Source organism: Lytechinus variegatus, chromosome 18, assembly GCF_018143015.1.
Source record: "Lytechinus variegatus isolate NC3 chromosome 18, Lvar_3.0, whole genome shotgun sequence".
Classification (NCBI taxonomy): domain Eukaryota; kingdom Metazoa; phylum Echinodermata; class Echinoidea; order Temnopleuroida; family Toxopneustidae; genus Lytechinus; species Lytechinus variegatus.
This window is the reverse complement of record NC_054757.1, coordinates 21,103,845-21,170,733: the sequence shown is the minus strand read 5'-3', so window position 1 is coordinate 21,170,733 and position 66,889 is coordinate 21,103,845. Positions and strand designations below refer to the sequence as shown.

The following is a 66,889-nucleotide window of genomic DNA, read 5'->3' as shown; positions in this document are numbered from 1 at the left end:
ACAATGTATATTTTGATGAACGGACCGAATAATTGCAAAGTCATACCATGGAGGTACAGAACTGTGCTCTTTTTTAATTCTACAACTGTCATAATTATCCTTCCCAGGCAGTTAATAATGTTTTGGGAGTCATATCAGTTGATAAATTGAATGTGTATTGTTAAGGCATTGTGCTACAATTGGCTATTCATAGGTAGACCACAACTTAATTTTTAATTTAAACCCGAGTTCAGAATTTTTTAAAAAATCCATATTTTATTGTTCGAAATAGACACTTTAGAAATGAAACTACTCCGAAAATTTGTTTTGCCTAATTGATCGTGGGCCAGGCAGCCGCTGTGCAGCGCCAGATTGACGCCCGGGTGGGGGGGGGGGGCACTTCCATTGACGGGTGGATACCATGCGCGACCATGGGGTCTCGAAAAGCACCCTAAACACGTATTTTCAATATTCTGAAAATGCACCCCTTAACAAGTATTTGCATGCGAAACCCTACCCTAAACAAGTATTGGAAACAAAACGATACTCTTGGCAAATATTGACACCCTAAACAAGTACAGCGTTATATCACTGATGTCGGTCCCCACCGAGGCCTCCCACATCTCGCGCAAATCGTACTCGAAAATGTATACAGTGTTGACTCTTGGGGAAAAAATACATTGTTTATTAAACATTTTAGTCTTAATTTTTACACCCTCGCAAATTAGACCCTAAACGCGTGTTCCTAGCGAAAATAGATACCCCGTTTCATTATTTCAGTGTTTTGACACTCTTATAACGTTACATACGTAACATGCCCTATCTTGGAAAAGAAATCCTTTTTACGTGTTGTTGTTGTTGTTTTTTTGGTCGCGCATGGTATCCACTCGTCAATGTAAGTGGCCTCGGGGATCGACGAGGCTCTATCCCTAATTTATTATTGAACGCCAAACAGGGTAGCAGCAATTCCCATCACGTCTTTTGGTCTGATGCGGCCGGGGTTTGAATCCCCGACCTCCCGGGTGGCGTTTCATGAAAGGATTTGTCGGACATTTTATCCGGCAAGTACCAGTTTATCCGACAGTTCCATAGGAACAGTGCCTTTCAGCCAATCAGAATCAAGGAAAGATGTCAGATCTGACAACTTGTCGGATGAAAATATTGATGAAACGCTCCCTGGTTGTGAGACGGACGCTCTACCAACTGAGCCAACACACCATCAAACATCTAATCACCGGCAAACCCCGGCAAACATAATAAACGCAAGCATTTTATGCATATCAGATTTTCAGATTTGTTGGTCAAAAATGTAATACGCAAATTTATTAAAGCATGCGTGCTAACAGTTAGAGCAAATTCCTGATCACCATTTATAGCGAATTTAAGTGCAGGCACTTGAACAGTGGTGACAATATACCCTGATAAACCGTTTACATTCGTAATTCCGAAGCTTCGTTATTCCGAAGGTTCGGATATTCCGAAGGTTCGTTAATCCGAGAGCGAAATAAGGTCCGTTGTTCCGAAGGTTTCACATTCCGAAAACGAAATGAGGTTCGTTGTTCCGAAGGTTCGTTAATCTGAAAACGAAATAAGGTTCGTTGTTCCGAAGGTTCGTTTATCCGAAAACGAAATGAGGTTCGTTGTTCATTTTGTTTTCGGACTAACGAACCTTCAGAATTACGAACCTCATTTTGTGTTCGGATTAACGAACCTTCGGAATTACGAACTTCATTTCGTCTTCGGACTAACGAACCTTCGGAATTACGCCACAAATTTTCGGATTAACGATCCCTTTTTCGTTTTCGGATTAACGAACGTCGAGGTACAGGCAATTTACGTGTTTCGGAATAACGTACCTTCGGAATTACGAAGTGTAACCCTGATAAACATACCATTGTATAAGATTATCACTGCACTCTATCCAACTATAATATTACATAATGTCATATTATGTAAGATTACGACTGTAACAAGTGATCTGGTAATTGATCTGACTTCTGAATCATAATATTAGTTTTTTTTAATGTTGTTAAAAATTAATTATCAATCTACTAGACAAACACTAGTTGAAGATTTCAAACAAATAACTCGTATAGCCCCAAACATAAATCTTACGAGTTATAGTCGATCATCATCATCTTTATAGCCCTTAGATATACAGAGATAATGGAACTGGAAATATACTGTGAATTGATTCGATTCTGGACTCTGAAAAAAACATCACAAGGCCTGTATTCCTTCCATTCACTTCCTTACAATGCCTTTTCTTTTGCCAATAATTGTTGTCCTTCTCTCTGTAAATTCACATAAAAGACATAAAGGAAATGTTTATGGAATTCTGTCTCGTTTTAGATTATATATTTTTTTTAACGACCGAATGAATACGTGATCTGTAATAATAACTTCATGGAAACTGAACAATGGCCGTAATGCCTCAGACATACTATTGAAACCGACTCCAGAGTCCAGACCGATCAAAGTTAAAGGGATGGTCCGGGCTGAAAATATTTATATCTAAATAAATAGAGTAAAATTCACAGATCAAAATGCTGAAAATTTCATCAAAATCGGATAACAAATAAGGAATTTATTGAATTTTAAGATTTATCATTATTTTGTGAAAACAGTAATATGCACATCGTCATGAATATTCATTAGGTGGGCTGATGATGTCACATCTCCACTTTCTTTTTTCTTATGTTATTACATGAAATAATAAATGTTTCATTTTTTCGTGTAAATGATGTGTCCCCATTATGATGAAATAAGTTGTGGCATGAATAACTAATGCACTTAATCAGTTGTCAATCCACTTGCTATAGTTCTTGGTAGATTTTTTTTTAATAAACCTAACTTCATTTAATAAAATACAAAAGAACAAGTGGGGATATGACATCATCAGCCCACCTAATGAATATTCATGACGACATGCCTAGAACTGTTTCACTGGCATGATGGAAATCTTTAAAATTCAATAACTTTGTTATTTGTTATCTGATTTTGATCAAATTTTCAGCATCTCGCTCTGTGAATTTTGCTATATTTATTGAGATATAAATATATCCAGCCTTGACAATCCCTTTAATACGTTCTTTCCAATGATATACCATCGCTCGGTTTAGAGTCGGTTTCGTTGGTGTAACTGTGACTCTGACAGACGACTGACATTTACCGTCGGGGGTCGATTGGTTCAAAAGGCAACAGGTGGTTTCAGCGATGGAATGCGATTTAATGTTTTGAAAATCTATATTCATATATATAGAACTGTCATCTTTGATTATTAATCTATGAATCATTAGTACACGATGTAATGGCATATAGACCCCTAATGGCCTATGAAGTCAAAAAATTCGAGGGGAGGATAGATGAATACTAATTGCGATGATAAAAAAAAATCATCATAGGATTTGTCTGTAAAAACATCTAATATCTGATGAGTCAACCTACCCCGGAACCTATACCGCCCTTTCACACGTTAAAAAATCGTAATTTGACAGATATGATTCCTGCATGGGCGGAAATCCCAGGGGGGACGTGTCCTCCCTACTCAAAATAGTAGGGGGACACAATATCAAATGTCCCCCCTATAACTCCAAATGGGAATAAAATGTGCGTTTTGGGACGAGATGACCTTTTTTTTTTGCTTGTCAAATTTTCCAGTTCCTTGTCCCTCCTACCTTTTGGGAGAGATTTCCGCCCCTGGATTCCAGTGAAAACTAATGACGAATATTTAGCACGTGTGAAACCAAACTAGAATAGTATCACGAGCGCTAATCACAGTCAGGATTACAATAACAATCATTACTAAAATGATTCAAGATTCACGTGACCCAAAGGCCCCAAATCAGATACTATAAAGTTTCGTTGTATCGGGAATTGTGTTTCCTCTTATATTAGTGTATTCGATAAGCTATATGCTTTTCAAGGAGTTATATTATTTGAGTGTGGATTGTGGGCTGATCGAGGGACTCTACTTCCTTTTCAGAACCTTACCAAATAAAATCTATACATGGAGAAAATTTTTGAACAGGGGATGCTGGTTTTAAAAGGAATTGACAAGCAGAAAAAAAAGGTTTCGGTCCAAAACGATTAAGGTGTATGAGTTTGGTAAAATTTCTACTTCATAAGCGTGAATTATGAAGATTAAACAATTCCCCGCCTCCCACCCCGGCGATCGCTGGAGCTGAATCCGCCCCTGCTCATGGCATTTAAGGTAACTTCTCTCCATGATCTACCATAATTCCGGAGGAAATGCTTAGAAAATGGGTCCAAAGAATGTCTATCTAATCCTCCTTTTCCATTTCCTTGTGCATAACATGGCCAGATGATTCTTTGTCAATATTATCCCCCCCCCCGCCTTCTCTCACGCGCCATCCATCTCTCTCCGTCTCTCACTACCCATTACATTTCACCATAGTAACACTCCCTTCTCCCCCCTTCTTTCTTGCCTTCTCGCTCCGTCATCCAACTCAATTTCGTCTACAATAGGCCTCTTTCAGCTCATTCTATTTTCCTTCCTTCTAAATCCAATTATCCTCACGTTTCTAATATATAAATATATATAAAACAATTTCATATTCAACCACAATAAATTTTGCATTGGATTTCTTCATGGAAACACGATATCAAGCAATTTGTAGTCCGACATGCAGGTATGAAATGTATTGCGTGATTTCAATCGTAACCACAAATACCCGTGCATTGCGAAGTGGTATCAAAAGACACAACTACAATGGCGTACCTACCAGGGGGGGGGGGGCAGTCTGCCCCCCTGACGAGCCACAACCCATGCAAAGAAGGTATCACTGCCCCCCGAACGAGCTTCAAAGACATTTTTGCCCCCCCCCCTGACGAGCTTGAAGACCTTTTTTTTCTGGTACGAAATCCTTTGTGATTGAATGAAGACCTTTTTTTTTGCTTGTCAAATCTTTGGGAGGACGTTTTTGCCCCCCTCCCCCGTGGAAAATCCTAGGAACGAAGTCTACCAAACAAAGAGTTGATATGAATAAAAAGATGAAAAATCAAACAAGCATATCAAAGTCGGATGTGAAAAAGAAAGTTTTTACAAATTTCGCTTAATTTCGCAAGTGTTATATGCACATCATGGGCGGTGTGCAAATGAGGGATAGATGATAATTACCCAATCACTATCACTTTCATATTTCATTAAATGAAATATTTTAATTTCCTCCTCATTGTCATGAGAAACAAAATTTTACTCGCCCTGAATATGTGAAATTACAGTTGTTTAATATTTTAATTTCCTCCTCATTGTCACGAGAAACAAAATTTTTACTCCTCTCTGAACATGTGAAATTACCATCGTTTTAATATTTAGTGGTCCAATCAAGATCCTTTTCATCATATCTGTAAAAATTGAAACATTGTTAATTTAAAAAATAAAAAGAAAATAGTGAATGACATGATTGACTTTCTCATTTGCATAGCACTTAGTTGTGCGAACTACTCTTTTCTGAAAAATAAGTGAAACTTTAAAAATGTTTTTATTTACATTCGATTTTGATGAATTTTCAGCGTTATGCTGGATTGATATTTTTTATTCAAATCACCTTATTTTCTGGGGTAAACTTGACCTTTAAAATGACATTTTCACTCGGGAGGCTGCCATCACCCAGTAAAGGATAGAATAAAAGGGCTCAATCTAAATTATCCGTTATAAAAACTACATTCAATTTCATTCCCCCCACATGCCTTTTAATATAGGTTTTCCCGTCCAATTTCATCAGGGTTGCATTTAAATTAGTGAAAGGACTTTCAAATTCGAAATATTTTGTCAACCCTCTGCACACATGGTTCATTTTCATTTATTCATCATTTAATTCCGTTCTATATCATTCCTTTGAATTTGGTAGAAATTCAATTTAGGGAGAAATTCGTTCAAATTAATGGCCCAAAGTCGTCATTTAATTTCGCAACGACGAACTGATCGTTTAATTTCACCCAAAATACCATTTTCAATTTCATTAATCGGCACACATATTTGCACTTTAAACGTCCAAATTCAGATAACATGTTTCTGTGTTCATTTTTCTTTTATAACGTTATACAATTTTTTTTCTCCAAACTTTACCCTACCTTTTTTTCTGATCTTTCAGTTAGAATAATTTTATTCCATTATGTTTGATAAAGACGTAATTCATGTAACACTTATATGATATAGGATATGGTTGTGAACGGTTATTCTTTTAGTGATTAATGAGTGGGTGCAGGGGCGGATCAAGGATTTCCAAAAAAGGGGGCATTTTCCCTAGGAATTTGACGAGCAAAACCGAAGATTTTTAACCAAAGAATAAGGGACGGTCCACGATTTTTTTTAAATTGTGGCTCTCAAAGAGGGGGGGGGGGGGGCACGGACACGAGCCGGGTGTGCCCCCCCTGGATCCGCCAGTGAGTGGGTGGATGACCTATGCCAATGGTAGGTATTTCTTTCATCATCTTGTTCTTATTTTATTTCACATAATTGTAAATTATATCGTTGTGGGGAAGGGATGGTATTGACCACGTTCTATAGTTGAATGAAAGTGGAAAAACGAGTTGTTGTTCCGATGATGGTTTTTCAGATGGATGATACATTTCAGTATAATGGTAAACATCCAATTAAGAAGTAAAACCCATTTCCATAATCATTCAAATGAAGTAAAAAAAAAATAAAAACGAAAAACACTGTGCATATCCTATAAGTGATCGCATATTAATGATTTTGAATTCCTAAACCTTCGCAAGGAGGGTACCGTTGCGAATTAGAAAACATCTCTTCGGCTATTTGAATTTGCTCGATCTTTATACTTGTTTAAATGAAATAACCATGAAATCGCGTGCCAATATGATTAAATCAAATAAAGTATTTGGGTATTTAAATGTTTATCTCATAGGTCATTCGAATTAGTTGCAAATTGAACTATTACATCATTAAATCGGTTGAAATTTTGACGAAATTGGACGGGAAAACCTATATTAGACAATAACAATTCAAATTTTGAAAGGTATTTCTATATTAAAGTGGTCGATGATTAGACAATATCAAAGAGTTAAGCTTGCTTATGGGGCATTGTGAGAAACTGTGCGATCTGTCTTACAATTCATTGCAAAACATATGCTAACATCAATTGCTAATATGCTCATTGAGACAAGGAGTGTAATCTGGGCGCAGTCTTACAGAGTTCAAGATTGATCCAATCAACCACAACTATGGAAAGCCAGCGACGTCAGCATCTATCATGCATGTTTGTTCAAAATATTTTCCAACTATGATGTATATTCATACATTCATTGTTTTCTTGAAAACACAGTATGCTTCTCTTTACTTACAAAATACAATAAGCAAATTTCCTGTAGAAACATGACGTTGATGGATTTCTATATAACCGAGGTTGATTCGAACAATCATTCTCTTTGTAAGACTGGCCCCTGATTTGCTACAGCTAAAATTTATCTTTAAATTGTAAAATTACAAGATTGATTGCGATTATTTTCTTGCAACATCCCCTTAGAATCAAGCTCCGGATCAAGCTTAACCCTATCTAGGCTGGGGTATTTTGGGAGTTCAGATGGCGGGGAGGCTCCCAGTTCCCCCACCCCAATTGTATAGTAATTTATTTCATGCAAATGGTAGGGTTAAATATCTGAAATGTCAAGTGAAATCAAAACACAGACATTTTTTGCCATATTTATTTATTTAATAGACATTCTAGGGGAAAGAGTACAATTAACTCTCTTTCACATTCACATAAATTTACAAACAAACATGTGCGTGGTACATTCCTTAGCATATGGAAAACAAAAAGGGAGGCAAATTGGAAGACGAGTCATACACAAACACACATTTCAGACAGGAATTGGGAATATGTTACATGATTAAACATCATTTAGAATCAGATAATTGAAATGATTTGGTATTCAGGTTCCTTTAGGAGGGATGTTAATCATCATATTAAAGATCAAGCAATGTGAATATCGCTTTCGGCAAGTTATCAATGTTAATATCAATATAGCAACAAATGAAAGAATAAATCATTTTTTACTAAACTTTTGATTTTAACACTTTACCACATGACACTTTACCTCCTTACAATATGTTTGGTGTAAGGAGCTAAATCAGATGAGTTCGGTTAGAAATTCTTGGTTATTCATTAATTAATTATTTTTTTTGGGGGGGAGGGAGGAGGTAATAAACCATCCCTACTGATATTAGTTAAACAGCAGAAAAAAATTATGGTCAGAATTCTTTTCTTTAAATGATAAAAAATGCCTCGCACCTTCGGGGGGGGGGGGGGGCACAAAACTTTATATCAATCGTAATTCAATTTTGGGTTCTAAAATCAATCACAAGTACTGCAGTTCACTGCCAAATTTGCAATCATTTGCTGCTCTGTTCAGCTAAAATTGATTATCAATTGTAAATTTGCAATGGAAATTTGCAATTGATTGCAAATATTATCCTGCAACACTCAATTTTTATTGATCAAAATGTCTTTACATCAACTCAAAATTTGACATGTTCATGAGAAGATATCTCTTCAAAGGTTATGTAAACTTTGTGTACGAACCAATAACTACTGCTCATTTGATCAACACATATAATAATAATTATTATACTTGCTTATATAGCGCCTAACACTTACTTTGTCAGAAGTCTCTAAGCGCTCTACAGTATATGCAGCATAATTAACCTGGCTTTAGCAGTGCAGCTGTTACGCGCGCTGCGTTTCAAGGAATACATTCCTGCCAGGTACCCATTTACCTCACCTGGGTTGAGTGCAGCACATTGTGGATCAATTTCTTGCTGAAGGAAATTACACCATGGTTGGGATTCGAACCCACGACCCTCTGTTTCAGAGTCCGGAGACTAATCCACTAGGCCACAACGCTCCATATTTGCTTCAACCATTTGCGCTATGGACAATGAGGTCCTGCACATGCTTAAACGGTTCAGTCCTTGGCCATCTATTGTCCATTATTATGGAAAATGGCACGTAGGACTTTCTCAAACTGTCAATGAAATTTCAAGGAATTCTTAGAATCGGAAATTGCAAGTCACCAATATTCTTAAAAAAATAAGTGTCACCATTTCCAAACCTCCATTTTGGCGTCCAACTTAGTGTTTTACAATAGAGGGTCACATATACTGAAAGAAAAAAAAATGCTATATTTTCATCTTAAATGGTTGAAACAATCTCAGGAAATAGAATATGGATGGATAAATGGGCTACTGAAGACATAATAGCTCAATGGGTAAAGCGGGGGTCTTGAATTCCAGTAACTCGTGTTTCATTCCCACTTGTGCGCTAGTGCCCTTTGGAAATTGGGCATTTATCCGCAATACCAGGTCCCTTGGAGAGGACATTAAGCCTTCAGTCCTATAGTTGCTTGCTTACAAGCATTCATGCTTTTTTTAATTAGCAATCAAGTAACAAAATTACCACCAAATCTTGACCAAAATTTGCATGGAACTCTAAAAACAACCTAATATTTATAGGATATTTAAATTGGCATTTCTGCTTTTCAACACAGGGACAGGGATACAAATGACAATGTACAAAGAATAATTGTAAATGTACATTTCCAAGGACGAACAGAAGAACATTCCAAGGAATGAACAAAATGGTATTGTGGGTAGAAAAGGCAGCAGTTTCTACTTTTGGTGAAATCAATGTGATTGTGAAATGACAAGGAAGATGTTACAAGCCACTAAAACCCTGTATTGGAAGTGGTATTAGACAGTGAATTCATAATAGATTTTAGTTATAGATAATTAGTTTCAACCCTAACTAGGCAAGGGGGGCTGGGAGGCCCCCCTCAACGTTTTGCACATATAAGTCTTGGCATCTTTTGAGACCAAATTTGCGAACAACTTCATGAAATGGTTTCCTTGACATATTTATCATATGCCATTAAGAAATGGCTAGGTTTGACATTTTGAGGGTTAGCCCCTCAAGCTTTTCAGCTATGATCCATATACCTGCAGTGCATACACACAAAATGGCAATGTGCAAGACTATAGAAGCTCAAATTGTGTTCAATACTACAATATTAAGAAACCGCAAGAACAATGTTCAAGTAGGTTACACTCAATCATTTGCATATAGGCGAGGAATCTAAAATTAAATTGTAGATCTTAATCTATATTTGAATAAGAAAAACAAACTTCACTTATACAGTGCATATCAAAAAAAGTTTACACTTTGAAAAAGCCCTGGGAATTAAAAAATATACAAAATGTGGGTAATTTTTTCACATATAATCTGGGGTTTAGATCTCATCTATCTAATAAAAGTAAAAGTTTGACAGAATGTTACACTTGAATGAGTACTGTCCATTTTTGTAAAGCTCGCAGAAATCTGTTGGCGCAGAAATGCTTGTTTTCTCGCTGTGTAAAAGGGAAAGGCAAAATCAAACTTACCCGGCGAAACATTTCTCATCCATTTCCCTTGCACTTTTAGTCAATAGAAATAAAATGGACACATTCAAGCATTTTGTAACAATTTTGCCACCCAAATTGAAATTTCAACACTTAGTAAGAACAACCTTTACCCTTTTTTGTGCCAGCTGGATCTGAGGCCATTACTGAATCTGAACAAAAGTTTTTATCAGACATCTCCAGCATTTTTTTCACTAAGTTTCTATTTCATTTAATTTTATTTCATTTAAAGTGGGTTCACATTTCATTTAATACTTGTTTCTCCACACTTTTTCCAAGCTTGACAATGATGAACAAAATGAAAATAAAGCCTAAGCCGTTTTTTCATGTAAATCACAGCTCAGTGTAAAGCAAATATCGTCACGATGACCTCAGTGTGTGGGGGAGTGGGGTGGGGCTCAATGCACTCTTCAAAGTGTTTTGGGCAAGGAAACAACTAAAAAAAGGTAAAAGATATCAAATAAATTTTACTAGCTAAATTCCATGTGTTCTTCATGATTAACGTCTACTTTTATTCACTTTGATTCGCATAACTATTTAAAAATTCTGCGCAAATCATTTTTCACTAACTTTTCAAAGGTGAAGTGGTGCTCACTCAAGCGGAAATATTTTTCGACAGTTATATCGCATTTTACTTAAATGGATCTGTTCCAATGTTAAATTGTGGAAAAATCTTCAGGATATTACAAATATATAATTTTACAGGAATTTTCCTACGTGTAAACTTTTTTGACACGCACTGTAGATTAAGATATATGAACATCCTGTGCGATTTTTCCCCCTATAGTAACTTGTTAAGATTGATTTCCACTCTTAGAAATTCAGTGTTTCATGAATGATGTGGAGCCCCTTGGCTGTTAGGGGTCTTCGGATCCTGCCTAAAGGACTGCATCATGCGTGGATGGAATGAAGGAGGAGGGATGGGAGGCGGAGCAAAGTTGGAGGACGAGACCGGAGCTGCGGCGGTGGGAGCTCCCATCTTCGGAGTGAAGAGTGTCTGGCCCTGGAGGTATTGGGCCTGGATCCATTGCTGCATTTGACTGGGTGCAGAATATTGTGGGGATGCAACTGGATGCACCTGTTGGTCCATCAACGGGGGTGGTTTCTGGGCCTGGTCACCCTTTGGATGCACCCCTGGAGGGGGAGGGGGTGGAAGAGTCAGTGGTGGTGGAGGGATGCTGAAGAGAGAGAAGCCTAGTGAGGGCGGTACTGGTTGATTGCTTGGCGGGTTAGTGAAGGCATTGGTTTGTGCAGTGCTTGAAGACTGTGGCGGAGTGGCTGAAGGAGCACTCATGAACGGAGTTCTAACAGGAAGGGGAGCAGCACCCCAGGACTGAGGGGGAGGGGGTGGCTTCAATTGCCATGGCGGTGGGACACCCATCTGGGGACTGGGTACGGATGCACTTTGTTTGAGAGATGCAGCCCCTTCCATCTTCCGAGCTGAGAAGCCCTGTTGCTGCATCACCTGCTGCAGGGAAGGCTGAGGCGGCGGCTGAAGACTCGGGGGAGGCTCTGTGGTTTGTGGATTCTGGAACATTGGTGGAACACCAGGAGGGAAGCCTGGAGGTCTCAGTGGTGGAGCACCGTGCCACTGTCTCGGAGGGCAGGGGACATTCCCTCTTGAGGGACCCATGTTGGGAGGCATCCATCCCGGTGGGTTTGATTGTCGTTGCATGAAACGGTGGTGCTGCTGATGGTGGGGACGTGGAACAAACGAAGGAGGTCCAAATTGAGGAGGTCTACATGCAGCCTGCCTCTGGAGAGGAGGATGTGACCGAGGTTGGCTTCTTTGGCCATGGAATTGGTCTACAATATATATATATTAAACAAAAGAAAATTAAACAAAAGAAACAGAAAAGATAACATTCTACATATCTAAAATACAGATCAAATGATCACAAATCAAAAGTGATTTAATCTTTACAGATGTAAACTCTGGAAGACATATATGTAGCATTATGGCACTGGCAGTAAACTCTCTGGAGGGCAGGGAAATTTTCGTTGTTGAAAATTTACAATTGATGGATCAGTTTTATCTGCAGCAAATCAATCTAAAATTCTTAGAGCACACAAGCAATTGACTGCCCATTTGCAATTAATTGCAGGACTTATAACTGATTTTTGGACCAAAACTTTGACTTGCAACCGACTGACTGAAAGTTTCTGGCAATGCCCCATAAATGAGTCTAGCTGTAGCTGTGTAATACTTCTGTCATTTGAATGACCCATCCTATGACCCCAGGAACAGTCCGTCACCAGTCTAAAGTGTTTTGGACTTTACTACACCATGACACAAGTGTGCATCTGAACCAGTGATGGACAGTTGCAGAAAATGAAAGACACCCTTGTCAAATTATGATGCACCATTTTCAGATTTTGACGCATCAAGGTAAACTGACCAACATTGATGCAACCCATGGGCTAAGTTGTGGTGCACCAAATGAGTACAATGACTTGACCCTGAGAACTAATTTCAGGTGCATGGCCGACCTATGACGCACCATTCCCGGGGGGTCATCATGGCATTGGTCATATAAAAGACATCAGTATAAACCCATTTAAGAATGCTAACAAATTGTATGCAACCGATAATTACCTTGTCTATTTCCATGTCTCCATTGCCCATGTCCATTTTGAAAGCCGTCATTCCTTCTAAAATAAAAAAGAGAAAAAAGATATAACATAAATAATCAAACCTATGATTTTACCAAGGATCAAAGCAGCAGAGAGCATGAGCGGAAAGGGAGGGATTTTCACTCAGTGTCTTTTTTCATACATTAATTTGTTTCTTCATAGAAAGCAATGGCAGACGGGGAAAGCACTGGAAGCAATATTTGTTAAAAATCTTCTTTTTTTTTAAATAAGTGTGACAATGAGCAATTTACAGTAATGGAATACTTAAAAAAATAATTCCTCCCTTCATTTCATTATTATTATTCTAACTATTATTTTCACTATTAATAATAGTCATTCATTTATTAATATATTTATTCATTCATTCATTTTATATTCATTTATTTATTTATTCATATTTGATTTATTTGTCTATTCATTCATTTATCACTTACTACATTCACTAATCTATTTATCAATTTATTCATTATCATTATGTTTTCTATTTTTGAGGGGGGGGGGCTCATTCAACTGCATTATAAATTTTTGAATGTTAAATTTTGAATGTTAACTGAAAGTCTCCAGGAGAAAGGGGCAGACAAATGATATACAGGATTGTCCATAAATGATTATTCAAAAGTCACGTCCACCCCAGTAAAATATTGATTTGAATATATAGAGAAAAATCAAACTAGCATAACACTGAAAATTACATCGAAATCGGATGTAAAATAAGAAAGTTATGGCATTTTAAAGTTTCCCTTATTTTTCACAAAACAGTCAGTGATATGCACAACTCTGTGACATGCAAATGATGTCCATCACTCACTGATTCTTTTATTTTCATTGTTTGAATTATACAATCTTTCACTTTTTATAGATTTGACCATAGGGACCAACTTGACTGAATCATATAGTATTAAACAATGCTAATTCCACATGTTCAGGAAGGAATTAATCACTGTTTCACTTGACAATGAGAAAATTAAAATATTTCATACAATACAAAAGAAATAGTGAGTGGATGATGTCATCAGTCTCCTCATTTGCATACCAACCAGGATGTGCATATAACTGTTTTGTGAAATAAAGAATTGAACCTTCAGGATATACTGTAACAATTAAAATGCATATTGATAAAGTGTGATACAACTTTGTCTCCCTCTTTGTTTAAATATGGACATTCAGATTTACATGGCATTTACGCGAAATTTATCCATGCGTAATGCATTGTGTTCAGCAATGATAACTTACCCTTGAGGAACTTTCCTCTTCCTATCTTTCTTCGTTACATTCTTTGCCAAGGCCTCTGCCTCATCGTCGCTGAAATCCTGGACGTCTTCGGGGCATTCCTCATCGTTCTTCCACGATGCATCTGAACCACGCATCCTGAGCATCAGAGATAAATGATGAATGTTTATGAGAGCAATCGACAGAATACTTCATGAGGTCAAAGATGAAATGATCCATTCAACTCAGCTCATTCATTTCATCTTTCACTTCAATGAAGTATTCTGTCCATTGCACGATTTTGGTTTAAATGACGCCTAAAAATTGACCTGTTTTTCATATGAAATTTAGGAATTTCGATGCAAAACATGCTCATGCAGAGCGAGTTCGGTCTGCTGATTGTTACATCATTACAACATGCGCGCTGGAAAGACGAGTAGTCCCTGCAGCTTGCGTGCGCGCGTGCAATGGACAAAATCATATGGATCCAAAATTGCACAGTTGATGACATCATTGCAAAATGGGCTGAAATGAACGATATCAAACAACCAATAAAATCACAAGGATCTATCTAGGTGTCATATGAAGAAAAATGACAAGGGGCACTGTCACATGGAGCTTAGCGATTGATTGTGGGGGCGAAAGGTGTCAGTGGGTGAAGTTTCACACAGAGGGAAGTTTATGGTATGTTGCTATAAGGGAGCTTTCAATGTCAACATTTCCTTCGAAGCACCGTTTCCCTTGAGGGCAGTGATCAGAATCTGTGTCCCGTCACACAAAGATTAGCGATTGATTGTACGTTTGATTTTGATGACTGATTGTATATTGCAGTCTATGCATTCAATTGTGAAAAAAATGTTCTACAATAGGTTTGTGTTACCAGTCCCCGGTCTTAAAGTTTGATATTTTGAGGGCAAAGCCACTATTTCACAGGGCAATTTTCTTTAGACTATAGCACAGATTAAAAAAAATAATTCTCCAAGGTCAATGAGAAGAACACTAAGGCAAGTGGAAGATCCAGAGGGGGAAGGGCACAGCTGGCCCATGCTCCCCCCCTTGTAAGGCACAATTAAAATCTGTAATGTGAAAATGCCATTAAAACAGAAGTTTGCCCCACCCCCTTTTGGATTCCTCAGGAAAATGTGCCCCCCCTTTCGAAAAATCCTGGATCCGACCCTGATTAAGGCCAGCCAACAGGCAATTTTTCCCTTTAAATTTTTGTTTCTACTCTTTTTCAACTTACTGCCTAAATCTGCAACATTGGATACGTTTTAAAATTGCAATGAATGTGAATTTTTCAGAGCTTTTTTTAGTTTGCAGAGCTCTTATGAGCATTTTGGGGTCAAAATTGCCCGTGCCCTGTGTATTTTTTTGCCTGCAACAGGGTATCAATGACCATGGATTAAATTATGCCCTGAAAAATGTAGCAAAGATTGTCGATGCACAGTGTTCTATAAGTTTGTCCTTATCAAAGAACAAGATGGTATTAAAACCTATGGTGAGTGGAGGCATAATAATATCACTCTGGGTACAACTTCGCAACTTGGAGTTCAAAGTGGGACTTAAAGTCTCAATGAAATTATGGTGAAACATCTCACCCAGATCATTGTATCTCCTGTGAGAGGTCGTTATGGGCAGGTTTCACTGTACTTACTTCTTGAGCTGCTCTGTGAAGACATACTGAGTTACATCCACATTCTTGGGGGCAAAGAAGGCCTCTGTTTTGAGTTTGATTCCATGCTGCTCGATGTCGGATGCATTGTTGAAACGGACAGAGTAGAACGGCGAGACAACAGGACCAAACAGTTCATATACCTGAAATAAGATAGTAATTAATAACAATGACATAGCATTTATGAGGCGTTATCTCATTGCATAGCCAATGGGGAACTGTACCAGGCTATAGCTCTAGCTGTTTAAGGTGTTGGTGCATTTACAAAATGAATCCTGCCAAGTACCCATTCACCTCCCCAGGGTCACATGCATCACAAAGTGGATAAGTTTCTTGCTGAAGGAAACTACATTGTACACCATGGCTGGAAAGTGAACCTTTGACCCTCTGTTTCAAAGTCAAGAGACTAATCCACTGGGCCACAATGCTCCACATACTTTAAATAAAACAATGGAAACGTATATCAGTGTATTTGAAATAAAAATTTCAGCAAATCTATCAAAAAAAATATTTTACTTTGTTGTCAAATTAAATTGATCATCGATTGAGCCTCTGATTTGTTTTTGATTCCAATGTTTTCATAGATCTTCACAAAAGACACACTATCCCGGCCATAGCATTTTATATTTCCTTCAGCGAGAAATACATCCACACCATGCTGCACTCGACCCAGGTGAGGTGAATGGGTACTGGCTGGATGGAATTTCTTTGAATGCTGCGAGAAGTAGCTTAGTTTAGCTAGGGGAGAGTCTTAAGCACTTTACAAGGTGGATACCTGGAATCACAATCACTCGCTGATGACCATTCAAGTGTCAAGGGCTGGACCATCCCTTGCTTGGTATGTGTGCACGCTCCTAGTCCCATATACGCAAGGCTCAGAGTGAGTATATAATGCTCCACACCACTCTCTGTCCTTTGTCGCTTGCATTTCTTTATTCTTATTCTCAAGTCAAGGTCACTTTGAAGATTGAGTGTTATGGATTCGCTTTTTTTCAAGTTGATCTTTCACTCTTTCACACTTCTTGCAGACAATCTTTTCCAAGATTCACAAAAGAATTCAAGAAAGAATTCCCTTACCTGACCCAGGACTGATCTATCTGGTTTGAAAAGGACAGTATCCATGTTGAGGGCTGGTTTATCAGGTTCAGCTTGGATGATCACTGCAAGAAGAATACAAAATAATAAAATGCAACATTCATATAGCGCTAATACAAATGTTTCTAAGCGCTGCATACTATACCCCGGCTTTAGCACGGCTACCCTGATCGGGCGCATCAAGCATTCAAGGAATTTCTTCCTACCGGGTACCCATTTACTACACCTGGGTCGAGAGTGGCAAATGCAGATAAACGCCTTGCCAAAGGATGCTAGTGCTGCGGTGGGATTTGAACCCTGGACCTTGTGGTTCACAGTCTGGAGACTTATCCACTGAGCCACAACACCTCTACAAATAGAGGGTATTTGAATACAAAATAATAAACTCTATTTAACGTTAAAGCCTCTTCATTTACTATCTATTGTCCACGTCGGACGGCATTCGGACACTAATGAGTCAGAAAGGAGAGGATCGAGGGTATTTGAATTCCAGTTCATCGTGGCTTAGCCGTGAACCAGAATAGCCTGGTAGTTAAGTCGCTGCCCGGAAAGCAGTAGATGGCAGGTTCGAATCCCACTGGTTCCAATTTTTTCTGACTTATGATTTTCATTACAGATTTAGCATGCAATCTTAAACACATAAGAGTAATGCCAAAAATTTGTTAACAAACTCTGTTTAACATGCTATCTACTAGTACCAGGTGGCCAATGTATAAAGCCTATGGCCCGTTTTCTGAACTCCGGTAGACCGTGGTCTAACTCTGGGAATCCTTTAACGGTGAAGACAATTATCCCTTTTTCATGCTTTCCAGACAGTTAAGAGTGATTTGAGAGTCGAATGAACCGATTCTATGAACCTCTGTTGAGAGATTTATGTCGCAATTGGCTCTCCATAGTTAAACCATAGATTTAGATCAGAGTTTAAATTAAACCCGACTTCAGAATATGGGCCTAAAGGTATTACAAATTTAAGTACATCAAAGGGTTAATACTGCATACATGTATATCCCTCTTCTATAAACAGGGGTGATATTCTGAGGTAATTTTATCTTTAAAATATTTTATTTTATCTCTTAAAATGAAATTGGTATTCTGAGATGAGATTTTATCTCTCACATAAAATTTTAGATTTTATCTTGCGTATAAATTTTATCTTGCGTATCTATAGATGATACGCAACAGAACAATGCCTGCGTACACATACCCATCGCGTATCTGGACATTGCAACGCGGGTGATGTGCTTGCGCCCAAGTTACTTTGAAGAAAAAATAAAATAAACTTAAAAGAGGGTAGGGGCTATTTTATCTCCGCGATGGTGATTTCGTCAATATTTCTAGGTGAATGAACTCAAAATGTTGACAAGAAAATGAAGAAGAATTATATACATGTATTCATTGAGAACAACACCTTAAAGTTATCCCTGTACAATCAGGAAGTATTTCATAATAGTTTTCTTGACTAATATTGTCTATGAAATGATGCTTGAAAAGATGCGAAATAGACTTCGAAAAAAAGAAAAGAGTATTGTCATTTTTGTTAAAAAGAAAACTCTGAAAGACGCGCAAGCGTATAGTGCAAGCGTATTTGGAGTCAATAAATTGACGCAATCTGACTTCTTTGCCACACCTTCTAGCGCAATGGATTTTCATTGGTTGAGAGATATGTGAGAGCTATAAAAGCGCGTTTCTAATTGGATATTAATTTAAAAATAGGTGTGTCTTACAGAGATAAAATGAAGATAAAATTGTTCTCAGAATACCAATTCGGAGAGATTTTAAGGGTATTTTATCTCACTGATTTTAACGGAGATAAAATATTTTATTTTATCTGAGATAAAATGGATCTCAGAATACCACCCCAGATCTTTTTATGCTGCAGATGTTTGGTACCAAGGAGTCTACAAACAGCACTATTTTTCACTTTTTTAAAACCATCACTATTCTTAGACTTACATTTTACACAAATATAGAAAAAAAATTAAAAAAAGATATTCAAATGACAAAAGAAATATTTCATGAAAATATTACAAAAGCAATTGCAATGTACAACTACTGTACAGAGTGTACTATTGTTTAAAATAGCATCAGGTTATGATTATCATAGCTTTTATCTTTCGAGTATTACTTGACGGCATCATGAAGCACTGTACTTTTAGAACAAAGGGTATTAAGATTGGAAAAAAATATGATAAATGAAAATTAGAAAACATCATAGCAACAAAGTTAAAAATGAGAGAAATAATAACAATAAACACAGCATTTTAGTAAACTATTCTGAGGCATAGAGGGATGGGGGTATTACAAAAAAAATTGTTTGCAAAGGGCAAAGGTAATTTTTATAGAATGAAAGAAATACTTATAAATTGGAATCCTCTTTTCCTTGAAAACAAACATACATGAAAAATAAACAAGAAATTTTGAAGGTAAAAAAATTATTTCCAAGTAGTTTGATGACATGAAAAGGGAGGAAACAAGATTGTATGTACAACTTATCATCCTGTCAATGAATGCATCAACTAATCATGACATTAAAGTGGTTCTAATCAGAAGTTTTCATGGAATCTATGCAGATCAACAGAGCCGATTCCTTGATCTTTCTGCAACATTTTATTGAAGGAAATGCCTGTCATAACATTTGCCTACATTCTATTTCCGACTTAATATTGCAGGATTCCCCTCCAAGGACAATATTATTATCAATGATATACAAATAAGTGAGGTAAAAGTGACTAACAACCCATTCACACCACAAAGAAAAATGTTTTAAAAATCTTAAAAATCTATTTTAAAAGTTTGTGAATTACACTTAAAGTGCCTGTCACTAATCACATCCATCATTAGATTAAAATGTGTATGAAGGGGAGGATGTAAATTTGTAAAATGAAAATGTGTTTTATTTATTTTTTTGACAATTTGATGATTTCACATGAATCTGAGGTCAGATAAAAAACAAATATGCGTGTTTTTGTTTTCATATGAAGCAAATTCTCATGCATGGTATGAGCTACATGTTAAGCTTTCAGGATGTACAGTTTACATGTATTTGTTTTTATCTATTTGATATGAAGTGCTTACAGAGTCTTTCAAAAAAGGAATATAAACAATACAGAGAGATGGTGCTGAAAGCAAAGACAGAGGAAGGATAGAAAATATTATTCTAAAAAAAAAGGAGCAACAGGAATGAATAAACAACATATTTCATTAATGAAAGAAAAAAAAGTTTGAAAAATATGTTGTGTTGTAAACAGAGCACTGTTAAGACGTGTGGCCTTCATTGTAATTCATAATGTGTAAAGGAAACTCCTATTCTATTCAGGGTCAGTACTTCATAGTTCATAATAAGATTTTTGGTCAATTGCAAGTGTATGCTCATAATCAATCTGACCCATTTCATTCAAGGTTTTTTAAGATAAAGTAATAAAGGCCCCTTGTCTTGCTTAGAGTTGCAAGAAGTAGATAAGAGATTAAGGCCTGTATTCTGAAGTCAGGTTTAACTTAGACCATGAACAATTCTCTGTGCTAAAATTATGGGAAGCCAAAAGTGTCAAAATTTTAATTACATTGTATGTTTCTTATGTTGACTGTGCTCTTTCCTGATTCACCATGTCCATGTCCGGGCAATGAATGAAAATCTAGACTCATTACAACAATTTGATGTATCTAGCGGTTCCTTTGATGACAAAATGCACGTTGTCCTCTTCCTGACAGGTCACGCAAGTAAGACAAGTAACCAAACAAAAGCAGCAAAAATATTTTCACGGCAAGACAAAGAGGTATATTTGTCATCGGTATGGATTTGCTGCCATGGAAACTTGTATTAGTAATTAATATAAGGGGTGAGTATACTGCGATGACTTACTTTGCTTGAAGGACAGACTTAGCCGTGTATTGGGATGGCTTTAGTACATCCCTTGACATTTTTATCAAGTTCACTTTGTATTCAATGAATTCATAAAGATATCAATTTCAAATGAAAATGAAAAAATGAATTAATAAAGGAAAAATATAGGCCTATGCTGGCAAATTCACATCAGTACAGGTTTTTCAAATCTAAACATTACATGGAGAACTATTCAAATCAATTTACCAAACCTCTGATAATAATAATAATAAAAATAATAATAATAATAATAATAATACTAATACTAATAATAATAGTAATAATAATAATAAAAATAATAATAATAATAATACAGTGCACGTATCTGCTCAAGGCGCTCCTATATTACCCCGGCTAAGCTAGTCTTCCGATTCTGGTGCGCACAGCTTTTTGAGGAACTACTTCCTGCCGGCACCCATTTACCTCACCTGGGTCGAGTGCAGCAGTGTGGATAAATTTCTTGCTGAAGGAAAACATGCCATGGCTAGGATTCGAACCCACGCCCCTGTTTGAAAGGCCACAGTCAGAACCACTAGACCACGGCGCACCCACACCCAGTAGTCAAAGGTCAAATAATAACAAATGCAAATCGACCATATTTTACCACACACACCCAAATTTTGTGCGAGGAAACGTAATGCGATCATTCCCAATACTAGTACAATGTACATTGTACTAAAAATGCACTATCAAAATGAAGCATTCCTTTGCCACAAAATTTGAATGTCAGTGGCCCGTATTCTGAAGTCAGGTTTAACTTAGACCATGGTCTAACTCTGTGTTGAAATTATGGGAAGCCAAATGTGTCAGCATGTTTTATTAAGTTGTATGTTTCTTATGTTTACTGTGCTCTTTCCCGATTCATCGATGGTGAAGACAATCATTTATTTATACTTCCTAGACAATTACGTATGATTTTACAGCCAAATGAGCTGAAATATGATATCTCTACCGTTAGTGATTTTTATATAACAATTGGCTATCCATACTTAATCCACAACTTTAAACCCGAGTTTAAGTTAATCCCGACTTCAGAATACGGGCCAGTTAGTCTAAATTTAAACCACCTTGGTGAACTCCACCCTATAGCCTACTACAAGAATATGTAGTTTTAATCAAAATACAATCTAACACATGTCTCTATCATATGAACTTTATTAGCTTTATGGAATACTACATTACTTTTATATTGTTGTTCACCATTTTGATAAAAAAAAAACATTCCTTGAACACCACCATTCCGTAACTACCAGACAGAGTGGAGTATATTTCTCACTTTAAAACATTCCTTGCTTTCAAAGGCTCTCGCTGGAAAATCAAATTGATGTGATCAATGAGAATGCTTTTAAACTTGGACGTCTCTCGCCTGCCCAGACGATCACAGCGGAATAACCTTTCAAAATGCCATATTAGCTTTGAAGGCATAGCCGTTCTCGAAGTTGGAGTAAGATTTTTTTTCTTCATTATATGAGTCAAAGTGAATCACTCGCTATGAATTAATGATGCTGTCTAGATATCTGTGCTGAAGGCTATGTCTGCGTTGCAAATTTTGTTTTATGAAAATTCATGTTCGACAATGCCTGCAGTGAAAATGAACCATCCTTCTTCAATTTTTGAGTGTATTTAAAGGGGTACTGTGGGCTGGAAATCTAAAATTCACAGAGCAAAATGCTTTCATTAAAATCTGATAACAAATAACAAAGTTATTGAATTTAAAAATTTAGCAATATTTTGTGAAAACAGTTACATGCACATCATTATAGATATTAATTAGGTGGGCTGATGATGTCACATCCCCGATTTCATTTATCTTATGTTATTACATGAAATCATAATTGTTTGCTTGTTCATACATATATGGTATGTCCCCCTTATAATGAAATAAGTTGCTGTAATGGATATTCTAATGCACTTTTGAAATCAGTTGTCAATCCAATATTTTTTAACTCTTGGAAAAAAAATTGAAATGACCTACATGTAATTTCATATAATAAAATACAATGAACAAGTGGGGATCTGACATCAGTTTGCTCATTGAATATTCATGAAGACATGCCGAGAACTGTTTCACTGGAATAATGCAAATATATGAAAATTCCATATCTTTGTTATTCCTTGTCCGATTTCGATCAAATTTTCAGTGTGTTGTTGGTCTGATTTTTCTGATATTGTGCATGTACAGTGGTGATAAAAATTTAGTGCACCCCACCAGAAAATGAACATATTTGAAACTTTCAAATATATTCATTTTCTGGTGGGGTTCAGAAGGTGTTCAAATAGTGCCTTGTCTCAGATATCTAATTATGAAGTCAGGTGATACAATATCGGTTACCCTTCGTAATTCCGAAAAACGTAAATTGCCTATACCTCGATGTTCGTTAATCCGAACATTTGTGGTGTTATTCCGAAGGTTCGATAATCTGAAAACGAAATAAGGTTCGATGTTTCAAAGGATCGTTAATCCGAAAACGAAATAAGGTTCGTTGTTCCGAGGCTTCGTTAATCCGAAAACGAAATAAGGTTCGTTAATCATTTCGTTTTCGGACTAATGAACCTTCGGAATTATGAACCTCATTTCGTTTTCGGATTAACGAACCTTCAGAATTAGGAACCTCACTTCGTTTTCGGACTAACGAACCTTCGGAATTACGAATGTATGCGTACAATATCACATTCAATAAAGTTTGTTTCCATAGACTCACTGAACATTGCAGTGCTCTTGTCTACATTCAGGACTCAGCATGATGGAGTGCATTTTGGGTGATGGGGTTCAATGATTTTCTGTCGAATGGAGAATGAATTTAGAATTTCTGGAGTCATAAATAGGCAAAAAATATTTTGAGGGATACCATACTTACCAAGGGATCCGATGATGCTTGACACATGGCCAACTTGAATGAGCTCTACAGAAGGAGGGAGCGAAATCTCAAGATATTCCACCTCCGGCAGTCTCTGTCACAAAGAAAGAATTCAAGTTCAAAGGTTATCAGAACATTTCTTCAAAACACTAGTTGTATCTATCATCTTTTTTTCTTTTTAAACTTCAATTTTCTTGAATAGATCCATTCTCATCTAGCAAGTTTTTAGCACCGGTCTCTCTTGAATTGATTTTGCAAACCAAAGATCGCTTTGTGAGCATTTCTTTACATTCTCTTTTTAAGATCAGTCCCTATTAAAATGTACATGTACATTGCAAAATTATCATATTTAATTGGAACCAAATAAAAAAAAAAACGAACTGTTTAATTAGTGATTTAAAAGCTAAATATGAACATAACAATAATTGTTCAAAAAACACTGAAGTAAACACTTAATGCAAACTTTCAGGCTTATAATATTGATGTTTTGCTAATATTCCAATGACAAGTGGAATGCCTCTGCCCGTCTCACCTGCATCACGCGATTCAACATAGCAGCAGTGCTGACTTTGAAAACTACTATAACTCGCACAAGATGTTCAGTGATACTTGGTTACTCTTATTTCCACGTTTTATGAACTAGACCAATACACTTACAGAGATAGGATGGTAGTTCAACAAATACCCCAATGTGGCCAAAGTTCATTGACCTCACATGACCTTTGACCTTGATCATGTGACCTGACACTTGCACAAGATATTCAGTGAAACTTGATTACTCTTATGTCCAAGTTTTATGAACTAGACCAACATACTTTCAAAGTTATGATGGTAATTCAACAAATACCCCCAATTCGGCCAAAGTTCATTGACCCTAAATGACCTTTGACCTTGATCATGTGACCTGAAACTTGCACAGGATGTTCAGTGATACTTGATTACTATTATGTCCAAGTTTCATGAATCAGATCCAAAAACTTTTAAAGTTTTGATTGTAATTCAACAGATACCCCCAAATCGGCCAAAGTTCATTGACCCTAAATGACCTTTGACCTTGGTCATGTGACGTGAAACTCGTGCAGGATGTTTGGTGATACTTGATTACTATTATGTCCAAGTTTCATGAATCAGATCCAAAAACTTTTAGAGTTTTGATTGTAATTCAACAGATACCCCCAAATCGGCCAAAGTTCATTGACCTTTGACCTTGGTTATGTGACCTAAAATGCACACAGGATGTTCAGTGATACTTGATTACTCTTATGTCCAAGTTTTATGAACTAGACCAACATACTTTCAAAGTTATGATGGTAATTCAACAAATACCCCCAATTCGGCCAAAGTTCATTGACCCTAAATGACCTTTGACCTTGATCATGTGACCTGAAACTTGCACAGGATGTTCAGTGATACTTGATTACTATTATGTCCAAGTTTCATGAATCAGATCCAAAAACATTTAAAGTTTTGATTGTAATTCAACAGATACCCCCAAATCGGCCAAAGTTCATTGACCCTAAATGACCTTTGACCTTGGTCATGTGACGTGAAACTCATGCAGGATGTTTGGTGATACTTGATTAACCTTATGTCCAAGTTTAATGAACTAGGTCCATATATTTTCTAAGTTATGATGACATTTCAAAAACTTAACCTCAGATTAAGATTTGATGTTGACGCAGCCGTCACCGTCGGAAAAGCGGCCAAAAATGGTTATCGTAAACTGCATAACTAATGGGCTACAAAAATACTGGCCAAACACAAAAATAAAAACATTTTTATATCTTGAAGATAAAACAAAATACAAGTTTAGAATACTTAACAATCAAAAATTGAAATGTAATGAAATGAAATACTATTTTTCAATACATAAAATAGATAAAATATACACTGAAATTAAATGTATCACACCTTATCAAGTCCATCCTTGGATATTGATGTTTGTTTTCCTTTGTGAGGCTTTTTCTCTTCTAGTTCCTCAGCTTCATCATCAGATTCATCAGCACTGGAAGAAAATGAAACAAAAATTAAAGGTTAATGCCAGTTTTGGTAACGATATCAAAGTGAGTTCGTACAGAATCCAATGAAATGACCACCAAAGTGTCTGTTTTTATAAATAAAACATCTGCCAAAGGATTCTGGAAGAAATTGTGTAATTGCTGAGAAATCAGCAAATAAGCACAGGATTCGGGTCAAGCGTTGGGCCCGACTTTCAAAGCAATGATTATACACTGTCCCACGTGCGCTTATCTGTGTTGGTGATCTTCGGTGTGAACATTTTTCAGCGTAGATTTCAAGATTTCACAAAGTTCAGTTTATCTAACTGTACCAGATCTAGATCCTCCATGATATACTGACAATAAAGCCTTGTTTTACAGACTTTCTCATGAAATCAGTGTTTACTGCAACTACTGGCATTTCTCTTGAAGTATTTGATTTGCTTTAACTACATGTACATGTATGTCAGAACCTTCTAAGATGATTTTCTGTAAAGTAAATGTACGTCATGATATTTGCCTTTACTGCATACATGTTGTTACCCCTAAAAGTAGCCCTTAAAAGGAAAGAAATAGCCCCCAAATTTCAACAATAGCCCCAATGTGAAAACAAAAGATATCCCCTAAAAATAAAAATTATTTCCTTACCATGTGTTTGCTAGACTTTTATAATCTGCATGGAAAATCATAGATTATTATAAAGATTTTGACTATAAATTATAATTGTTTTTATATATTTTATACGTCACACTGAGGAAAACGCCATGTGACGTTTAGCTCACCAAAGAATACAAAACAAGCATACATGTATTTGAAAACAGAAAAGTGGGGTGTGGTTTTTAATGATATTCTCAATATACTTTCCCTTTCTCACTCTATAGAGTAGACCTACCTTATTTTCTTCTACTATCTACTATAGGCATACATACATGTACAGACAGTTGAATTTGTTTTTATAGGTTTTCAATCTAATATCTTTCTTAAATTTATCACAATTCATCATACATTTTTAAGATTGCCTGAATTATATTATATCACTTCTAAAATTGTCTGAGATTCTATCAAAATATATTTTTGTAAGTGATTTGATTAATGGCAATTATTTCAAACATACGTTTGCTGAATTTGATTAAGCCGGCTTAAATTTGATATTAAAATGGCCAATGGATGTAAAATGGCCAAGGCTTATTCTTATTGACAGTTTTCTGTCAAACTTCACAGGAGAGTCCTGTCAGGAAGGATTCATTTTGTTTGACCTCATTCTGCCAGTTGATCAAGATACACATGTACACTTTCCAACTTCAAGGTCTGAAATATAGTTTATCTTTATTAATTTCCTTCTGATTTCATAAAATTTGCGACTTTTATTGCAAGTTTTACAAATTTGGCTCTATTGATTGACAGCTCACTAACCTGATATTTTGGGGGTAATTGGCTTTTCATAAGGGTAGAAAACAATTTTTATCATTAAGGAGCGACTTTTTTTTCACACTGGGCAATTGATCATATTTCAGAGCTATTTCTTTCATTCCAATGGCTACTTTTTTCATTAATTATGCAGAAAATGCAAATATCATTCTGTCATCATGTACATGTAGAATATTGATTTCCTTCACATTCTTCAGTACTGCTTGTGACCAACAGGATCTGATCTGGGATCCGTAACAAAAAAGGTTTGCGATGGATTGCAATTATGAAAGAACCGCACTGATTGGTCCCTGGTCAGTATGTTAAACCACGCGTGTATCACTAATATTGATTGGTCAGTTCATTTAGCGATAGATTGCTAATCTTTAGGTTACGGAGCACTGGTCCTCCAGTCAGCCGACAATTCAACCGCCAGTCCATTGCTATTCTATGGAATAGTCAAAATGAATGGTTTACATGAATATATTAATTTGGTCTATAAATAGCAGTTGGTCAAAGATAAATACTGTACTATGTAATTGCTATTAAGTCCTCATACCTAGGTGAACACCAAATATCCTCTTGATAATAAAAAAAGTACTTGTAAAAATGTTAAGTACATGTACAGGTATGTGCAATGCATGCTTGCTGGAAAATGTCAATTTATTCACATACATGCCCTGGTATAAAGACCCATTCTGGCTGCCATCCAGAAAATTGCATGTTCAATATGAGTATATACACTGTACCAAAATCTTGATTTAGCATAGCATGTTCACATCACTGTAGACATTACTGAAATCAAAACAATTGTGAAAATGGGTTTTCTCCCAAATCACTTGATTATGACAATGGAACCCTGCTGTACTGCAGGAAAAGAATGAGGTCGAGCCAACATTGTTTGCAAAGGATCTATCCTCGGCACTGGCACAAAGCCATGACTTATCATCACCTTAAATAATTTCACTTCAATATTTCATTTCCTTCCTCTGGTTCGGGTCACCTAGCAACCAAGTTTTGATGGAGAATGACAATTTATCTGACAGGAAAGTTATGAAGCCCAGATGAATTGGAAGAGAACAACAATTTTCATGTTTCAAGCGCTTCATCTGATAGTTTAAAATGGCCGAACTTTGCAAAATTAGACGTAGGAAGACGTCAACATACATTTCTTGTTAAGAAGCCATATTCCATTTTCTCTTTTCTAATAAAAAAATGGCAACAACTTGTTGAGCTGGACCCCTTGATTTTCCAATTCCTGGAATGCAAAGCTATTAGATATTAAAGTTCTCTTTTTGACAAGGATCCTCATCAGCAATTAACACATTGCCATAGAGACAGAAATGAATAGAGGGTTTATTCACTTTATTGGTTTCATCTGAACCAATGTTCTTTGAGGCTGGTGGCGTTAAACATGTAATTTACTACACCACAGAGAGTGCAATCGCGAGTAGATAGAATAACGGTGTAGAAATCTAATGACCAAAGTTTGAAACCACTACGAATGCAATTCCCATTACTTTATTCAGGTGAAGGGAATACTCTGGCTGTCAAGGCTCATGCCACAGTGACACCGGCAAAACTGACTTTAGACCAACTAAAGCGATTATGTAATAATGGCAAAGCATCTGGCGATTCGGAGTTGGTTTGGTTTGGTGTGACTATAACATAAATTGACCTTACAGAATTTTCAGCTGAAAAGTGAGGAATTTCAATAAAGAAATAAGTATGAATATTTGGCATGACTTTTTAATATGCTATTTACCTTGATAGCTCAGAGTCTGAGCTCTCATCTGAATCAGAGCTTTCAGCAGAGCTGGAATCGCTAGAGTCGTCACTGGAATCTTCGCTCGAGTCTCCGCTTGAACAGTCGCTCAAGAGATCATCCATGCAGGCCATCTTCAACGCTTCACGCTCAATAAGCTTCTCCGAGTCCGGTTGGGCCGCGTTGAACAGAACCTTGGCACTATGCAGATCTTCAAAGATCATCTCCTTCTCCTCTTCTTCCTCGCTCTCGCTCTCTGAATCACTCTCGCTACTTGAGTCCGAGGCCTGGGCTAGGTCCCTGGCTCGGGAATAGATGCGACGTTTTGAAACACGAGCAAGCTTGGCCTCTAGACCCGATTTCTCAATCTCAGCCATTGAGTCACTGGCATCGCCGTCTTGGAAGTCCACAGATACCTTTCTCAATATCTCTGCATGTTCAGCGTCACCTCCTCCCCCTGGACACGACTCAGTCTTAACTTCAACTGAACTTGTAAAATCCTTCCTCTCATGTTCCTCATCTTTAATGTCTTGTGGTTCGTCAACATCCGACTCGGGTTCGATTTTTACTCTCACTTCAGCTGCACTTGAAATGTCTGATTCCTGTTTTGAATTAGAATAGCTCTCATTGTGTTTATCATCCGTCGACTGCATGCTACAGCTCAACCCTTCGGGTTCTGATTCAGAGTCGGAGCTGTACCCTGTATGGAAAGCCTTACTGCTCTTCCTGGCTTCACAGCTGGACCGAGTTCCGGAGTTCCCTGTCCCAATGTTACAGTTGGCATCTTCATACCTTCCGCTGCTTGTCTTCCCGACAGCTCCTCCATTTTCTAAAATCACAGCGGACTGCGACAGCAGACTTGTCCTCATGGCATAATACCCATTCACATCATCTGAGAGTTTATTTTCAATCACAGGTGAAGTCACATCACCTGTTATTCTCTCCAAATCGTAATCGTTTTCCCTTTGGTTATCCAATGGCAACATCAGGCCTTTCTGTAGCCTCTCCTGTGATGACAACCTGCATCGTCCGCTCTGGATGAAGCCCTCCTTTGGATCCTTTTCCGAATCCTCAGTGTCCATTTCCTCTGAACCTCCAGACACAAGGTCTGACCCAAAGGACCCAATGGACATGCTGTCGCTGCGGGTCATACAAAGAACTTCCCTTTGCTTGAGGATTGCCCTCCTTCCAGCCTCCTCCTGATCTGTGGTGATATCCTCCATCTTGGATTGAGATGATACTTGTTACTGATTGCTAGGTTCCTGGTATCTTTGGCTCCATCATGTGAAAGGGCACAACATCCATTCAGTCAAGAGCTGCAAGAACAATAAATACAGAAATTGCAGTTTGGCAAAGAAACAAAGAACCATTTGAACTGTGAAAATCTTGAGAAGTTAGTCAAGTTACTGGTACTAGTAGCATATCAGGACAAATTTCTTGAGAGGACAATTTCTAATTCATACGATTCCCACCTTATAACTCTTGGGCCCCTTAAGATAAATCCTACCGATTTATAAATCTTATTACATTGACTTTGAGTATGATCAATCATAAAATCATCCGTATGATCAATCACTTAAGTTTTATGTCCAGGGTTCAGAACCCGATTCTCCAGAAAGACTGCTTCTAGGAGGTTGTTCCCTCACAGCAAACCTCCTCAGAGGACAACTACCTGGATAACAACCTCCCTTGAGGACAACTCCTCATGGGAGCTCTTCATAAAACAAAACAAAGTGATTTTCACTACTACATGCAGTAATAAGCTCCTGAAATCCTTGCATGTGATTGGCTCAGACTATTTCACTGACAAGATGCTTCGTGAAATACTCCCCATGAATCCCACTGGTTTATCCTCACACTGGGGGCTGTCTTTTGTCTAAACTGTACTTTCACAGGGCCCCTAATATGAAGATACAAATGAAACAAGGTTGGCCTTTGAAGAGAAATGCCAGTAGTTGCAGTAAACACTGATTTCATGAGTAAGTCTGTAAAACAGGCTTACATGTAATTGTCAGTATATCATCGAGGATCTACATCTGGTACAGTTACATAAACTGAACTTTGTAAAATCTTCAAATCTACGCTGAAAAATGTTCACACTGAAGATTACCAACACAGATAGGCACACGTGGGACAGTGTATTATTATTGCTGGAATAAAGACCCGACGGAAGTGACCGAATCCGCGCTTATTTTGCTTATTTCTCAGCAATTACACAATTTCTTCCAGAATCCTTTGGCACATATTTTTCATTCATACAGACACTTGGGTGGTCATTATATAAGATTCTGTAAAAAGACATTTTGAGATCGTTACCAGAACTGGAATTTATCTTTAAACTTCCAAGTTTATTACTCAATCATAACATGGAAGGAAGCCAAAAGGGGAAGTAAAACTCATGGTGTCACTGAAATAAAGAAATAAATTAAGATGAATAATTTTTCCCTAGAAGTTCTAATGTGTCCCAAAAGTGACACATATTATATAAAGTTAGATCGCGAGAACAATGTGATCAAACTATGGAAGTAAAGGACTCATAGGGTGAGCCATAATGTTTGAATTATTCAATATCCTATTCCAAATACAGTGTCACATCAAAGTGTCATGTAACTGGGGCACACAGTCTTAAAAGCTTTACCCCCCCCCCTCACCACACCTTTTTGTTTAGGGCCCCGTCTTACAAAGACTTTCGATTGATCCAATCAATCACAACCATAAAAAGCCATAAATGTCAACATATATGAAATGCATGTTTGTTCAAAATATTTTCATATTATAAACCACATGTATGATGCATTCATACATCCATGGTTTTCTTGAAAATTCAGAGTGCTTCTTTTTGTTTACAAAGGACATTTTTTTTAAATTTCTTGTAGAAAATATCATGACAATACTGGATTTTCATACAATTGCGATTGATCGGATCAATCGTAACTCTTTGTAAGACGGAGCCCTGGACCCCTGGTTGTCTCCATATTCACACCAAACAGTTGTGTTATGGATATATTCTGCAAGCAATATTTTGGCTTTGTTTCCTTCATCCTTGAAAATTAAATGTAAATCATCTGTTGTTTTTGAGGGATGGCATTATTTGCGGATTCCATGCTGTTCTCAAGAATTTCAGGAACTTTTTCAATGATTCTTCATTCATTTGACTTGTGTCCTGACAATAAAATGAAGACCAAAAAAAAGCAGTTCATCATAACTAAATTAAAAGTCAAATTTAAAGATAAATAAAAGTAGTTGCAGTAAACACTGATTTCATGAGAAAGTCTGTAAAACCAGGCTTAATTGTCACTATATCATCAAGGATCTAGATCTGGTACAGTTACATAAACTGAACTTTGTGAAATCTTGAAATCTACGCTGAAAACTGTTCACACTAAAGATCACCAACACAGGTAAGCGCACGTGGGACAGTGTATTATTATTGCTTTGAATGTTGGCCTGACGCTTGACCCGAATCCCGTGCTTATTTGCTAATTTCTCAGTAATTACTGTAAACAATTTCTTCCAGAATCCTTTGGCACATATTTTTTACTTATACAAACAGACACTTTGGTGGTCATTTTATTGGATTCTCTTCGAACTTATTTTGAAATCATTACAACTGGCATTTATCTTTAAGACTTTTGCGGTTTGCCAGGTTTAAAATTGCTTCCTAAATCTATGAAAATTTTTCATCTGCTGTTTATAGGGACAATCCAATTTTCTTTTCATTCAAGTTTTAATTTGATTTCATATTTGTATGCAAATGAAAAATATGAAAAAAATGTATACCCGTCATTTTTTGTGTAAAAACAGTAATTTGTTTATGTACATCCACTAGTACATACATTTACATGTATAAAGCTTACATGAACTGGAGTGTGTATCATCTGGAATCTGGATACCCTCTCTTTGTCATACATTAGAATTTTTTTATTTTGTTCTCAATATACCATAAAATATAAACCAGGAAAGATTTTGCAAGATGGCACAGATTTCCATTCAAAAATTAGAATACCAATGTTTTTGTTCTTCAAAATCCAATACAAATTGATAAATAGTAATATTTTTTAATTACAAATAATCAGTCTAGAACAATCACTAAAGCTTTGTATACATGTCTAATCTTGACGATCCAAACAGTATGGGTTTTTTCTGAGCGGTTGACCTTTAACATTTAGATAGAAAAGCTCTGTAATGTAAAGAGCCTCAAGGGACACAAAATGTATGAAACAGTCAACCCTCAGACAACAAAATGAGGTACCTTCTTCAAATAAGAGAGAGCGAAATAGAGAGCAAGACAGACAGCGAGAGAGCAAGAGAGAGGGACAGAAATGGAGTGAGAGAGCAAGAGAGACAGACGATCAGTCTACCATTTCTAGATATCAAAATGAGGTACATTGTACTTTAAAATAAGATTGAAAGAAGGGCCGTCTGCACCATCACAGGTTTTCAAATTAGCGCGCTATTTCTGATCCGGCAAATTATCCAGATCTGAACAATCTCGAGACTATTTGCAATGGAGACACAATTATCGCGCTAGTTCGTAGGATTAATCTCGAGATTGCAATCCCAAGTCAACTTGGGATTATTTGCAAAAAAGCGATATTTTACGAATTATCGCACTAATTCGTTAGGTGCATTTATTCATGGCGTCAGACCATAATGCATCGATGCCTTGCTCGAGCAGGAATCGCTCTTCTTGCGATGGTGGAGACGGGGTTTCTTGAATCTCGAGATTAATCGCGAAGATGGCCGATCGGGATAAAATCTCGAGATTGAGCAAACTCGGGATGGTGCAGCACCGCCTATGGAGAACATAGAGAGACAGAGAGCAACAGCAAGGTAGCCATGAAAGAGAAAAAAAAAAAGGATAGAGAAACAAAGAAAGACAGAGAGAAAGAAGAGAGAAAAATGGAGAGAAGAGAGATGGAAAGAGGGATGTACATGTATGAAACAGAAGAAAGTTTTGAAAAAAATATCAAACTGCAAAGAATAGCGAAGGAGATGAGAAAAACAACAAAATAAGAGCATAAAATCACATACCTATAGATACAACCAGGCCACGGGAGACCTCTACAAGAAAACACCATACACGTCTCTACTTAAAAAAATATCACTTTTGCACAATTAATAGAAGGATAAAAAGTTCCACACTGAAGAGCAGAGCATTCACGCTCTAAAGTTATGCCACTTCACAAAGGCAACCAAAGTGAAATGAATTCGTTGGCAGGCACTCGCTCTCGCTCTGATGAAATCTTGGAGAATGAATTCCTAGAATCCCTCTTCACGATGCAGCAGGGATACTCCCCCTGATGGGTAGTCAGAGTACACCAAAGTCAGAGTGTTCATTATTCAGGATGACATGATATTCTTGACAATAAGGTACGATGATACATCTTTGATGTGACTCTCAAAGGTCAAAGTAATCACGAACATATTGCTAGTTTGGTCCAATTCAACCGTAGTTTGCCTACATGTAATGACTAGTCCGTCTCAACTAACATGCTATTTTGCCAATTTAACAAGTTGACTCATGCATGTACTCTTGAGATTTTAAGGTTGTTAAGAATTAAAGATTGTTCTGATATTAAGTTTGCTGTTTATAGTGGGTCAATATGGGCTGACTGACCAGGTAATTTTGACATTGAATATCTACATGTAAGAGATAGTGAAATATATTCCATGCTCATATCGCCTGACCAGGTACATGTAATTCATTCAGACAATTAAAGAATCTATGAAATAGTGGTGAATATTCTGGGCTCATAGTGACTGGCCGGGTAATCTGGACACTGAGAATCTACATCCATGAGATAGTAATACATATTCCAAAATCACAGTGACTTGCCAGAATATCTGGACACCACAAATCTATGCGATAGTGATGAATATTCCATGCTCATAATTACTAGCCAGGTAATCTGGAGAGTGACGATCTATGCAATAGTGATAAATAATCCACGCTCTCCTCGGAGCCGGGCAGAAGTCAAATCTACCTAAAGGTAACGCAAGGAAACAAAATTCATTAAATGAATCCCTCTAGTGCCAAATTGATTACCCCCGCTTTCCTCTGGGAACCGACCGATTGATCCCATCTTCCCCAACATGATCACTCCGCATGATTTATCGACCCGACTTCGCTTTGCGAGAGATTGTTAATAGACCTGTCTGGAGTGTGATCGTCTGGGCTAATTGAGTCCATGTGATGAATATTGACAACCATTTTGCCATGTGAATGGGAAATTCCAATCAGCGACATTGCACCTCGAGTTTAATTTACATCTAATGAAATCAATGGACACGTGTATCATTGTACGCATCTACAGTATGTTTGAAAACACTATAATGCCGGGAAATTTATATGGTGCTACAGTAGCCTCATTCGAAACTCTGTGACAGCTTTAATAAATACTAGAGATTTAAACACTGTACAACTTGCTAAATAAATGTACTATATAGTAGTCACTTTCTTCCTCATTTGTAATAAATGAAACAAAGAATATGATAATCGCCTTGGAAACAGTAAATAATAAAATACAATAATGAGCACCTGACCCATACAGATTTCTTTTGTATCTGATGTGAAATTTGCTCAAAGGAAAGTAAGCGATGCTTTTTATTATAAATATATCAGCCTATCACCCCCCCCCAAAAAAAAACCCAGAAAAAACAGGGATAGCATCCCAATGCTCGCCTTTTGAAATACTTTGCTACCAACAATTTCTGTGAAAAAACCGTCTAGTATATAAGCAACACAAATGAACTAAAATACACAACTTTTCAACTGATGATTAATACATGTGCTGTTCTGCATCATTCAGAATCTAAATCTGAAATGTGGAAACTTTGAAATTGTATCATATAATCAGTTTCATTGATAAAATAGAGAGTTCAATACCCCTTTCATAAACCCAATTATGCGGCTAATAGCAGCATAATTTGGTCGTAAAATCGGAGGAGGACCAGAGTTATCTGCATCATTTTGATGCTGCAATTATCCGCATAATAGCAGCATCGGGACCAGATTTTGACTTTATGAACGCATTTCGAAAGTAATGCGGATAATTGCCATGGAGCGGTCACAAGGTCACCCTTTTCCAACGCAACCGCATCGGACGGGGTGTGTGCGGTTGCCATGACGATTATCCTCCTTTTTCAGGACGGGCGCTCGTAAAAATAGTGCGTATTATTTTCGGAGTTTATGAACGCAATTTTTATTGAATTATCCGCATTTACTCTTAGGCGGCTAATTGGAGGATAGGTTTATGAAAGGGGTACAAGATTGCGTGGTGGTGCACTGGACATATCTGGGTGGGGTCATATCAAAGAGGAGTATTAATAGTTTGGTGACTTTGGACTTTAAAAAGAGGATTAAAACTCCAAGGACATCTTGGATAGGAAGTTTGGGATTACATCATTACAAACCACGCTTAAAGTGGTATTTCTGTATTTATCACACGGACCAACGTGGTACTTATGGGGTGTTGCAAGAAAATATTTGCGATCAATTGCAAATATTCTGTTGCAATTTTACAACTGATAGATCATCATTAGCTGTAGCAAATCAGATTAAACTCCTTGTTTCAAGGAGCAAATTAGCAATCAATCACTAATTTGCAATTAACGCAAGACATATGATTGATTTAGGGACCAAAAATTGACTTGCAATTGATCGCAAGTTTCTTGCAACACCCATTAGACACCGTTCTCACTACCATCCTAAAACTAGTTTACTACATGTACATGTAGAAACTAGTTATAGTGGAAACTAGTTCAATATGTAATGAGAATGGTCAAAACGATCTTCCGAGCCGGTTCAGAAAACAACCTCACAATGTGATAATGAAGATCGCTTTGACTTGTCTTTTTGTCACACTGGTTTTAGCGTGAGGACACAACCGTTCTTCGGGAAGCGATCTTCTCACATTTCGAGCACGCTACTCCACACACTTAATGTAGAATACCTACGCTGCGGTTTCAAATTTCATGCAAAATGTGTCACCCCACTGAGTGTTCCCATAGCAACAAGACCACTTCATAAGAAGTGGTTTTGAAAACCACTTTTCGGTGATCAAATGGGAACGCTAGCAAAGCGTTCTTGCAAACTGGTTTCCTGAACCCATTTTCAGTAAAACTAGTTTTATAGGAATGTGTAATAAGAATGGTTTCTTAGTTACCATGCACCTACCAACACTACAGAATATAAAACCCACAGAACTTAATAGCATTCTTTTGGTAAGTGATGACTTAAAGGCAAAGTTTTGGATGCTCAAGATATAAATAATTTGCCCCTGCACTCTTGGAAAAATGGTTTGATATGATAAAATCAAAATGAATGCCACAGAGTGCTTGGGTTTGGCAGTAATGAAGCGAAATCTTTGATCGCTTCCTCTCCATGTAAATCTCTACAAAAGTGATCAGAATACATGTATCAGAAATGTAATATCAGTGAATCAATTTGTGAGCCCAATGAGGGTCCAAATGCATGAAAACAAATCATAACGTGTAAGTCTCATACTCAATGGTTACGTGAGATATGGCAGCGCTTGCAACACTTTCATGATGAACTTTATGACTCGTTACATGTACATGTATGCCATAGATATATACATGTGCCACAAGTTGAAAGATTGATTTTGATTGGTTGCTGAGCCGTTACCAAGGTAATACCACAACTGTTCTTTGTAAAACTGCTCATTGAAAGAAATTGGTATTTCTGACACAAATATGGTGCAACAGCAAATGTGCAACTGTACCAAATAAAACAATTTTTGTATAAATTTGTGTATTTACTGTACAAATGATTGAGGAGTGATAAAAAAGAACAGCAGAACATCAGAAAAGTGCCCTTTTGCCTCATCCTCTTGTTATTCATGCTGTCATTGTTGTACTTCTTAGAATTTATCTCTGAACTGCTCTGGGGATGCTAATGTAGCATTGGAACTCTCTTGAGAGTCGGCCTCTACTTGACGAGTGCTCTGAAAAACAAATTTTAGTTCATTGGCATTGCCATGGTAATTTGTCCTCTTCTGTAAAGGCATACACTACAAGATAATGCACATTTATTTAAAATTCTAATGTACGAGAACTATACATTTTTGTAGCTCTGATGCATAAACTTTGTTATTCAAGGAGGGGGAGCGGGGAATGGACACGCAATTCACCAAAACCTTGAAATCACCTGTTTCTAAAGTTCAAATTCCCTGGTAGCCTAATATCATTTACATGGATTAGAGGATGAATCAGAGAAAACACTTCAAAGATAGTCGGAAAAGGTCAAGAGCTGGCCCACTTTCGCTCCAACTCCATTTGAATTTCAAACGCCTCTCATTTGCTTGGCACTTTGCTTCGATTGCGGATACCACTTCAACCGGTGCACTTGGAGGTCGTGCAGGGCCTCATGAATTCCTGGCAATTCATGAGATAGATTGGGGAGATGAGGAGGCATGCATGGTGAATTTCAAGGTATTAGAACAAGGTGTCCCAGCAAAAAAAAGAGAATTGTTGTTCCATAAAGCTTGTCATCATTGGTGAAATTTCAAGTTATATGTACAAGCTACGTGTACTTAAAAGTTACTGTACTTTCAATACAGAATTCTTGTCAATACAACAAAGATGAATCGGCCTAATTCCTACAATAACTTGCAACTGCTGATATTCAACTAAAATTTCCCCTGTAGGAAGTCAAACAAACTTTAACCTAGATCTTTATTTTGTAATCAATGAAAGCTTAATTCCTTCTACATGTACTTTATCTAAAATAAATGCATTGGAAGGTGGGCTCCCCTTTTATCTGGAACTATAGTAAAGCTCAATAGTCAAAACACACTCAGATTTCTCCTTTTTATGGGACACACTGTCTTTGGAAACTTGATGGAAAACGCAAATGCTGTGAACTACAGAAAGACAAAACAAGGGATTCGTTGTACATACACTCCTGCATTGCTACCAGGCATACTGCATATTTACAGGAGAAAATTATGTTTGCACTGATTGAACCTGTAATTTGCTGCCGAAAACAAAGAGGTATAAAAAAAAGATTTGGAAGCCTCTTTTAACAGGTTTTACAGGTTACATGCAATCATTTTCTTGTTTTTCTCCCTGGTGGGGTGGGGGAAGGGGCACTTCCACTGGCGAGCGGATACCACGCGCGGCCTTGGGGTCTCAAAAAGCACCCTAAACATGTATTTTCCATATTCTGATAATGCACTCCATAACAAGTATTGGCGTAAACAAAACGATACTCTTGCCAAGTATTCCCTGAATTGACCCCCTAAACAAGTAGGGCCTACCGCAACATCATGGACGTTTGTCAGCAGTTTTACCTTTGCCTTCAGCATCGAGTACAGCCCCACCTCCCACATCTCGCGCAAATCGTACTCTAAAGACGTAGTGTTGACTCTTGGGGTAAAAATTACATCCTTAATAAAACATTTTAGTCTTATGTTTTACACCCTCGCAAATTTGACCTTTAACAATATCCTTTTTTCATTATTTTAGAGTGTTTTTGACACCCTTATTACATTACGTAACGTGCCTATCTTGAAAAGGACAACCTTTTTACATGTTTTTTTGGTCGCGCATGGTATACACTCGTAAATGAATTAAATGGCTCCCCCAAGGTTTTACTGTGCATACATACGAAAGTCAAGGGTTCAAACCGTGGCCATGGAAAGAATTTACATTCAATTTACGATCTACAGTGTAAGGTGATTTCACCTAGACATTTATGTGTGCCAGTATAATTTGTAGTCATTCTTTTTCTCTTCTACTTTTGTTTAATTCCACCTATAAAATTCATTCCAATTCATTGTACACAACTGTATGTGAGATTGTTATACAGGTATGGTCATCTATTTTAAGTATAAACCCTGACCAGTGTTAAAATCTTTGGTATTAAAGTCGTAGAGGAAACACATCATCAGCATTTTTATACCTCGTGATTTCTCTTCTCAAGTCAAATAGTTTTAATAAGAAATAAAAAGATACACTGCATGAAAAGATTGGGTGAGATTTTTACTGCATTTAAGATTTGTTCTGAGACAAACATTTGCAAGGATTTCAGTAGCTAATAATAGTTTTCAGTGAAAAATCCTTAAAATTTCATAAAACGATCCCAGGTATTATTCTACATTGTCCCAGATAGTAAATCTTGCACTTTTTCTGTGATTTTCACCATTTTCTTCTTTTCCTCGGCCAATGTAGACGAAAGTATTTCAGTATACTAAGTGTCAGTGTAAACTGCCCAGGGTCCCGTAACACAAAGTTTAGCAATCAATCGTATGCTTCATTTTAATGATTGATAGTACATCGCAGTCAATGAAATCAATCGAAAAAATGTTCTACGATCATTGCTATGCTTTGTGTTACGGGGCCCCAGGTAATTATTCCAAATTGTGATATACCAGACACACATGGGGATATTCTCACATGCCTCATTACTTCATCATCTCTCATCATTCCGCTATTATTACCAGGTCATGTACCAGACTGCAATTTAAATAAGCACCCCAATTGCCCAAGCCAATGCACCTGTTCTCACCAATTTGCAGGTAAATATTCAGAGTTATTTCCGAGCAATAGGTAATCTGTCTATTTCCTTCTCATTAGGATTGTCCTCTTTTTTAATACTTCTCCAGGTTTTCAGCCATTTTTTATTCCTGGTAAAGACATTTCCATCTTGCCTGGCCATTCTGCTTTTAATACCGTGTTTACACATTGACTCGGCTCGGGTGTTGAATCCGCGAGCCGGGTTGAACACTGCGAAGAAGGGATCAGAGATCGCGTTTATACGTACATATAAAAAGGCGAGTTCAACACGGCTCGCGGATCTCGAACGGAAGAAGAATTATGACGTCGCAAATTAAACGCGGAAATTCACCGCCGGAATCGAATCTTGTCCGTGCGAACAACAACAATGCCAAAAGTGAAAGCGCGCGCAGTGACCTGGTCAAGAGAGTTCGACACGGCGTTCTGTTTACACACGAAAAAATTGCCGAGTCTGACTCGGCTCGCGGGTTGAAACCTACGATTTTGGCGGATAAAAAAAGCCGTGTTCGACACGGCTCACGGATCACACTGATCGCGTTTACACAGCATAAAATTGCCGTGTTGAGCACGGCTCGCGTGTCGAACCCCCGAGCCGTGTCACTGTGTAAACACGGTATAAATTAACAAACCAGAACCTGATTCTTACAGGTGACAGTCATAGTTCATATGGATGCAGAAATATATCGCATAAAGCACAACACAAAAAAATAATGAATTATGGAAAAGGATTTTCTTTCTAATTCTTTCTTATCTAAAATACAAATTTACACTTTGTTGAGTTCCATCTAACTTCAATTAACAGGGCCTTACAGGTTACAGCACATGTAAAAGATAACGTTTTATAGTTAGGCCTTAGGGCCTTTTAACATTTAAGATGACTTCATTGTAATTTGTGCAACATTGATTATAGGGACTTTAGGGTGCAAATTAAAATTGGAATATATAAACCGAGAGTACAAAATAATATTCTGAAGGGTGACTAAAAACAAGAGAAAGTATTTAAAGATGACAAGGGCCCCTGACGAAGGAAGAGAGTAAACAGGATTTATGGATCAACTTCTCACCAAGCGTGGTTCCTCGGGTGCCATGCTAGGCAGGATGGGGAGGACAAAGCGAGGGGAAATACTTCATTTTCGTGAATAAATGAGGGAACATCGAGGGAAGGCTTGGTGAGGAATTAACGTTCAGTTTTGATGACTTATTTCCTCATCCTAAACTCCTCAAGGAACAATTACTGATCTACATTGTAAAAAATATGCATTTACAAAATGTATACTCTACAATCCCAACTTTCCTACAGGTATAGGGGAAAGTATTAGTATTAAAGCTGCAATTTTTGCATCAGTTTAATATATTTCGAGATTCCATGAAAAAGATACTGTCCCATAATGCCACCTAAATTCGGTTAGGATTTAGGAATATTACAATTATATTAACTTAAGAATAAGCAAGATATAATATTTTCCTTTAAAATTTAATAAAACCAAGTACATACAAATTTTTTCAACCCCATGGCACACAAAGGCTATGCAATTGCATATGTAAAGTTTGCTTTTTTATGAAATGAAACAAACAAACAAGTAACATCAAGTACATGTACAAGTAAATTATCAAATTAAAGCAAGATGATACCATCTGATTTTCAATAGTCTTCAATAATACTGTAGGAATCAAGTTCTGTCATATAAGAACAGATGTGGTCAATCAAGCAAAGTAAATGTAATTTTAATGCCTTTCTGTGGTCATTGAAGCATAGCTTGTAATACTTCAACGATCTTAGATTGTTCATTCAAATTTCTGATTGGGAAGAATATAGCTTCAACACATTGGGTGCATCATTGAAAGTATTTCTTTGACATTACATGTAGTGATTTTGGAAAGTGAACAACAAAATTCAAGTGAAATTTTCTCCATTGAATTTGTGCATGGGTAATGGGTTGTCCATAAGAATAGATTGAAGTTCAATTGCTGTCAAAATAAAAAGAGTTTAAAATCAATTGAAATATTGAGAATCATCTACCAAATGAAAGGATAGGGGAAGGCGGGGTAAGTTGAGCCACCAGCCGCAGGCCAATAATGAATGAGTCAGACATTGTGGTGGTGTCATGTATTGATGACCCATAGCATAACCCCTAACCCCACCACATTATTTCCAACTTTGAAACAAAAAGTAGTTTTTTAGAGGGAAAAATGTGAATTTCAGCCAAAAAAGTATAAAAGAGTGTGAAATAGATAAGTGCTTTATTAACACACACGTCTTTAAATATAATAAAGACATGATAACAACATTATTAGTCCAGGTATGGATCTTCATTCTTGTCATAGTCTTTTATATGATGGATGCATAATAAATGTGTGGATACAAAATTATCGCACTAAGTTCGGACTGGGGTAAGTTGAGCCAAACAGCATGGGGCAAGTTGAGCCATGGTAATTCCTATGGTAATGTATCTTAAAAAACAAACAAACCATAAAAATCGATTGAAATGCAGGCTGAAAGGAGAAAATTTACATGACTGCTCTTTTCCTTTTACAGGATGTTAGTATTTATAGAGAATTAGCAAGTGAAAAGACTTTAAACAAAAAATTGACATGCTGGTTCTCCCCCATACATTTTGTACATAGTTTTTGTGGCTCAACTTACCCCAGAAGGTGGCTCAAACTTACCCCATATATGGGGCAAGTTGAGCCATTTGACATCGGGTTTTTCAAAGGTCACGATGACTTTCAGTGTTGGGGTAGAATTTTAGAAATTTATATATAGGTGGAAAATATTTCAGAAGAATGAAATTTCAAAGCAAGGTACTTATTTCGACAAGATTATTAATCATATCAATTCTAACACGCAAAAAGTAAAAACTGTCACAACTTACCCCGCCTTCCCCTACATGTATCTTCTCATCTTCAATACAAAAATTTGAAAGTCATGTGGACCCTCCCCACTTGCTCAATTGACCATATCATCAAAGGCTATCGTCTTATCTTGAATTTATGTCACACATGTGTTTCTTTCCATAAAAAGAATCATTCAATTTGAAATTTTATCATTCAAACATATTCTGTAATTGTATACTCTAATTACAACAGGATTTAATAATTCTGCATTGCATTGTACGAACTGAAAATTTAACTTCAGAAAAATAGACATTCTTTATAGATGTTCTTGGAAGTGAGAACATGCAAAACAGAATTACATGTAATGTCATGCAACAGGTGTCAGGAGGCAAGTCCAAACCCCCAACCCCCCCCCCCCAAAAAAAACAACAACATTGATTTGACTTCTAAAGGTCTACACTCCCAAGTGTAACAGAGAAAAATCAATTGAGCAAAGAGTTTTAGGGGAAGTTCACCTGTCTCTGATGGAATTTTTGTTTGTTAATCTAACATAGGAAAGAATGGTGAATAGAAGGTTTGAGAAAAATCCACCAAACATGAAGAAAGTAATACCCGTATTACAATTTCAAATTTTTTTGTGACGTCATACATGTATGAGCAGTAGCCCATGCAATACGTGTACATGTATTATAAAATGTATGAATTTCAATTTTAAAGACATGATGACCAAAGTAAAATAATTTTTCTTTCATTACAGCAATGAGCAGGTGTGAAATAATGTCTATTGATAATAGTCTGTCTAACAAACTGAATGTAGGATGGGGGGTCGGGTGTCCGGACACTTTATATTTTTGAAGCCTTCTTTTTTGTCTTTAGATTACACTAAAAATATGAATTCAATAGTTGTAATATTTTATCAACGACCAGTTATTTGGAACTCAATCCCTTCTGATTATTCAATCAATCCCTTCGGTATCTGTTTTTAAAAGGAAATACAAAACATCTTTGTCTAAGTCTTAGATTTATTTTGGTTCCCCCCCCATTCTCATTTGGTTAAGGTTTTGTTAGGTGTTTGTTTGGTTTTTTTCTCATTGAATATGTGATTATATGATGCTTTTAATATTGAGTACAATTTTTGTTATGGGTTGGCCTCACACAATTTTTCTTCCTTTTTGGTCATTACCTTCCTCACTTTCTTTAAATTTGATGTACATTGTATTTACATTATCTATATCTTTAATATTTTTATCTTGATCTCTTGAGGAGAAATAAATGAAACTTGAAACTATTTTGTTCTCTATATTTTCTAACATTTTTGTACTAAAAATTGATGAAACTTCGCTTGTATTTTTTTCCAAATGACTTTCTACAATTGATCGTCCGGACACACAACAACTGGGTATACACAAAAAACGAGGAATTCTCAATAACACATATTTTTTTTCAACATATTACATTTCATTTACTTAGATCTAGTTTTATTTTCTAAAAGTTAACGATACGGTACATGGTCATGAAAAGCTGCAGCTGCTTGGGCTCGCCTTATCATGACCATTGATTACACTATAACTTTGGATTTTCCTAAGATCTTCACCTTCTCCTTCTTCCTCTACTGATCCCGGACTCTACTACACTGGTTGGTTGCTGCATCGTTGAATAAATAAAGTTAGAGTTATAAGATTTTTTTATTCATCTGCCAAGTGTTATTTTTTACAATAAAATTTTTGCAGTGAACATCCCTTCTTTAATCATGATTAGATTCTAATTCAAACTCAATCTCGAGGTGACCTTTGACATTTCCATTATGGCTGGTGCATCATGCATGTGATTCTTTTGCACACTTATCCATAGTCTTTATGACATAATCATTAGAACTGCACATGAGCTAAATTCCCCAGCCAAAGTAGGCCCGCAAGATCTATTCGAATTGAGGCTGGCCAACTTCTCATCATCATCATCATCTTCCACAATCTACACATTCTCCTAAAAATAAACAAATTTTAGGCCAACATACGTTACGATACCTCAATATATTTTCGGACTTACCGTTGATTTAAAGGAATGCCGTCTCTTCCTTTTTCAGCAATTCTGATCCTTGTAAAACATGCAAGTAAGGTAGGCAGCAGATAAAGGTCTACGTACCGGTACACATCATCATAAACAATTAACGCACCCGAGAGTTCGGCCGAGATCCGTGTAGGATGTACCGCTGATGGATTATCACCAGCGCAGCTCACGCACGAGACCAATCACACACGTGTGACCTAAGCATCGCATAGCACGTGCATACGAGATACGCACTGTGCTCGTACAAATTGAAGTTAGCAACTGCTACATCAGATAGATGATAGTCTCATTATACAGACCTACTGATCATGTAAATCAGTGTGCTAGTTTAGGAGAGATTCCCATTTAAAATTGATTTATATAATTCGCCAAGCTGAAGACACAGGGGCGGGCCGGCCGGCTGAAAGGTATGGGCTAAATTACGAGAAAATGTTGGGGAGGGGATTGATACATAATGCCAAGAATGTCGAGAAAATATAAATGATTAGTAACATGGAAGGCAATTATATACGTCGAGAAAGCAAAGGTGAATGTCAAGATAAATTGTTGAATCACGTTTTTTAAGGACATAAGATGCCTTGGAAGCATTGCCCCCACCCCCCCCCAATAAAATAATAAATGAAAATAAAATGAATAAAAATAAATAAAAATGAAAAATACACGAATAAATAAATAAATAATAATAAAACAGCACAACCGAGAAAAAAAAAGAACGAATGGGAAAACGAAAGAAACAAAAAATTGTGAAAAATATATATCATTCATTATTCCACGAAACAGGGAAACTCATTAATGCTAGATAGGGCCTTAGGGCCTATGCAGTGAGGTCGATGATGTCATTTATTTAAAAAAATACTCAACTCTCAATTTTCCTTCAGTATACAGACAGCATAGGGCCGCGCTGTATAGAGAGCTGGGCACTGGCGGATCCCGGGGCACGAGTCGGATGTGCCCCCGTGCCCCCCCCCCCCTTTTTGAGAGACATAATCGAAATTTTTAATTTGAATATTCCATCTTTACCAAAATGTGCCCCCCCCCCTTGAAAGTAAGGACCCTTTTTTTCTTTTCAAATATTCATCTGAAAAATGTGTCCCCCTTCCCCCTCTTGGAAAATCCTTGGATCCGCCCCTGGAGTGGGGGATGTGTCTACTTGTATGTGACCCCGCTCATTTTATTTTTTCAGTGTCGACAAAGTCACCAATGCCGTCGGCTAAAGAAATAAAAAGGGGAGGAAAATAGGAGGACGAGGGAAGAAGGGAGCGAAATAAAGGAAGCCAAAAAGGAAAGAAAAAAAGGGAGGAATTTCAAACCGAAAGGGAAAAAATGAGAGAGAAATGCACTTTTTTTCATTTTCCTCCTTTCATTTTCTCTCTCTATATGTCGTTACTTTGTTCTTTCATCTGCTCTCTCGTCTGCTCTTGCTCCTTCTTCTCCGACGTTATAAGTTTTTTCTTTCCTCGTGCTAATTCTCTTTGAAGGCGAAATAAAGCGCAAATCGCAGAAAAGATCAACATTGGATTCGAGAAATTAAGAAAATCCCTCATTAAAGAGATGCTCCAGGCTGAATATAACTGTCTTAATACAAAAGTAAAATTTCATAAAAATCTGATAACAGGTAGAATTTATTGAATTTTAAAGTGCACAACAATCATGAATATGCATCAGGTTGACTGATGATGTCATTCCCCCACTTTTTTTGGCGTTTTCTTATGTTTACTTGAAATCGTGTTATGTAATCATGTTGTTATTTTGTGAAGTATGAAAATAGATTCAATTCAATTCAATTCAATTAGGTCATTTACCAGTGTCGTACCTACGGTGGGCAAGAGGGGGGGGGGGGTGCGTGCCCAACCCCCCCCCCCCCCCCATCGGCTCCCCCCCCAAAAAAAAGGGGAAAAGGAGAAAGTAGAAAAGAGGGAGAAAGAAAGAGAAGCGTAGTTGAGGAAGAAGAACTTATGTGTTCATCAGTCCTGGTGCTCGCACTGTCTGTTTAATGAAATAAAAAATCCTGTTCAAGGGAATTAACGGGTATAAAACACCAGGTTTTCAAGTCGATATACACCAAGTATATTTCTTCACACTTCGACTTTTTTTAACCATTTTATGTTTCTTTTTCATGACTACTTAAAGTAAGAGACACCTTTTTATATAAGGCCTGAATATAAATCATTTCAAGTCCGTGCTTACGTTCGCATTATTGGTGAAATATGTCTGCTCTTCATGAATTCCTGAAAAAAAGTCCTTAAAATGTCCCCTCTTCAGGTCTGAATTTCTAAAATTTTCAGCTCGTGCTCGTAATATATTTTGATTAGTGACATAAGCCAATCATGTTCATGATTTGATTTGATTTATTTATTTCCACATTCCAATAAAATCATATACAAGTGAAATCATTTTTTTTCTTAGCATAACATAGGTAAATGATATAATTAATAACATATACATAATATACAATCTAATAATCTAATCAAAATATATTTATACCTGATATTTTTTTTATTGTTACAAAAAATAGCAGAAAATATCATATATACATATATCAACATAGTACATTTTGAAATGTGGGAGACCTTTCGTAGTCATTAAAATGACGACGAAAAGTGCTTCATGTATTATAGGTAGAATTGTAAAAACAAACAACAAACGCTTGGCGCTCGCATTCAATGACTATGGTGAGATATTGTATGCTCTCATGAATTCCTTGTCCCTGTTTGGGGGCATAACACTAGCGTACCTACGGGGGGGGCAGTCTACCTCCCTTGTCCCCTAACGAGCTTGAATACCTATTTTGCCCCCCCCCCCCGACGAGATTTAAGACCTTTTTTTTTGCTTGTCAAATTTTTCGGCGGACGGCCCCCCCCCCTGTGGAAAATCTATACGTACGCTACTGGGGCAAAACATACACAAATTTCTGCTCGCGCTTCGCTCTCGCATTGTTTGTTTAGTGAGATAGGCATGTATCATGATTACAAAAACTTGTTTATAATGTCCCTTTTTTAGACCTGAATATCAATTTTTCAATTCGCGCTCGCGTTATTTGATCAGAGATTATGGCACAGTCCTTAAAATGACTATTAGGTGAGTACCTGCATAATGAGCGCACCCACTAAATGACTCAAAATTTTTGCTGGTGCACACCCCCCCCCCCCATTTCCGTGACCCACGGTACACCACTCTCTATTACTTATTTTCGATCCTTCTCCCTGTATAACAATTTAGGATATAGCAATGATGATATTAAGTATTAAATTCGTATATAACGCACAAAGTGTAACAGTGGAGCACGTTTATTATAAAACAGCATTTTCTAAAATAAATATCCCTTTCCGGACTGAAAATATGATTTGATTGCTTGAAATTCATGTACGTCACTCCTCGTGCTCTGCATAAAGAATGAAATCTGAGACTATCTATAGGATTATAGTCAATTGCTTACTTCAGCAGAGAACTGAACTAGCGAGCAATTTTTAAATGTGCTTTGCTTGAATAATTTCCGGGTTGAAATTTCCCATAGAGATATATTACTAATAATGGAATTTCCATATTTATTCCCGATTTGAAAAATGTAGATATTACCATAGAAATCACCGAAATAAACCAACTGATCGTGATTTATTTGCATTCACTAACGCAACATGAGATCTTGGGAAAAATACAAGAATATGGACATTTTCTATTTGTTTATAGTCAGTATGGGCAGAAATATCTCCCCAAACGTAGGGGGACCAGGGACTGGAAAATTTGACAAGGAAAAACGGTTATCACCCCAAATGTAAGGTAATTTCGACCAAAAGAATTAAATTTGACAGGCAAAAAAATGAAAATAAAGGTAACACCAAAAACGTAAGGTCATCTCGTCCATTTTGATTGATGCATTTCTTTCCATCATATAAGAGACCAAAAATAGTAGGGGGACATTTGATATTGTGTCCCCCTATTTTGGGTAGGGGGACGCGTCCCCCCCGGGATTTCCGCACATGCACATGTGTATGATGTGTCTCCGTTATGATAAAAATTGCGGCAATAAATAAGTAATACGTTTTAATCAGTTGTCAATCCAATTGTTTTAGTTCTTGGTAGAAAATTTTTGAATAAACCTAATTTCATATAATAAAATACAAAAGAACAAGTGGGGATATAACATCATCAGCCCACCTAGTGAATATTCATAACGAAATGCCTAGAATTATTGCTTCACCCATAGTGCAAATCTTTAAAATTCAATAACTTCGTTTCCTATTTTGATCAACTTTTAAGGATTTTGCTCGGTGAATTTTACTCTATATATTGAAATATAAATATCTCAAGCCTAGACCATCCCTTTAAGGTGGTGTGAATTTATGATATGACAAATCAAATTTTTTTTTAAAGAACGCCAAATACTTTTTTTCTGGCTTTTGGCTTCAATTTGATTTCAACCGATAGGGCCTGCTTTATTCAAGAAATCACAACTTGGAATTAAAGGCAGCGAACATTGACTTTGATATTTTCTTAGTCTTGAAATATGTACTTTTTGGCCTTTCTTCTGTCTTGTAGGATATTTGAATGAATGAATGAATTTATTATCCAATGCAATGATAATACAAATTTTACAAGTTTACAGACAATAATTTCTGAATACATAGAAAAGCAAGGATAATAGGAACCAGAAAATAGCATGGATGCTAGTCAAGTCTGGCCCCTTCTAGTCTAGATAGATAGAAACATGTTTTTAAGAATGAAAATCGTGAGTCTACTAATACACGCTATGACTACATAACAGTTTAACAAAATTAGTTAACAGTATTTACAAATTAGTCTTGCCCTATATAATTGGATGACTAATATGAATCTTAATAGAAACATAATAAAGATAACGAAATCAATATTGCGAAGATACACGGTAAATGGAAGAAAAGTTTTCGCAAACATAATCCTGCGTGCGCGCAACGCCCCCCCCCCCCCCCCGTCCAATGGACGAGCTCCGGATGGATCGATCGCTTGCTCAGTCGATCTCGATCTCCCCCTTTGAGTAATGATAATGCAGGGTGCTACAAAAGCACTTGCCTGATTGCCCGGGGCAAGTAAAAGTTAGAGTTGGGCAAGCTGTTTTGAAGTAAAGACCAAAACCAAAAAGACCAAAAAGCGAAATTCACACAGTAGAAAGCAAAATTATCACAGTAGAATTAATGGCCAAAATATGGTCGATATGATATGATATTGACCCTAATTTTGGTTATGGCAGGCAAGATAAAATCACTTTGGAAAAAGAAATGCAAGAACAAGGTAGATCTGGGGCTGTTGCAGAAAGAGTTGCGCTTAAACGCAAGTAAAAAAAATCAATCGCAAGTCCCAAACTTTGAGCGCTGTTGATTGGTCGAAAATCAAGTTGCGATTGATTTTTAGAGTTGCGATTGATTGCAACTCTTTCTGCAACGGGTCCCAGTTCATGTCAAAAGAGAGAAAAGGGTCAATGGTTTTTAAAACCGCAAAAATTTCTTTGATGAGGTAAAACTTTTTTTCAAGTATTTTTTCGGGCAAGTGAAATAGATTTTTGGTCAAAGCCGCAAGTATATCCCAACTATTTAAAAATTTACTTGCCCGACTGGGCAAGTGCTTTATTATTTGCATATTTATCATGTATTTTTGTACTTTTGATTTTGTCTTAGAATTGTATTTGTTGTTTCTTATTTCCAATGTTATGATTTTCTCGTGTAATTTCTATTTCTAAAACTCCCGAGGTCCGAGTTATCCACTGATCTCTCCCCTACCTGGATGGGAACAATAACGCTGATTGGCCTATTCCGTGTTGAAGCACCGGAAGTTGGTACCTCCGCACGCCGAGTTCCCCCAAAAAGCCAAAATCGGAGTAGAGTCTGGTACACGGCAATAGTGTCAATTCTTAATTATACTTACCAAATCAACTCTTATAACAGCACTTTTCAATGTGAATTTATACCTGATACAAAGTTTAAGATGTCGTCCTGTGCCACGTATAATTGCACTTATTGTGACGACCGTGGAAACAGAGAAAATGGGATTACTTTTCACAGATAAGACAAGCTGGTGAACTGCATAGTTGTAGACTTTATGTAGTCCCATGTGCTCAAATACATGTGTGGTAATTCTAAATTACCAGAGCAAGTTTCCAAAACTTTAAAACTCCGGGGGGGTTATCGATTGTTGTGATTTCTCTGGAAGCGTGATGAATTCAAACCATGATTCAAATGAATATTCAGTTTATTAATATTCACAAATGTCACCAAGTTTTATGAGTTTATCAATCATGTTTGGACAGAAGAATATCACGACTGAGACACGAAAATACTGACCGTGTATAGCATGTATTGTGAAACTTAAGTTAAGACTGAAAATCTGCCGTTTCGGAGGAGTTAAAAAAATATTTTTTGCAAGCATAGATCCTGACCGAAATAGACTGATTTTGGGGACAAGGACTGGATCTACAAGGTATTCTGAAAATTATTTATCTTTTATTTGTGAAAATTACAAGCTATAGGTACATGTACGGTATAGGACTAGGACTTTAGGGGGCTTACGTAACTTGTGGCGTGTGAATTTGTGATATTTCTCTGTCAACAATAGATCGAATTATTTTTTTTCGAGAACTCTTTTTTTAAGTACGTAAAAAAGACATTAAGCTACAGAGACGGATTATCAGACTTCAGAAATTTCACCGTCAGAAATTATTTTGAGATGCCGAATGTCTTCAAAGAAAAAATGTCTCGGTGGAGCAAAAAAAAAGGGGGGGGGGGTTATCAACCAGAAATTTAGGGGGTGACGCAATAAAAATAATCTGACAAGCAAAAAAAGGTTATCGACCCAAAATTTAGGAAGGGATGCAAAACAAAAGAAATAATCTGACAAGCATAAAAAAAGGGTTATCAACCAGAATTTCAGGGCGGACCACAACGATTTTAGGGGGGTCCACCTGAATTTAAAGGGGATGCAGGAAAAAAATTGACGAGCAAAAAGAACCAAAAAAAGTTGTCAACATAAATTTTTGGGGGTCTGTCCCCCACCTAAAATTTAGGGGTACAGGACCCCCCCCCCCCCCCCCGCTTCCGCTGCCTACAGTGTATATGAACAAACTGGGTAGAGGATAATTGAAGAGGGTCGATCGATGTGACAGAAGGAAAGAGAGAGAGAGAAGGTCAAGTCCACCTCAGAAAAATGTTGATTTGAATCAAAAGAGAAAAATCAGACAAGCACAATGCTGAAAATTTCATTAAAATCTGATGTAAAATAAAAAGTTATGACATTTCAAAGTTTCGCTTATTAAAAAAAAATAGTGATATGAACGAGCCAGTTACATCCAAATGAGAGAGTCAATGATTTTACTCACTACATGTATTTCTTTTGTGTTTTATAGTTTGAATTATACAATATTTCAATTTTTACGAATTTGACGTTTAGGACCTCCTTGCCGGAAGCACAAAATGTTAGAATAATGGAATACCAACCGAGATGTGCATATAACTGTTTTGTGAAATGAAGCGAAACTTTAAACTGCCATAACTTTCATATTACATCCGCTTTTGATGAAATGTTCAGGGTTATGCTTGTTGAATTTTTTTCTTTTTATTCAAATCAAGTTTTTGTTGGATGTCGACTTGTTCTTTAAAGGGCAAGTCCACCTCATGAAAATGATTATTTGAATAGAGAGAAAAACACACAATAATGCTCAAAATTTAATCAAAATCAGAAATAAAATATGAAAGTTACATTTTCAACGTTTGAAAACGATGAATTTTCGGTGTTACACTTGTTTGATTTTTTTTGGGGGGTGGGGTAGACTTAAATTAAAGGGGGGGGGGGTTCAAGCCCAGTGTTATAAGCCTTCATAACCTAGAAAGTCCTCGCCATATCGATCCTAAGATGGTTATTTGGAAAACCTCCAAAATACCCCTATACAAGTCAAGGATTTCATCCATTCTTCCGTATAGGTGAGAAAAACACCAACCCCTTCAAAATTATGTTTCCGAATTGTATACTGGGAAAGTACCATGGTTTCAAGAAAATTGCGAATTCTGGCACCTTAAATATATGAAGTTTTGTATAAAAAGCAATGAGTGCTTCAGTGTGCAGACAGCTAGCATATCGCTCACAATGCACATGCTAATGGAGCGATCGCGTTCCTTTTGGGGGAACTGGTATGGCGGACAATAGAACTCGCGGGCTTCAAACAAAGGACCCTCCCAGCATATCCAGTTAGGGGAGAGATCAGTGGAGTTATCCCGACCCATCTAGTCATAATCATTTACAGAAAGAAATTCTTCAAATTGGCAATAGCCAAACTGCTTGAGCCGTGCTGTAGTTGTCGGATAATTCAATTCCTTACGTAATGAATTACATGTCTGCCGGTCGATTGTGCATTCTGAAGAGTCGCTGACGTAATCGTCGACTTGTATTAAAAATGGACCAAAATTCGTTCCCATCGTCCGGTCTGTTTGGTTCATATGGAGCTTATTCATCTAGTGATCCATCTCTAAACATACCAGGTATTTTCCTTTAAATTCTCTAATATAATTTAAGACCTAAAAGATATCACTGCAGCAGCGCAGGTGAGTGCAGAATAAGCAGCACCGCACGCAAGCATGCGGGCATGCCTGATGTCAAGTGCCCGGTGTGCCGGCTCTTCTGCCTGGCCGGAATGGCCTGGGCTTCGTGGAGGTGTCCCTAATTTTCCAATTCAAGTTGGTTCTTACTGTCAAATCTATAAAAATGAAATATTGTATAATTCTAAGAAGAAAAGCAATAGTGAGTTAGGGACATCATCAACTGTCTGAGTGTCTCATTTGATCTGAGTTGTCATAGGCCGGCCCCCCTATCACTGTTTTGTGAAAAAAGCAAAACTTTAAAATGTCATCCCTAACTTTCTTATTTTACATAGCCTAGTACTTAAGTAGAGGACTCGGTGATCATATTTTTTATGATTTTGATATTGTCATTTAATCACTGAGCCTAGACAAGGCAGGCTATGCCAGTGTGGAGAAGATCGTAGTCCAGAAGGGAATTCCCTTCATATTTAACATTTTTTGTCATTAGTCTTTAGAACTAGTGCCTAGTGGTCCATACATAGACCAAAATTTTATTAAATTGCATACCGGTACCTTTATACACCTAATGCGTATAAAGGTATGATAGTTTCCCCAAAAAATATAAGCGATTTCTTACCAGACTGATGTCATGTATCCATATTGTAAACACTGCGAGTCAACATGCTTGACCCTTGAACCCGCTCCAATATGTCGTACACGTACGTAGCTTTGATGAGCTTTATTACCAAGTTCCGTTTTAAAGAAAAATTCATAGATTGAAAATGTGAAAAAATTAAATATGTAAAAAAATATACATATTGATTGTAAATATTCATTATTGTAATAATAATTATTTACAATTAATATTTCAATTCTGGTGTAGTCCGCCACTGGCGTATTATAATACCTTGTGCTTGTTAAGTGCTGAGTGTACAGTGCAAGTAAAAAATTTCTACAATGGACTCTATGTGCAGCTAAAAAATCCAAACTGAAGCTTAACGAATCTTGACACATTGCACCCTCGGCTTGAAAAGCTCCAATGAAATGCAGTTGACAGTTGATCGCTCGATTGTCGTCAGCTACATATAGCATATGGATGCGCCAGTGGATTGGCTGGCAGGTTCGTACGCTCAGCTGTAGCTTCGCCGATGGCGATCGAGTGATCGTCCTTAATGCAAAAATTTGATTGATAAAAAACGATATGCATTTTTTTATGAAGTAACAAATCTTTAAGCCACAATAATGACAGAATCTTTAAAAAAACCCATGTCATTAATTCAATCATTTGCGGTAGTTTGATTAGTGGTCACAAAAAATGAGAAGATTTCTACAATTGATAAAAGATTGTTTCACGGAGGAAAGGAATAGACCCTATCATTGGAATTAAAATGATTCTTTTGAAAATAACCCTCTCTGAGTCCTCATACATGTACTCTTGAAAAAAATATCAATGATTTTATCATTTTTGGAAAAAAGTTTCCCTTTCGATGTTTTTAAGGCTACTGTAATTGGTCTCGAAATTTAGTGGTCACAAAATTCGGCTCAATTGAAATAAACGGCGGTGAGTGAAATTGTATTTTCTAATTAAATCTTTTACATACTGGTAATTGCGTTAATATTTATCTAGAAAAAATCCACTTATTCCATAGTATAAAGAATTTCGTGAACGCACATTTACACGTTTTTGAGCGCGATCACCTAGGCTATAGGGACAGTGGAAATTAAAACTGCAGAACTTTGAATTTTGCCCATCCTGTGCACACATGATATAGGTGCAATCCCTGGCTCCATAGAGAGTAAGCACGTTAGTGAATGATTTTTACTCTCTAGGAGCCTCCTGGCTAACCATACATGGGCACATCTTATATTAATCTTGTGTTTCCTTGTTTGTTTTTCCTTGGTACATAGTCACGTCAGGAGCAAGTGGGTCCCTCTCTCCCTACCTGAATGTCGATCCGATTTATCTAAATCAGGTAAGTTAGAAGAATCCAAGTCCAACCTTTGTGTGTGAAAAAAGAAAAATATAATGTTGAAAGTTTAAAGGAATGAGAAAGTTACTGGTGTTAGAGAAATGCAATCACTAATGGACTTTGTAATTCTCAAATTGGCAGCATGGTGAGCCACTTTTGATGAGTGAACAAAATTTTTTGAAAATTTGGTTTGCTTGAAATAGGCACTTATTAATTATCCAGGGTGGTACAGAGAGAGAGAGAGAGAGAGAGAGAGCATCATATTCTTTTAGGTCCTATAAAAGATGGTTACATCTTTTGGTAACATTTGGATATTGGCTTAATTTTGATTTGTATCAATTTAGAGCCTACTTAAGGATTAGAAATCAATATTTTTCCCTTCTATTTAGGGTCATCAACCTGAATAGACTTTTCATCGTTTTAGAGCCTATTTTAGGATTTGAAATTGATTTTTTTCTTTCATTGTCTCCTATTTTAGGGCGATTCACAGTTCATCATCCCCAATGGGCAAGCTAGAACGAGAGGCAGATTTGAGCTGGCTTTCTCTCAGATTGGTGGTTCATGTCTGGCAGGTTTGTTACATTTCATTTTCTTCTTCTTATTGTGATCTGCTACCACTTCAAGCCCCCTCCCCCACCCCCAAAAAAAGAGAATAAGGAAAAAAAAATCTTGATATTCTTTTTAATTCATCTTGTGACAACAATCGTATTCATAAAAAAGGGACCTTCTGCCTTGTTGTCAGGCGCTTGACATTTGGAATGGAGAAGGGTAATAATAACATATAATACAGGGCCGCTGCAAGAGCATCTCACAGCTGAGAGTGGTTTTCATGGGTAAATAAAAGTTTTTATCATTTGTTTGCTTAGTTATTGTATTAATGATTAATCTAGGGGTTGAACTGATTTAATTTTTGTCATCGGTACTAGGTGCTGCATATGGTGCTCTGAACGGCCTTCGTATATCAGGTGCCGAGACGAAAGAACTTGCCGGCAGAGTACGGATGTCACAGTAAGTCATACTGAAGTCTATCCTGGCCCCGTCTTACAAAGAGTTACGATTGATCCAATCAATTTCAAGTATATGGAAACCCATCAGTGTCATAATCTTTTCTTTAGGAAATTTGCTCAATGTCTTGAAAACAAAAGAGAAGCTTATTGTCAAGAAAATAGTGAATGCATGAATACATCATTGCTAGAAAATATTTTGAACAAACATGAATAATATATGTTGACATTGCTGGCTTTCCATAGTTATGATCGATCGGATCAATCGCAACTCTTTGTAAGACGGGGCCCATAGTAGATTATTTTCACTGAGACTGAAAGTAACATGTATAATGGTTGTGGGAAAGTTATAATATTGCATCAGACTTAATGACGTCATGTGATATTGAATTTCACCTGTTCCTTAATTAAAAAATTATAAGTGAATTTGATACTTTTTAAACTTCAGGGACTTGATGCTTTGAATCAACATTGTTTTAACCAATGCTCCACACTAACTTTTTTTCTTGGTGGCCCGATCGGTCCTCCAAAATTATCAATTTCATATTCTTGGTGACCTGCAAAGCAATTTAGTGGCCCTAAAACAGAAAACATCATCATGTATCAAAACTTTGGTAGCCTAACCGGGCCACCAAGTGTTGGCTTTTACAGAATTTTGGTTGCCCAACTCTCATTTTTGGGTTTGCTCCGGGCCACTGCTACTGTCAGCCCCTGTTTTAAGTCATAATTTAGGTCCTTGAGAATTCATCGTATGATTTGGAGAATACCTGTATGTACCATGGCTGTATGTTCATGGTTTTATCTTCGTCCATGGAAATGTGTGATATCTGCCATGTGAATCGTCCTTCAGTAAGTCGAAAAATGGCCTAAATCCAAGAATTTTATCAGACCAGAATACGCAAAAATCTGTTATTCACATCTTCTATTTTTAAGTAGTAATATGCCCAAGTTGAACGATTTATGTGGCCCAAGCGATTTAATTTAAATGTATGCAGATGCTCTTGTACTTGTTCAAAATCGACATCATTGTATACACCCTTGTACATTCTGTCCATCATATCGATGTTTAAGAGCCATTATTCTCACATTGTTTGGTGCTGTGTCAGGCAAGCTTATAGACCAGGGTCCCGTCTTGCAAAGAGATACCATTGATCCAACTGTGTGGAAATCCGTCCTTGCTATAATTTTTTCTTCAAGAAATTTGTACATCTCCTTAAAGAATCACACTGAATACATCATATCTAGAAAATATTTTGAACAAATTTTCATTGTAGATGTTGACGTTGCTGGCCTTCCATAGTTGTGGTTGATCAGATCAATCACAACTCTTTGTAAGACAGGGCGCAGAAACAACTTTTGCTTTGAACACATGTTTGATGATGGGTGCATACTGGTCTGTTTTAAGGACATTGCTTCATATACATGTACTCCCCCCCCACAGAAACACACGTCGTTGAAGAATTTGAGATTGTTTCTTACATGTCATGTTTGTTTTTAAAGATTATATTGAACTTATTGCTCATAAATCTTTCAATTTACATGTTTTGTTCATACATGTATCCTTGTCAGATCGTCTTTAAGTGAATTTAATTGATAACTCATGAATCTCATCCATAATTATTCAGGATGTTTTGTCCATATGATCCTTGTTATTTTGAAAGATTATTTTTGTATTAATACTTTTCAAATCTTCTTCATTTTCAGAATGTTAACACTAGTCACAAAACAAGGAGCCTCCTCTGCAAATTCAATAGGAGTCGTTGGTAAGTTGTACTGTAATGATGCATAGATGATAATATTTGCTGGCAATTCCACATGAGAAATGCAATCAACTCACTTCTAAGTTATAAGAATATTCATTTTGATACTTATTACAAAAATGAGATGAATGGGAGGTGAATGGCGCTTTTTAGTTTGTTGCAGTCAATATAAGTATTCTGTATGTCTTAAGAAATTTATGTGATGCCTCTGGAATGTGTTTCTATGAGACCTTTTTTTTTGTCTGACAGAGGTGTCAGATTTGACAGTTTTCCCTTATTATTCATAGTTGTGATTGATTGGATCAATCGCAACCCTTTGTAAGACGGGGCCCTGGCCCGCGTTGCAGAAAGAGTTGCAATCAATCACAACTCCAAAAATCATGCGCAACTTGATTTTCAACCAATCAACAGCGCGCATTTTTGACTTGCCATTGATTTTTTGACTTGCGTTTAAACGCAACTCTTTCTGCAACGGGCCCCTTGTATCCCATTCAGAGCCATCCAATATGATTTTAATACCATATGCCTTCTACCATGAATATTTCATTCTTTCTTCCTCACAGCTCTCATGTACACTATCTTTGGTATTGGTCTTTCATGGAGTAGAGGAACAGATGATGAGATTAACACATTAGGTGCTGCAACCATGACTGGCTTACTTTATAAATCTTCAGGTATGTTTGTATAGATCCATAATTGATAGATGTAAGTCAGCATTTCGGTAGCTCACATTAGTAGTCTATGAATTAATTTTATGAAATGGGGGCCCACCCTCAGTTAAGTCCACAAATGAGTGAATTCAATTCATAAATTGTTCATCTTTATATTTATCATGGTTGAAAAGGGCGAGACATTCTGATATTGTAGTATGATTGGTATTTTTTAATTGTATTGATTTTGTTAAATTTATTTCATTTCATTTACCTTTTTATTTATTCAGTACTATTATTTCTATGATAATTTCTTATATTTTAGAATGTTATTTCTAATAATTTTCATTTTTTATGTATATATATATATGTGTATATGTATATGTATATATATATATATATATATATATGTGTATATATTATATATAGAGAGAGAGAGAGAGAGAGAGATTAAGTTCAAGATGATTGTATCTTCATGGTAGCTTCTTTCTGGTTGGGGGTTGCATTTGGAGCTTTGATAGAGATGACTGGTTAATATGTAATCTTTCATGTCTTTGATCCCTCTTTCTCTTCCCCGTTTAGCTGGAGTGCCCAAAATGCTTCGGGGAGGAGCCGTCGGCCTTACCCTTGCTTCAGCCTACTGTTTATACCAAAACCGAGACAAGGTGAAATCCATGATGTCGGGTGGAAGCAATACGCAGTACTAGATTGCCACCAGAGCTCAGATAGTTGAACTGTATTTATTGAGAAAGACTCTATGATGATCTATTTGTGGACATGCCTCTTCTAATCATGGATATCGCGTTTTGAATATTATTGATGCCAAGGAGTCGACCCTGTTTGATAAAGAGTTGCAATGATTTGATCAATCACAAGTATGAAAGGCCAGCAATGCTTTATACATCTAGAATGCAGATACATGTGTTGAAAGTGTTTTCTAAAGCCTAGGGCCCCGTCTAAGAGTTGTGATTGATCCGATCAATCTCGACTCTGCTACCTTTTCTTTGGGTATCATGTTATTTAGAAGTGTTTCATAAGATGGTGCCGCCATCCTATTTGATTTCCTGTTAATATCTGAAACATTGTACAAGAGGTCTAACGCTCTGTCAAGGTCTTGAACCCACAACCCTCCTTTTGTGAGGTCACTGCTAATTCAATCTTCCTTCAACCGAAGATAATGCAGCTTTGATCAATAACTTTAGTGGCACTTGTATCATTCAGCTCTAAAACAAGAAATTGACAGATTTGTGCGATAAAAGTATACCTACTGCACATCCCTTGAAAGCAGAATACATCATCAATCACTTTGGCAGTCTGGATCGTTGTGATTTCTGCACAAAACTCATAGTCCACTGTCAAGAGATATATGTCTGCTGCCCTCTCTTGTCAAAAAAAATTGAGTATTAGATTATAATGATAACAAAGTTTGGAAGGGCATAGAACCTCTCTCAATGCACTTTACAGTGTAAGACATATATTTACATACACGTAGTATGAAACAAAGGTATTGTAAGAATTAAGTACAAATTTACAAACTTGTCCAAATTCATGAAGGTGGACGGAACTTGTAATTTCAAGAGATTACCAGTATCCCTTAGAAGAGTTGGGACTTTTGCATCTGATTTTTTTCTGGACCCAGATGATATTTATTCTCACAATTCAAGATGTGTGGGTGTTCTTCATATGCCTACTTTGATCGATGCGCTGCACAATGATGGACAAAGGGTGGCATTCATATCTTGAGTGGTCACTTTTGAATAATCAAGGTATGCTTGTAGAGATTGATGAAGAGCGCCATCATATTGATATGATACATGTATGATCGTTTTTGAGGGCTTGAATTAATCGATCAGTGGCTCAAGTTGGTAACAAATTAGATCTTTTGGTTAAGTTTTAGTTTGTTGATGGTGTTACTGACATTAACCCTAATACTCCCGGGGGGGGGCCATAATGGCCCCCCCCCTCAACAATTTTCGCGATATATCTGCTGCGCGAAATTTTTTCACCTCGCAGCTCACTGACTTTTTACATTCAAGTCTCGCGCAAATTTTGAGACCAAATTTGTGACGCCCGGGTACGCGGTTACGACATCACGCAACATTATGCAAGTGCATGTCAGACCCAAAATTGCTCATAAACGTGATTTCATGTACAAATCCAATGCAAATTGCGTATTTAGCCAAAATTCATAAATGTTTCATTATTTCTACTTTTACTGATTAAACTTAATTAATTTTGCCTTGTTTATGATCAGAATTATGTCTGGAACAATTTCCATTGAAAAAACAATAAAAAACAAAAAGTAAAAAAACAAAGAAATACATAAGAAATTCATAAAACAATAAAATACATAAGAAATTTATTTCCAAACCAAAGTTTTTTTGAATTACGATTGTTAAGAATGCTACAAAGAAAATTTTTACCAAAAATTAGCATTCTAGGAGCTTTATTTAGTGAATTAGAGCAAAAAGTATGATTTATGCATAAATTAGCATAATTAATTCATATAAAATAAAATCTCATTATTTTGGAAAATTTTACCCTACAGCCTTGTAGATTACATCGCACACTACCAGCGTGCAAATTTTTGCGTCGCTCGCGCGATCGGCGGCCGAGATCTTAAGGGGGGCCATAATGGCCCCCCCCCCGGGAATGACAAGAATCAAAATACCCCGGGAGATTTAGGGTTAAGACATTTAAGGGGTAGTTCACCCTGACAAAAAGTTCATTCTGAAAATAGCAGAAACAGATATTGCCGAGAGTGTGAGAAAAATCAGTCAAGGAATTAAATTGTTCTTAGAATTTTAATTGTTTGATTTGTGACGACATATGCAAGCAGCTTTCCTACATATTGTATGGTAAAAATGAAGAATTTTCATTTTCTCAGAAAAGGGATAATGGTTTTTACTGTACCTTCAGTATATCAATAGACAAATCATTTCACACCCGTTTCTAAAAAGAAAACAAAATACGTCATCACGAACCATAAAAGAAGAAATTAAGCATTTTATATTACATAACATATGGGGCAGCTGCTCATTTATGACATCACAAATCCAGAACATGAAATTCTAATAACCTTCTTAATCTTTAATGGATTTTTGTCAAACCTTCGCCAATTTTTATATTTTGTTGTTGCTATTTTAACAACAAACTTTCCTTCAGGGTGAGCTTCCAATTTAATAAAATGGGATTTACCATTCCTGTTTTGTTTTCACTGACAGGCGTTATTGGGCCAGAAGGGAAATTGAGAAACTAGGAGAATGAAACAGAGATGCGTTTCATTAAACTGCATAGTAAAAAAGAAAGTATGAAGCAGAAAAGATGGAAAAAGAAGTGAAACCTATAAGAGGGTGTCATCTTCCTCTATTTTGGGGGGCATCTTGGTCTAGTGGTTAAGACTTGTCTTTCAATCTGAGGAACATGGGTTTGATTCCCAGCCATGGCATGTTTTTCATTCAGCAAGACATTTACCCACATTGTGCTGCACTCGACCCAGGTGAGGTAAATAGGTACCTGGTAGGAAGAAATTCCTCAGAGAGCTGTGAGCTCTGGAATCGATAGATTAGCTAGCTCGTATATTACTCTGGCTAGCTCGTAGACCAGGGCCTCGTCTTACAAAGAATTGCGGTTGATCCGATTAATTACAACTGTGGACGGCCAGCAACGTCAACATCTATTATCCATGTTTGTTCAAAATATTTTCTAGCTATGATGTAATATTCATGCATTCATTGTTTTCTTGAAAATTCACTGTGCTTCTCTATGTTTACCAAGGACATTGTGCAAATATCCTGTAGAAAAAATTATGACCCTGGTGGATTTCCATAGAGTTACGATTGATCGGATCAATCATTTCTCTTTGTAAGACGGGGCCCAGGAGCGCCTTGAGCACCAACAAGGTGGATATGTGCACTATACAAATCCTGTATCATTATTATTACTAGTTTTGCTGCCTTTATTTTTATTCCTATATTCTCTTATTCAACTGACCCAGCAGACCTTCACAGGACCGTCCACATGATGAATAATAAACCTCTACCATATTACTGCTTTTGAGAACTTGTTTATATGAAATGGAAAATCTCTGAATGAAGCTTACATGACTTAGGATGTTGAATAAAGGTTCTTGACTTATATGTAAAAATGATGTATCTTGACTTGTTGTGTGGTCACATTGTTCAAACCTAGTCTTCACTCAATGAAGCCCTTAAAAACTTTAAGTCTAGAGATTAATGTTTCGATGTTATTTCTACATTCAAATGACAAAAATGAGACGGATATGGAAGTGGAGAAAAGGAAAGTTAAAAACGGGCGGATCCAGGATTTTCCAGGCTCTTCTATGGCTTCTTCAAAAGTGATACATGAAGAAAAAATAAAACGGTATTTTCCCTTACTGAATTTCTTAAATGGAATAAGTTGATGAAAACCGACTAATACTGTAGCATTTCCGTCTTACCTGAAATAGATTTCATTGGCAATATTTGTTCTTGTATTCCTAAGGATTCAGATTCAGAGTTTTTTTTTGCAGGTGCTTGTTATCGGTGAAAGGAAGAACTGGCTTTACTTTCTTTTATTGTGCCTGTTCTGAAAGAAAAATATAACTGATTTAGACCCCACCCCCATAAAAGCTTCTCCCTTGATATTTTGTAAGAGATGAACCTGTAAGATGTTAAGCCCTCTTTCTTTAACTTGATTTTTTGTTGTTCATCATCATCATTATCATCATCATTACCATCATCATCATCACCCCCATCATCACCATCATCATCATCCTCATAACATCATAATCATCTCCATCATCATCATCAGCAGCAGCAGCATCATCACCATCATCATCATTACCACCACCACCATCATCATCATCACCACCACCAACATCATCATCACCACCACCATCATCATCACCAACTTCATCACCACCATCAGCACCACCACCATCATCATCACCACGGCATCATCATTATCATCATCATCATCACCATCATCATCACCACCATCATCACCATCATCATCATCACCACCATCATCATCACCACCATCATCATAATTACCCCCATCATCATCATTACCATCATCATCATCACCCCCATCATCACCATCATCATCATCCTCATAACATCATAATCATCTCCATCATCATCAGCAGCAGCAGCATCATCACCATCATCTTCACCACCACCATCATCACCACGGCATCATCATCATCATCATCACCATCATCATCATCACCACCATCATCATTACTATCATCTTCATCATCACCATCATCATCACCACCATCATCATCATCACCATCTTCAGCATCATCATCACCATCATCATCACCATATCATCATCACCATCATCATCACCATCAGCATCATCTTCTTATGACTGACACCTAAACAAAACAACAAATTCCTAACAGAGAATAATATTTGTGTCACAGTGTCAGTAACCCCCCCCCCCTTCCCACCACCACAAACACCGATCGACACCCATGCACGCATGTTTAATTGTTTTAAGGGTAGCACAAAAAGAAAAACACAAGAGTCGATGAATACGTCTGGGTACCTTCCTCATAAACCTTTATTGCGCTTTATTTTCCTTGTTTCGTATACAATCTCAACCAAAGTGTCATCATGGTCATTATAGGATGGCGTCCGAGTTACGCTACAGCCACATCCGTGAAAGTGAAACCGACTCCAGACCGAACATATATATTACGTTACGTGCCAATGACAAACCGTCGTTCGGTTTGGGGTCGGTATCTCATTCGCGTGACTCTTGCATTAGTTTGTGTTAGGCACTTTGAGATGGAAGGTCGCACTGACACGATAATCATACGAGGTTAATAATTAGGGACCCTGTTTCATGAAACGTCTTTAATCGTTAACAAGAGTTAAATTTCTGTGACGAGTCTGTTCTCAGCCAATCACATGCCACAATCTCGGTACCTTATGACAGTAACAACACTTGCTAGTTGCTATTATAACACGTTTCATGAAGCAGGGGTTATGTCTAGATCTATAATTCAGAATCCTCTTAAAATCACAGTTTTTAAGGAACTCCATCTTGAATATACATTTAGATATATATATTTTATAGGTCCTATGTTTCCATCTTTTCATAAATGAAATGTTTGATTTGCTTTCATGCAAAATCAATTGTACACTATTCGAAATATCGTATACAGTCACACCCACAAGACTGAGACACAATGATAACTCTTGAATAGAGAAAAGTTAATTCCCTTTTTGTTTGTTACATTGGAAATAAAGTCTCTGGAACTCGATAGAGATAGTTTTAACCATTTTTTCTCTGAATTTACTGCATCTTTAAACCTGCATTATTCTTTCATCTTAAATAATAATTAAGAAAACGGATTTTCTTTTTCTTTATAGTTCTGTGTAATAATTTTGTTTTAATTCTTACATTTTTATACACAATAATGTTGATTTCTTGACAATTTTATCAAGAACTGAGATTTATTCAAATCTATCCCAACTTGTGATCGATCTCAATACGAGATAGGATTGAGTTGGGACCATTGTAATGGTTTCAAATCAATCGCAAATGTATATGACGTCATCATGACTTTCACGAAGACCCTACCATAACCATGACATCGATGTGGTCATAGACATCGATGACAAAATGCTAAACCAAGTGATAAGTGGTGAGATTTTCTTTCTTTGTTTCAAGTTTTAAAGTTTATAATTGTCATTTTCTTTTCATGCAATTCTGCTTACACTCATTTATCCACTTTCTTTAATAAAGTGGATAATAATACTTTTGCATAAATTAATATAGTGAGCTGTCATATATAATGTGCATCCATTTATAACATGTTTATGAGCATCATGTTTTCATGAAGACAATGAATCATACAAAATTAATAGAATACAACAAATATCGAAAGTTGTACTTGATTATGCAAAATTACTGGAGGACTTCAATCTCAATTTCTCCAATAAAATCACTCCAAGTGCTCCACTTTTTGATAATTATGGAAATATTATTTTTAACAGAACAAAAATAATGGTGTATTATTAATCTAATAAAAAAAGTGAAAAAAAACATGGTTCCAAAGTATTTTTAAAATCTGATTAATTAATTCTTTGTATAACTGGATTAAGATGTAAGACACTGGAAATAAAAGTATAAGTATTATAAAAATATCATGCACGAATTTTTGAATGATTACAAATAAAACTACGGTCAGTAGTTGAACTATATTTGATCTTTAAATTTTTTATACAACGCTGTTCGATATATGAACTTTGCAAGCACTATGGTCAGCCAGGAAAACGGGAGAGATTCCCCAGGCCTAGCCATGCGCATAAACACTACATGGGGTAGATGGCTTGCCATATAATAATTGGCCAGTGTAAATGCAAGAGTCAATTGACATTTGTTATAGTTTTTTTTAACGGCGCTCTCATTAAAAAATGAATATGCGCCAATCAAACTATCTGATATCATATCACTCTGATGTTTTCTATTTTTGTTACTTTCAGGAGATAAGGCCTTATGATTTTAAGAAATATCAGGACGTTATTAATTCTAGTTTTTATTTTAAAACTAACGATGCATAGCAGGCCAACTG

General features: G+C 36.8%; 2 protein-coding genes across 3 annotated transcripts; one reads left to right on the top strand and one right to left on the bottom strand.

Annotated features, from left to right (window-relative positions):
* Nucleotides 1-10,968: 10,968 nt before the first annotated feature.
* LOC121431791 (bromodomain-containing protein 4A-like) lies at nucleotides 10,969-45,647 on the bottom strand. Of its 2 annotated transcripts, none has more exons than XM_041629492.1 (9): nucleotides 45,357-45,647; nucleotides 28,935-30,250; nucleotides 25,677-25,770; nucleotides 23,766-23,859; nucleotides 17,010-17,092; nucleotides 15,915-16,075; nucleotides 14,285-14,419; nucleotides 13,014-13,069; nucleotides 10,969-12,223 (listed from the first exon to the last, which is right to left on the bottom strand). In XM_041629492.1, exons 2-9 carry the CDS (start codon nucleotides 30,155-30,157, stop codon nucleotides 11,247-11,249), a joined length of 2,823 nt encoding a protein of 940 aa, XP_041485426.1. In that variant the 5' UTR covers nucleotides 30,158-30,250; nucleotides 45,357-45,647; the 3' UTR covers nucleotides 10,969-11,246. The 2 variants fall into 2 exon arrangements, with proteins under 2 accessions (XP_041485426.1, XP_041485427.1); XM_041629493.1 differs by lacking the exon at nucleotides 45,357-45,647 and adding an exon at nucleotides 30,685-30,707.
* Nucleotides 45,648-53,725: 8,078 nt separating this feature from the next.
* On the top strand, nucleotides 53,726-60,676 carry LOC121431965 (mitochondrial import inner membrane translocase subunit Tim23-like). Its single transcript, XM_041629764.1, has 7 exons — nucleotides 53,726-53,875; nucleotides 55,823-55,887; nucleotides 56,363-56,456; nucleotides 56,811-56,892; nucleotides 58,593-58,651; nucleotides 59,212-59,322; nucleotides 59,881-60,676. The coding sequence occupies exons 1-7, from the start codon at nucleotides 53,791-53,793 to the stop codon at nucleotides 60,003-60,005; spliced, it is 621 nt and encodes a 206-aa protein (XP_041485698.1). The 5' UTR covers nucleotides 53,726-53,790; the 3' UTR covers nucleotides 60,006-60,676.
* The last annotated feature ends 6,213 nt before the right edge of the window (nucleotides 60,677-66,889 follow it).

Coding starts and splice junctions, on each gene's coding strand:
- LOC121431791 (XM_041629492.1), bottom strand. CDS start 30,157: ATGGAGGATATCACCACAGATCAGGAGGAGGCTGGAAGGAGGGCAATC. Junction 14,420..15,914: donor TTCACAGAGCAGCTCAAGAA/GTAAGTACAGTG, acceptor TCTGATGCTCAG/GATGCGTGGTTCAGATGCAT. Junction 12,224..13,013: donor GAGACATGGAAATAGACAAG/GTAATTATCGGT, acceptor TATATATTGTAG/ACCAATTCCATGGCCAAAGA.
- LOC121431965 (XM_041629764.1), top strand. CDS start 53,791: ATGGACCAAAATTCGTTCCCATCGTCCGGTCTGTTTGGTTCATATGGA. Junction 53,876..55,822: donor TCCATCTCTAAACATACCAG/GTATTTTCCTTT, acceptor CTTGGTACATAG/TCACGTCAGGAGCAAGTGGG. Junction 56,893..58,592: donor GGCAGAGTACGGATGTCACA/GTAAGTCATACT, acceptor CTTCATTTTCAG/AATGTTAACACTAGTCACAA.